This window comes from Lepisosteus platostomus, chromosome 17 (assembly GCF_059453375.1).
Source record: "Lepisosteus platostomus isolate fLepPlt1 chromosome 17, fLepPlt1.hap1, whole genome shotgun sequence".
Classification (NCBI taxonomy): Eukaryota; Metazoa; Chordata; class Actinopteri; order Semionotiformes; family Lepisosteidae; genus Lepisosteus; species Lepisosteus platostomus.
The window spans coordinates 12,874,397-12,939,520 of record NC_142627.1 but is presented as its reverse complement, the minus strand read 5'-3'; the positions used below and the strand labels follow the sequence as shown (position 1 = coordinate 12,939,520).

Below are 65,124 nucleotides of genomic sequence, written 5' to 3'. Positions count from 1 at the left end.
TAGCTGTGTCTGCTTCATTAATAAGACAAAACTCCTTCTCCTGTCAGCGCATGGTTACCCTGCTTCCAAAAATACTTTTTAATGTCTTTGCACAGCTGTCAGGACCAGACACATGTAATACAATACCGCAATAATGCCAATGCAAACAATTTAAATCTGAATTAATTCAGAATGTATTCTAATTAATAAAATGGAAATAAAGTCATATTAGGCACAATAAGCACAAATGTACTAATACGATAAATACATATGCAATTGTAAGGGCATCACACTTCAAACAGAACTGTGAAAATTAAAAGCAATAATTTTCAACATACTGTACAATATATTTGAGATTCAGTTAACAGGAGGGAAAAAAGCCATATTGTTCAAAGAAAGATATACCTTATTAACATTTCAAACAGAATCATATAGAGCAGAAATTGAACTTCAGAAATAAAGTCAGTTTCCTCACCAGATATCGCCCTATTTAAATTTAGGAAACAAACTATGTCAATCATCAGAATCAATTCTTAAATTTAATTTTAATTAATAAGCATGTATGTTTTTGTATTTGTTTTGAAATGCTTTGAAATTTACAAAATATAGAGGAGTTTGATATTAATATCATATTTTGGATATTTGAAAAGCAAAGACATTTTAAATGAGAAAAACAGGGCACTATGAGCAAAATTACATTGTCTATGTGAATGCCAAATGCACAAAACATGCAATAAGTATATATAAATGTATATAACCAAAAAAACATTACCAAAATATATGCACTTGTGAAAGACTTCATTTGGAAAGAATATTTTGTCTTACTTGGAATTTAACATAGACATAGTATTTGTTATAGGGATGTTAGAACAGTTTGTTTGCATTGTGTTTGCTCCTCAATGTAACTCTACACCACGGCTGCCTTAACTTTTGTGTGGAGTCAGTATAGGGTTGTTCCAATGCATTTGTAGATGGGCTTAACATTCTTGTCTGTACAACAGACCAGAGACCTGAACTTGTGACCTGCTGAAGCAGGGGGCTAACAGGCTGTAGCGTCACTGTGCTGATCCACCACAGTGATTCAACACTTGAATGCACCAGTGCAAAACATCAAAAACCTGACAAGGAGGTGGAGAGACTCCGATTAACTTTTAATGTTATTTGAGGGATTACGCATTTTATGACTAGCCTTACTACGGCTGTAAATAATAATACATTTGTTGTTCGTTTATTTTTTCTATCATCATAGCAAAACAATTGACAGTTATTTTAAGTAAGCCAACTTAATTAACGGGCTCATAATTAAACAGAAAGGTGTTGAGAAAATCAGCAGAAAACATGCGAAGTGTCCTCAGAGGCGTTCATTAGAGCTGAGATACAGTATTACAGTGCTGTGTGTTTCTCACTTTTGAACGCTTTTGGCTTGATTTAAACTGAGCAGCAATAGCAATTTGAATCTCCTACAGTTTTTGCTCTTTTTAAGGTTTTTCAGGGCGTCAGCTAAGTCAAGGGAAAAATTTATTGCGTCTCTGGGAATTACAGCTAAATAAAGCACACACGGAAACAAGTATCTAGAAGCCAATTTTAAAACATAATATTATATTTAAATATATTATTACTACAACTGCTATTCATGTATAAACCTTAAATCACTCAGAAAGAAACAACAGCACTGCACTTCAGAAGGCAGCTTCCCAAACAGTTCTTCTGTCTTCGGCTGCAATCAAGTGCTACTGCAGAGCCTCCTTCCCTGTGCAGGGGAAAGCCGGTCCGGCCCACCGGGAGCTTTCTCCCTGATGCTGTGGAGCTCCAGCTCTCATAAAGAGGGTCCTGGTAAGGAAGAGTTGTTCACAGTTACCAGAGTGTGAGCACCCCCTGCTGGCCTGGCAGGTCACAGCACTTTTTCCACTTCTGGCCTAGTGACCCAGTAGACCGCCGGGTTCCTCAGTGTGGGTGTGTGGTTACACCATTTCAAAGTTTTACTCTTTTTAGATATGTCAGAGCTATGGTTATTGCATTCAAAGAAGGAAGGAAAAAAAAGAGGTCAGGGTCTATAAAAATGAAAGAAAAATTCAGCACCTCTGCCACTGTAAGATAACAGAATGAGGCTTATTCACAGTCCTTTGGCTCTTGTCATGTTATTGATCACTGTTTTCTGTTGCCCCATTCAGAATGAATCAGCAATTTTGCCTCAAAAGCATACACAAAACAAACACTGTGGCACTGCCATACGAAAGTCTGTCTGTTAATATTGTTCAGGATTTTCTGTAAAATCGTGTCTTTCTTTCCTGGGGTGAGCAGGAGCGACAGTTGCCCGAGACAATGATGCCTGGTACCACACATTTCATTATCACTAAATTTCACATTTCACACAGCAGCGTCGTTATCTTACGGCTTTAATGAGGTAATACTTGTGCTGTAAAGGTCATGCAATTACAGTGTGTGAAATTTCCACATAAAGCAGCTGAATAGAAAGCTAAACCAAACAGTACTCTAATACAGCTGACAAGGTTATTCAATTTTAAAGGGTTTAAAAAATACATTTACACAATGCACTGCACTAAGTAATAAAATTTAAAAAATGTGGCAAAGTATTTTGAAAAGTAAAAAAAAATACTGCAAAATATTCTAACCATGGAAACATTAACATCAGCTCAAACCTCTGCACAAAAAAAAGACGTGAAACAGGTAAAGAACAGATTAGCAAGAGCAAAATTAAATTTTTGCTGATTAGAATTAAGAAAGTATTATGGGATAAGAAGATTTTTTTTTTAAAAAGTTTACACCAAAATTTGTACTGACCTATTTGCTTAAAAGCTCAGAATAATCCAAGTAAAAGACATTCCCTTTACAGAAGATATACGTTTTATACTGCCATTTTTATACTTCCAATATAGAATTTAAAATGTAACAAAATCCAAGTGTGAGAGTGATAAAAAAAAACATCTTTTCAATTGCCAGAAGAGAGGTTATGATATACAGTGCACCACATCTCTGGAGGTGAATGATCAAAATCCTTTCCTTTTCACAGATTTCTAATGCAATTTGTTTTAAACCATCACACTCAGCCTTAACATTTGTAGTGGGAATTATTTTATAGAGATAAGGAGTTAAACAGCCCCGTGTTTCATCTCTACATTTTCTGAAGACCGAAAAGCTGCAGATGCCAGCAGGCTTTAACCTCTCAATGCTTGACTTAACAAAAGCCATGCATTCTGCACTCTGTATAAAACAGGCTGGTCCACCTCACATGGGTTCTGTAGGGCTGAGAGCTCTTTACTGGGGATTGCAACTTCCTGTAATGCTGAGCCAAATGCAAGTCCACCCTGTTACAAAGTAAAGCAGGAAATAATTTTTTCACTCCTTTCAGTGCGAGGTGAAATAAGCAGGAACCCTTTAATTTGTAAATTCTGCTTACATCTCGTAAATGTAAGGAACTACCTGTTTGCTTTCCATGCAAGAGAAAGCACAACATTGCTCCTCTGCAGTTTCTCTGTATGATCTTTTTTGTCTACCAAGTTGAATTCAACAAGAAATATACTAAAATACAAACACCATACAAAAACAGAGATGCTAACTGCACTTCTGCAGTTCCTAATGCATGCTTTACACGAAACCTATTTTCCCCAGATAAATTAAAATGGAAAAACGGATTCCCAGGATCTTTAAAATTTCGGTGTCCCTGAATTATGAATTTTTAAAATGACCTGCATGACTATCCTATGCCAGTATGTTATTAATTTCGGCTTTGAAAAGTAAAAAAATATATATGTATGATAAATATTAAGATAATTTAAAATGGAAGTCCGTAAGCATCGTTGAAACAGTTAAATACCACTTCCTTCAGCTGTGGACAGGATCTGCATTTACCCCTAAAATTATTATCTGAACATCAACAGAATAAAGCCCATTTACTTGGCTGCTGAAATAAATATAAAGATGTAATATAAGCTAAGAAAAACACTGTGCAAACCACTGGCTACAAACTTACGGTTTCTACAAGTGCACACCTGGAATTACAGAGAATAAATCCAAGAGAATGACAGCACCACTGAAAACTGGAAGATTTAGATTAGAGAAGGTAGAATGGGGGAATAATACGAATACTGTGTGCCCCGTTTATAAAGCCAGTGGCAACAGTAGGACAGGTTTATGCCTTGCATATAGTTAGACCAAATGGTTACTGTATTTTAACTGCTAGATTAATGAGGTGGCAAAGGGTGCAATAAATTGGTAATATAACTGCCTAACACACTTACTAGGACAATTAAGATAATACAACTTGAAAAAGAGGGCCAATGAATCGAACGATAAAGAGCTAAGGTGCCTGCATAGGCTGGTATTATTATGCCACGGATGTACCCTTGAGGCCTCTGAGCGGTCCTACATGTTTGTGTTTAATAAAGCAGCAACAATAAACTGCACCGGCAGTGACTAAAAAGGAAGAGAAACTGCTCCCGAACATCCTCATTGAGAGAGTCAGTCTGAAATGTAAAGATCGCAAGCGAGAGGATAAATCTTTTTTACACTGTACATTAACGCTCTTCATGCAGAGCTCAGTAACACAGTGAGAAGTGCATTAAAAATGAAACTACGTTCCTTCTAAATTTAATATTTATTATTAATCAAATAAATATGGAATCTGTCCTCTTTTATCCCTTAATTGCAAACATTTTACCATACAGAAAACTAGGACAGTACACATAGGTGGACAGCCATGAACAATGCAAACCATGCAACCTAGTACGTGGTTACTACTTTTTAGGTTTTCTCTGTGCTAAAATATGTAAATAACCAAGGGCTTGTACCCTAAATTACTAATACCCAACTAGCTCTGAACTATGTTTTCCACATACATTCTATACAGTGGAAACAATGCAGAATTAAGCAGCTTAATGTTTTGTGCAGTGGTGGGTAATTTGAACACAGTATCCCCACCTTAACCTTTAATTCACTGCATTATTATCTAGTAGCAAAATGGGCTTCCTGTAATACTTCTCAGTGCTTTAATGTAGACTAAGGGGTTTACACTAAATACCACTGCCCGCTTTTGCAATCACAGCTGACTTGGCTTGTAATTAATTTTGTACTGCTGCTGAAATAATAGAAGCAATTTTATAGTTTCATTATCCAATTTATTTATATTAGACTAAGAAAGAAAATGTGGGCTGTCTCTTAATCATACAAAGTGCAGTACACACACACACAGATTTCAAAGTATAATCTCCAGAGTCATTTTTAAATCTTCAAAAGACATTTAGTCTGTGTGCCAATCCATCTATAACAAGCATATTTCTTAATTTTTGCCTTTACATAATGCCTGTACTAAGAAACAAAAGAAATAATTAGAAAGAGAAAAATTATGTTGAAGGTCATAATTAAGATGAAAAGTCTTTCCCTGATATTTAATGAAGATGCATATCCATATTTCTCAAACACAATGCTAATTACAGACCAAGATGCCATAAATCTTTCATGAATTATTAAGCTCCATTAGCTAACAAAACCAGAGCAAAAAAACAATTTAGAAATGCAAGAGCAGTCCGGAACAGGTAACACAACTTACAAACTTTCTTTAATACCAAGTTAAATCATAAAACATGTGGCTGAATTCTTAATAAAAATCAGGATTTATTTAGCTTATTCATACGATAGATCTTTTGTTTGTTTCATTAATAGCCTGCAATAAAATTACTGCTTTGTTCGTATTTTTTATATATAAAAGCAAACTATTACTCAATTAGACATCAGCACAATTTTAAGAAGACATATCATGAACCATTTAGTGTTCACTCATTCTCTGCTATTACAGGGAAGTTACCATTACTAGACTATCATCATTGCCTCTTTGCTATTTTCAGCAAAATGCATAAATTGAAAGAAACACCAAATTAATACTCTGACTACAGTAGTTCAATTTCTTCTCATTTTCTTTCAGTTTCAAGCCACATGATAAATTAATTTCCAAACATTTAATTATGTCCAAAGATAAATAAAAAGTTGTCCATCTTTAACTTAGTAAATCAACGTGAGGGTTTTTAAATTAACTTTTTTATTTTTTTGCTAATAATTTTTTGAGTATCTCTACAATGATAACCTTACTCCTCAGAATAATTTGTACATATATTAGTGCATGCACACAAACATTATGTATATATGCACATAATATATATATATATTTTGGACCTGCAAAGCATTCTGTAAATTTTGCAGTCTGCTTTAAGTATATAATTATATATATATATTATAAACACAGAATGTTGGCACATTGAGACCAGATAGCAGACTAAACATTTAGCTGCCATTTACCCCTGTTCACAAACAGACTTTAATGAGTGTCTTTCTTGTTCCCCCCTGTAATTTTAGAAGCAATATTAATTAAGAGAGAAGGTTTAAATGCTGGTAATAAAGATGAGGTGCAGTGCTCAAATGCATCCTTTACCTCATGAGCTCAGAGCCATAGGAATTGCATCAGGTAATAAAGAATCAATCATTAATGCACTAGTAGTAATGATCCTGAAGTTAGTGTTATTGGTAAATTGTAATGGATGATACCTTACAAATTCACCCTGCTTGGAATTCAGCTCAAAGACTAAATTAAAGTCAAAGCCTTCAGTCAGTTAGCTTGGTCCGTAACATGTGAGGAATTGATTTTCTTATTTTCAGCTGTCAAGCTCGCTACAAAGAATGAGTTTTAATTCTCGGTACGTTATTAAACTCCTAGCTTAACTGGCATGAAAATGCAACGGCTAGTATTTGGAGGGTGAAGTGGCTGTCGCACTGAATGGCACCTGTCAGAGTATGATAAATGACCCCCTCTGCCCCACAATCCTCTGCGCTGTCACTCAGGTGAGGGTCATTAATCTTCATTGAGGCCCTGTCAGGTCACGCAGTCCACGCGAGGAGGCAAAAAATAAGTCACAGAGCATTTACCAGAAAGATGCGTTCAACAATGAGATATTCTCATTGTCAGCATTACACAGAATTAGCATAATTTATTATGATTTGTCCCCCAAAAAAGTGAGTAGGGGGATAGATGTGATTAGACAGATGGAGTGTGGGCTCCGGCTGGCAGCCGCAGAGACCCCTGCAGTGCTTGAAGAGGAGTGGAGCATCCCTACAAACCAATCAAAAAGCTGGCAGTTCAATTACAGAGTAATAAAAGGACATTCATCATTCAATTAGGCACCTGTCATGGTTTCACAAAAGGGAAAACTTCTAACCTGAGACTCCAGAGAGAGAGAGGGAGACTGGATGCTACAACTGGGAGGCAACGAAATAAATGAAAAAAGGGACAAAGTCAATTACTGACCAACCCCAGATGGGGGATATACAGTATGTTAAAATAAAGCAATATTCTCTCCTGACACCAGTCTGAAGGAAAGTCGGTCAACTTAAAATATTTTTTTTAAATCCTTACATTTTTGTAGCAGATAAGGTAAAAGATATATATTTACAGCTTGCAATCTGGATCGCCTCCTGACAATATAGACATGCCAACGATACAAGCTTTCTCTTCTTCGCTAATTCCATTCTCATTCCAATATTCCTCCATTTTATTATTTACAACCTGTCTTTCCACATAGATGCACAGCGGTTTTGTTTGACAATGACAGGTCAGTGCTTTCAAAGGAGAGAAAAAAAACACTTCAGGACTACATACTCAATAACAACAATAATTATTATACATAGTATGAGATGATGTAGATAACTAAACAAGAAAAAGACCGATATGAACCTGCAAATGATCTTGAAAAAAAGCTTTGGCATTAGTAGTTGATCGTGTGTAATTTACCAGAGAATTTCCTGATAAATGAAAAAATGTAACGGAAAACCAAAATACAGTATTGACATTAGGGGAATGAAAAGCTGGGTTTCTGCATGTACATATTTTTCTGTTTAATATACTAGAGGAACTCTGTTATCCCATCTCTCTTTCCACATACACATACATCAAGAGGAAACTCCAAATAACTTGTGTGCTACAACAGAACTAGTGAGGAGAAAGTTTCAAGGAAATCCTCTTATTATTTATTTACTTATTAAAATTGTTTTACCTGGAAAACCTCTTTGAGTTGTCAAATCTAATTCACGAAGAGTCCCAGAGGCCTACAAGTCCAGCCAAGGGAATTGCACTGAGTTACAATACTTGAATTCACCTGCCTCTGATAGGAATCAAAGGAAAGATATTTTTAAACCACTTGGCAATATACACCCAAGTAAGAGCACAGCTAGATCCCAAGACTGCCTGTGCTTTTAAACTACCTTTTTCCAGGAACATATAACTGCATACAAAGACACAGCCAGTATCAATAAGTTATGACAGTATCAGCAGGAGACATAAAAGGTGCCTAAATCTCAAGTTCAGCTTTATCATTTATTCATTCAGAGAATCAGAGCCTATTTCCTTCAATAGACTTCCAGAAAGTGTTTCTATGCCATGGTTTTAGTGAAGAAAAAATCCAGCTGCATCCAAACACCTTTGACTCATCAGCACTGTTAGCAATGCTTTTCTGGACAGTGAAAAATCACTGAAATAAACATCAGACTTAAAGTCTTAAGACTTTAAATACAAAAAACGGCACAGTCGTTTTTCTTTATAATTCGGTACCATATTTGTTTATTTAAGCTTCGAAAAATAAACAGGAATTCATAATACTATGCTAGAATTGTAAGAATCTAATAATAAAATATTTATTATTTAAAGAGTGGAACAGGTTTAATTTTGATTACAACTTACAAAGTTTCAAGTTTACATACTGGGAAGCTTTTTTTCTGTTATTAGAGTACAACTTTTGATTAATTATCTAGAAAGGTGTTAGCGATCATGGTGGGTGGGAGCATTTACTTCTCAACCCTGATATTTTCAGTTGAATTTGGATACTTTATCACCCCTTCGCAACACACAATTTTTCAAACCTAGAGTGGAAATTTTTGGAAGCAGTGTTAAATTCAGAGGCCAAGAGCTGCACGGACAAGCAGACTAACCTACTCATGTATCACTGCAGGAAGCCACTCATTGTCAACACCATTCCCTCTCATTGAGAAGATCATTTTCTACTATCAGGTTCCCCTTTGAAAATAAGCTTGTTAGTGACCATTTCTTAACTCCTGGGTTTTACAACACTCCTGTTCACCACATAAATTAAGGTCATAACGCGTTCGGGGAGAGTATTTAAGTAAAAACAAAAAAGTGCAACTGTGATAACATGAAATGCACCCACTTCAGTTGCTTGATGAAATCTGCAAACTTTGTTCAGCCTCATATCAGATACCCAGCATGTAGTTTTGGTTTGCTTCACTCACTGGGCACGACATTGACGTGAGAGATAAAAGAGCACTGAAAGCAGATGGAAATTCAGAAAGGCGTGCTCTGCTGAGAAAACAGTAGACTAACTGCACTGAAAAAGAACGGAGGAAGAAAGTAAACTATCGGGAGTAAAGAAGGATAAATAATTGATGAGCTCAGGGGCCTAATAAGGACTGCTCATTAATATAATTCTGCAGGTTCATTAAGTACTGTACCAGACATTCTCTACAATACTTTACTGAGATTGTATGGAGGCAATGAAAGCCTCAGTTTACATGATCAGAACTTTGGACTTTTCTGCAGTGGCAGATGTGCAGAAAGCCCAAAGGCTGGACTTACACCTTGAGAGTCTTTCCCCAATTCCCTAGCTACATGCCCTAGGCCCCTAACAATGAGAGAACGACCTAGTAAATAATATATTAAGATAAATGATAATTGCTCCAGTTTTTTTGCATCATTTAATGAGTCCCATAAATTAGAAATGAAAACAGCTAACAGTGTTTGCAAGAACATATTCGTTGTAAACAACCCAGGATTAATGGTACTTTCATTTTTTTTTAAATCCCACTAAAAGAAATTGCATTTTTTCAAGATAAATACACATGAGCTCTAGATTTGTTGCATTATCTTTCAAAGAATCTTTATTAAAAAAAAAGAAGAAAAAAAAAGCCCTTTCAAGAACACTGCCTTCCATTTCAAGAAATAAAAATGCTCGGACGGCCAAAGATATTTTCACATTGTAAACTTAAAAACTAAAATAAAATGTGTGGCTTTTTACAACTGTGTTAAACCAGGCACAGCCTTAGCGGATGTACACTTTTACTCTAAATTAAAAACAAGGATCTCAGCTTCCGTCTTGAATAAGCACACATGTAACGCACTATGCCAATTGAAAAAAGGATTTAAATGACTTACAGGACATTGTGAGAACTACAGTACAGTACAGTACCTTGCTGAGGAGGATCAGCAAGTCAAATTCCACTACACCAGCAAACTGTTCTACTGTCTGAAAACTAGCATCTTACCATGCTGTTAACTACTGTATTACTGTGCAAATTGATTTCATTAAATAAAATTATTTCTCACAGATTTAACATGTAAGTTTCTTTTTGTTTTTATTTTTTAAATTTAATTTGGAGCATCAACGAGCTACAATACAACACAATGTAAGCACTTCTACAGTATGTGGGGAAACGGCTCCTCTTGACTAATACAGTATGTGATCCTCATGTCATGAGTCAATAAGCATCTGAACTCTCTTTACACAAATTCAGCAAATACAGCGATATAGATAATAACCGATTTGCACTAACACAGGATGTTTGCGTTCAACAGTGTCCCATTGCCTATTTTCTACATTACGCCAAAAGATAACAAATGGACAGAGGAGAAACTATACTCTTTGGTACATTTTACTTTGGTAGCTGCCAGAAACAGCCACACCCAGCTGGGGATACCAGCTTCATTGGATCTAAATGAAATTTCCCTGCAAGGATGAATCAGTCCCTAAACTGAGGACTGGAAAAGAAAAATAAATACACACATACAAATCTGCAGGAGGATTTGACAAAAACAAGAGTCGTTAGACTCCAAGTTGAGTACTGAAAGCCCCTTTATTGATTTAAATGTTTTCATCTGAGTGCCGGAATGCTATGCAGTGACCCTTTGCAGGCTCTCTAGGTTAGAACCACCTCATCATTCAGCAAAGGCACTAACTATTCAATCATGAAAGCCAGTTTCCTTGGTGACTTCTTTTCTGCTTGTACTAAAATTAAGATCTAGAGGCCTTCCTCTGTCTGACATTATTTGAAAAATTACTTGAAGTCAATGTTGCCTTTGCAACATAGGAGAGTGATTTTACTTTATACTGATAGCTCTCTAAAGCACTGCTGCAAGCTGGTTTTGTAGTGAATTGTAAAGGTACAATGCTTACAAGTAGGCTGGATTGGAATAAGCTTATTAACAACAATGATTTTTGACTGCTCATATTTATAGTTCACCACAGTTTTGAGAATGCTAACGGTCACTGTTTGAAACTATTGTTTTTCTTTACTTTGAAAGGTAAATTTCATTGAAATTGTTTTTTTATATATAAAATGACTATTACCCGGTACAAATTAAATAAGAGTGTCTGACTTAATCATGCCCTCAAGGGACTGAAGTACAAAAAGAATTTTTAAATAAAATTCTATCTGTTCTTGTCTTTTTCCACATTCAAAATGCTTCAGACTCGTCCCTCCCATACAGATAAAACTACAGTGAAGGGAGCTGTGAGACTGTAGCAGCTGTGAGGTCGTGTACCTCACATCAAAATCAATAAAAAAGAGGACTCCTCAGTTACATCATAGGGCTAGACTTCCATTCCACTCTTTGCTTTAAAAAGTTACAAGAGTTAATTAAAACCAGTTTCTAAAGAAAAGATTTATAGCTCTCTATTACTGTAGCTTTTTATTTTTACAGCACTCATATTTTCAGCTCGACATCTTCCACAATTTCCATCACACAACTTATGTTTCCCTTGAATGTAAACTCAGAAAATGCTGCCATTGCTGCCCCAGTTCAAGATAGTGCATGTCTGAGCTCACAGGCCTCAAATATCTGTTGCACCCTTAGCAGGTGAGTGCCAAGTCTTGTATACAGTCACTGTCCCTAACAGACTTCAAACAACCTTTGGACATAGCTCGTACAGAAACTCCAGGGAGAGGGCTGATTAGATTCTGGCAAGCAGGACCAAACATCTGCTTCAAACAAAAGACATCTGCATATTTCAGATTTGTTTTTCATAAATTAAAGAAGCAACCTGCCAAAATTTAGCAAGGGAGAATAAACTCGCGCATAATTAGATAAAGTTTACAAGCTTTGAAAGTTAGAAATTAGCATGAAACAGCAGCTCACCTGGGAGTTTTGCCCCAGGTTCTGAAATTTCGCTGATTTTTTTCTTTCATTCCTTGTTGCAATAGGAGGGCAAAAAAAAAAAGAAAAGCAATCCTTTACACATGCATGTTAAAACTCATAAAATAAATTTCCATGTATATCATTTTGCTTTCTCTCCCCCCATGCTCCTCGAGTGCAGAGCCTGTATCCTTGGTAACAGCTGCAGTCAGCAAGGTAAGAATTGAAAGTTTCAAACCAAGATGATCCATTGAGCCATTCTTTTTTTGTTGTTGTTTCTTCCTCAGTCTACCATAGCCATACTGAAATAATTCTACCTGTCTAGCATCACAGACATGAAGCGGCGTAAGTTCTCTCACCAAAAATTGCCACCAAGCAGTCGTCAACAAAAAGGCACCATTTTGCACTGCTGGAGAAAAGAGGTGCCTCCTTAAATTGCTCCCAGAAAAAAAAAAAACTTCAAGCAGTATCCTATTCCAAACAATACCATTACTATAACAGAAGAAAAGAGTGAAGGAATATTTAACCTGGGGGACCTGTTTGGTTTAGACTAAATATTTTCCTCAGTGGAGCAGAAGAAGAAATATTACCTCATAGCTCTAGAACTCAGTTGGTATTATCAGATCCATTCAGCCTGCCGGAGGGGGCAAGCTGCCGTGATGAATGTTTTTTTTCTTGAAGTGCTGTATGCACTCCAACAGCTAAGCACCATACATTACACTAAAATACAGATGAACATTTTGTCTTTTGAGGAGCTGCTTGTCTTCACCTCGCATGCTGCTAGAATGTTATGCTTAGCCATCATTATAAGACAGAAAGAAAAACAGACATTGCTGGCACAAGGTCTCGTGCAGTAAATATTGTATGCAAAATGTTCAGAAAACCTTTTCATATTGTTAGGGGTAACCTTTTTATTATGTTTTAACACTGTTTTTCTTAATAGTTATTACAAGTTTAGGGGAAAAGGCATAGTACATAGTGACCCTCCAGCCAGAGGGTATTCAGAAACCTGAGTATTAGGGTCAACATTTCCTGCAGGCAACCTTAGAAACTGCTTTCAGCAGGGTAATGCACTAAATTAAACTAAGTATTGTAATTACAACTATTATCTGCCCAATATATTTAGAATTACATTACACTAAAATATTGGAAATATTGCTCATTTTATTAACTTGAATTTAACTTGAGGATAATGCAAAAACGTGCAGAAAGACGTCATTTGAGTTATAAACTGTAATTTAGCATAAAAAATGTCAAAATGCAGTAAATGGTCTAACCAATCTATAAACAATACATCTATAACTAAATTGGTCTATGGCTTACCTAGATCCATCACGTGATCTATGCTGAAAGTAGTTCACAGTATATTAAGATACATTAGATTATATGCAGTATATGCTTGTTCATATGTGGAACACCCTATCAGGTGTATTCCACATATGAATGTGTATTGTTTTTAAAAGAAATGAAAATGAAGCTACTACCATCTTGGCACTTTGATCAAACCCCTCCTGTAGAGAAAAATATCATTACTTTCCGTGCACAAGTATAGAAGTACTCATTCAGCTGTTGGAATATCAGTATCATATTAGTATCCCATTAACTAATGGGAGCTGTGGATGTTTGTGTTGTGCCTCAAAGAAAACAGCTGTATAACAGAGAAAGAGAAATATGATCAGCTGTAAACGAGTCAGCATTTCTTATGCATGTTGACCTGTTATATGAAATTCCTCCTTTCCCCACCAGCAGACATTCAATTTTAATGTAGCAACAACTTTAAGCACATTAGAAATGTGAGACATCTTTATTGAAAACTCAAGAATCAAGAAGCTCAAGAATCCTACAAAGGATACATACAAAGAAGAATTACTTTTAAACATTTTTTTTCTTTCTTCAAACTTCACAAGAGAATGTATGTTCCTATATAGCTCCAGGAAAGGCTTTGCATCACTTTTAACAGTTTGGATAACGTTAGGTTCATGCAAAGCTTTTGGCTACAGATGTGGTGCCTTTGTGACATCACATTGCTTAGGCTATCATACCTATAAATACTGCTTTCATTATTGTGAAAAGTCAAAGCCCGGTTTATCTCCTCAATTCCAGAATTGGTAGCAGTGAAGAGAAGTTTATGAGCTCCATGATAAAAAAAAACCCACTGTGGACAGCACTGTTTGTATATGAAGGAGCTAGCCATCTGGAAACAACTGTGTGGCTAAATTGAGCTAATGCTGTATCAAGGTCTGCAGTCTGTTATTACAGAAAAGTGCTTGCATTTGAATGGAATGGTTTCTGACTAAAAATAACAAAATAGCGGGTCAATAAAAAAGAAATATCGGGGATAATATGTTGTGGTTAAAATCAGACAAAGGAATTTGTTTGTGTCAATTTGTTGTCTGTTAAATTATTATAAATAAAAATGGCAAAAAGAGAACTCTTTGGCCTTTCACAATAAGAGCTCTCACCAGAGACCTCATGTGTCTCCATGTGTCATCTCTAAAGCTTAATAAACCTTCCCAATCACCATATGGTATGTATGACGATCTTATCCTATGCCCAACTTTATCCATTTTACCAAGACAATACCATTTCACATATTCTGCAAAATCTGCCATGTCAGAATGCAAAATCCTCTCGTTGTCATGGATGCTTTGCAAAACAGATGATCAAGACAAAGCAAGGTTCTTTAATAAATAATCAAACAAGCTAAATTTAAAATGCCCTAAATCGTACATCAAGGTACAGTACGAAAAGATTACAGCTCAGAGATCAGAATAACAGCAATAACAGGCAATATTTAATGCAAAATTTCTGCAGTTAACAAAACTCCCTAAATGGACTCAAACTGTTAACTGATTATATGGGCAACTTGGGACTGTTGTAATTACTTCAACTGATGTTAAACTGCATAGTGATAATCTATGGTAATTACTGGTTTCTGAGTTTGGATGTTGAATTAATTTTAATTTTATTTTAAATAAAACCCTCTAATGCCAATGCAATTCAATTATTGCATTATGATTCTTCTGAATTGCAATTAAATATTGACAATATTTTGTGCCTATTAAATAAAGGACCTCATTTTAAAATGATATCACACATATATTGCATGTATACTGATAATAAAGTGTAAAAATATTATACTAAAAGCTCAAGTGCAATATTAAGAAACAAAAGGACAAATTGATGAGGGTGTCTGACATGTTCTAAGATAATCTTTTTTATAAAAAAAATAAATTTAAAGGACCACATATCTGATTTTACAATACTCTTAAAATATGACAGCTCTTTCCACATATATATCAAACAGATTGAAAAGTACCCCACTACAAATGAAAGTCCAAGCTGCACAGTTAAGAACCCTGACATAAATGCACTAATTCAGTAATGAAATACACTGTAAATTACCCTTAATTGATATTAATAAAAAACTAAAGTAACAATGACATTGGAAAATTAAAGATGACAAATGTGATACTATATTTATATAAATGCAAACTAGATCATGATCATAAACTTGTTTTGAAAGGTAAAAATAGAATAATCTCTGTCCTTGGAAGACACCACAGTCACGATCAGCCCACCTTTGAATAGAAAATCCCGACAGTTACGTACTTGCTGTTCACAATGGCAGAGGATCTTTTTTTTTCTAAGTAATTGCGATCAATAAAATTTTGCAGTGATGCTATAGAAATGGAGCTACACAGAAAGATTTTCACTGACGAAGCCGGAGTAATCACTGACAACATATTGAACTCTTATTAAAAATGGACCTTAGCTGTTACACCTCAGGTGCAGTTAAGAAACAAAACAGAATGGCCTACATCCGTGCTAACCTTTTAACTATTCTCTCTGATGTGAGTTTGTTTATGAATTCATTTTAATTCTTACAACTTCCTTTATGAAAGTTTTATCAATACAAATCTGCACTTAGAAGAAGAAAAAAAACATTTTCTCAGGCACTTTAAAAAAAAAATGCCTGCCACACCAGGAGGTTCCAATAGGAGATGTATTCAGCAAAGAGCTTTGATCTTTTCTTTTTTTTTAGCATCCATCTCCCATTACTATGATTGCCCTAAATTAACAAGGCTCGCTGACATTAATTACTTCTGGAAAAAAAGGATATCCTCTAATTAAGCCCATAAATTTAAGTGACCACAGCCACACAAAGCTCTGTAAGGGGCAGTGCTGTGTGTAATAGTGAGAATTTGAGATTATACAAGCTGAAATATTTATTAAACATGTTATCCGTGTCCCAGGTGAGATAGAGAAGCTTCATTGTCTGCTGCAGGGTTTGATCTTTGACTAGCATGAATACTGATTTAAAAAGTGAAAGCTGAGGAAGTTTATGCTGAAGTTTTGGCCAAAGATGACAGGTCCGTGGTTCAAATTGCACAAAAGCAATTCTCAAGACTAGTTCCTGCAAGGAACAATCAAAGCTATCTGATTTCAAAAAGAAATAATCTTCATCTCCCACGATTCACACTCACACAATAGCATTGCTCCTTTATTACCCCAACTTTGCTGTATTAATCTTACTTTACAAATTCACAGAGTGATTTATATCATGTTTAATTAACTGATTGAGGGCTCCCGCAGTAAAATGGCGATATATTAAGCTCTGTCCGTATGGCAAATGCGAATCACGTCTATAGCTTTGCAAGAGAAAAATGCCATGGGATTCACTGATGACAGGATGCAGGAATCAGAATAAGGTCCCTCCTGTTGTTTGAGAATCCAGTGAGGGTGGTTGCCATATGCTCATCATTTCCAAGGGAAAAGGAATGACAGGATAAAAGTGAAAGCTACAGCAGCCCCTTCAATATGTTCAAAGCTCATATGAAAATTACTGTATACAAGTCTTCTACAGAGGCCAATTTCAGATCAAAGACGCCCGGAAAGTTACAGACAAGTACCTTATATTAGAAATGCAAGCAGCTCTTAAGCTTGGGTTTTTAATTTGCGAAGAAATCTGCTGTGTATGAATGTGTGATACTTAAAAAGGCATGAATGAAAAATCACCTAGCAGAATATGGCTATGCTGATCAACTATTTTCTATTGTTAGCTCTGTTCTTTCTAGATGTGTGAATTTGATTGTTTTTTTAGATATGGAGATTCTACTCGGTTGAGGCAAATGGCATTTTAATTTTTTTTAAAGAGAATGAAAAACCAAATCTGTTGGCTGGTTATTGACCATACACACATTACTTTGACAGCAGCGTTCACCTCTTGGAAGCAATTATTCTCTATGCGGGTTTTTGAAAGGAGAAGGAAACGTTACACAGACAATATGTTTTAACATATCCTGGCAAGTGCAGTATCTACTATAATAGGTGGACACTGGTACACAATCGGTGCACTGATACCAGGAGGCAGGTTTTCTGTAGTGGACTTCACAGTAAGAGAGACCTTTATTATAGGCACAGCGTCTCTGCATAGGAGTTGGACAGGTCACGTCTGCTGAGGGAAAACAGCAATGCAAAGCAGCTATTGGCTCTTTAAAACATGCAAGTCCCTTGTCTCCTGGGATGAAAACAAGCGCCAGGCTCCTCTCTGCCATCTGGCCCGGCCCTGCTCACACCTTTTATGGGAGCGGGTGACCCCTGCCATGTTGGAGACATAACCACAAAGATGACATGGAAAAGACTGCTTGGCTTTTGGCTGTGCAACATTATACACCTTGCAGTTACTGGATAAAGGACCACTGCCGCAGTGTCTCCTCCTGGTTCACAATAGCAACAGTGCTATGCATTATAGAAATACATGTATGCATATTATAATTACACTATATCCTACTGTATTTTAAATAATTTCTCCTGATTACATACTGTTTTTCAGCATGTTTTTGTTTTTTATTGGGCCTGAAATATGCTAAGTGTGATTTAATGTTTATAAAATATGAAGATATGAATGACACACAAAATTTAGTGCAAAATGTCAACAGCAAACTGCACCGCATAAATTCTCCACATGCCAAATACAAAACATAAGTGAAGTTCGGCTTTAATCTAAGACTTTTTAAGTCTCATAATATTTTCAGTTATGATTTTTACAGCTCACAGTTTCCTTCTTTGAATTCAGATTAACAACACTATTAAGGAAATCTGGATTCATTTGTACAGTATACCACATCAAAGCCCAGTCCAGATTGTTTTCTTTCAACAAATGTGTGCCAATGCTAATTTTAAAGGAGCAAATTACAATTGGTTTAAAGCAAATACCAAATAGATTCATCTTAACGTCCTCTCATAAACCCACATACAGAACGACTGTCACTTTTCTGAATTTATTGTTTTTTCTTTTTTGCAAATTAAGAGTTTCAGTTTATGAATATTTTAGCACATGTGCACTCTATGGGACATTTATCATAGCCTTGCTATTATAAACAGAATAAATGAGCAGTCAACCTGCCACACAGCCGGACATATCACAAGTTAGATTAATAAGTATGGGCCAGTTGTTCCCTGTGCATAACAAAGCTGGAGAGATTTTTCTAAACATTCCATCTGTATTTTTTGTAGATCAACTGTGAGGCAAGGCTGGTGCAAAGATATTTAGTACGCAACGTCAAAAAATATTTTCCTCTCTTTATCAGTTTATTTTGTCTCTTAATTACTACTGGCTTGTTTACCTACTAAGTAAGACACTGCGTTATTAAGGCAGTTTCTGTGCAATTAACCCCCAATGCCATTAATTCTTCAGCTAAATTCTATTCCTTTGTAAAATGTAATTTGTATTTTGCTGACTGCTTTCACTCATGACTTCAGGAAAATGGAAGAATGTACCAATATAATCTATGTAGGTTTAACTAATAATTTATGTTTTTCTATTCAAGCTATTTACAACAAAGAAAGAAAGAAAAAGTTATTTGCAACATTTTTTATGATACACAAATCATTTGTATGATACACAAAATAAGTATTTGTTTCTGTAACTTTAATAGCTCAGAAATGCTTTTTATTTAAGCTATTTTATTACATTCTTCTCATTTAGTAACAGCCCAAGATTGTCTGATACTTCAATGGGTGACAATGTTTGAAATGCAAGTCAATCGTGATGTGGTGCTTCATCATTTATTAAAGGGAAGTCTGTGTTAACTGGTCTATGCTCATTTTTGTACCTGCTAGTTTATGGAGTCTTATTGCTGGTATCCCAGAGAGAACATGAAGCAGGAGTTTGATGCTATGTACTGTATAATGCTCACTCTGCCAAGCTAAGAAGGCTTTAAAAAAATAATCTAAACTAGCCTTCAGATTTTTTGCAAGGTGTAAATAGGCACATGCAGAAAGTGGTCAGGCAAACCGTATTTTAGTGTAAATCTGCAAATGATGGTGCAGCACTGCAGTACAAAATTAGTTCTTCCAGTAAAGAGAGAGTCCAGAGCTGCTGACATGGACAGCTGGAGATAGCATTGGGAGATGCCGAGACCCACTGGCCTGGAACTTCCTTTTGGACTGTTAGGAGAAAAAGAGCAGTCCATAATAGCCTTTTTGTCTCATTTCAGACACTTCTTTTTAAGCGCCAGCTAAGGCAATAAGTGAAATCATTTTGTGGTACTGGCTCAGTGCCTCCTGGATGTATTCCACATCACAAAACCACCACATGCTATCTGTCATACATGACGCAGTGTTTGCCCAAAGGAGGCCCTCCCCCCCAAAATTCTGAAGTGATAATTACCTCTGTAGAGGCTGTTCTCTCCAGGTCAGGATTTAGGCACATGCGGTAGTGTTGGGTTACCTGGCTCTGTACCCAGTCGCACTGTAGCTGGCCTAAGGATTAGAAAAAGAAAGCTTTAGTCCTCTGTGCCGCCAGTCCCATGCCTTTCATAAACACTAGCAGCTGGTACTGCAATTAGCGATACGCTTTATACTTTTACAACAATGCAATCCTCAATGATCTCGACAATTAGTTCCTAATTGGATCTAAATAACTAAGACGGAACAAATAAATACAGGCGCAGAAGAGAAACCAGCACAGTTATTGAATACAAAAGCCAAGTGCTCTCCTTTACAGTGCTGCCCATTTGTGGTATATTATTTTGGCACACAAGGGAAAAGTGGTGTAGAATTAAAGGAGCCTCCTAAGGAAAGATCCAGGGCTGAGTCCTCTCTTACAAATCAAATGTGACACGTCTATGGCCTTCCTTATCCCTCTACCTAACTGTTGGCACTCGAACAAATACTTGGTAGCAAAACAAAGGGTATTGCCTTGCTGAGACCGTGGCCATTACGTCAGGCCTGATTCGATAACCAGGTCTGGTATAGTCAATTAACAGTGCCACACACTGGAGCCCAAACAGGAATCTAAAAGTGCCTCAACCATGTCAGAAAGATCAAACTAACTCGCTGGCATTCTCTAATCCTTATTTCTTTTCTGAATCTACAAAATATTGAAATATTAAAAGTCTGCTCACTTTTGTGTTATGCTTAGATTAAAGTGAAGTCCATCCTTCAATACTTAGCTGTACATGTGTGTGTGAGGGCATATTAAAGCAATCAAAATCAAAATAATTATATTTTTCCCCACCCTTTACCTTTTCTGTATTTCTTGCAAGTGGCAGAATTTCAATTCAAGGGGCACAAAAAGAAACTTATTTTAAACAACTAATGTGTTTTTTACAGTCACTGCCTTAGACCAGAACTATTTCTTCCACAAATGTCTATCCCAATTACCACTATTACAGTCAATATATTAGGCTACCTGACAACAGTAGTTTTCAGGCATTCTTTAATTTAAGAAACACTGCTTAAAACATTCTGCCCAAAATGAAAACAAAGCCTTATGTGCTGTAGTAAATGTTCTAAACTATTTTTTATGACCATCTCTTTCCTAAACAACACTCTAATTTGAGTCATGTTCTCTTCCATCTAGTCTACTCAGCTAATACTTTTTGATGTAACAAAGTATAGGTTCCTCTGACGGATTTAATAAAAAACAATCTGTGCAGACCATCTACCTGCTTACTTTTTTCTTCTGGGCGGTTTATGAAGAGACACACAGGAGCAAAAAAAAAAATATTTAATTTATTTTATTCTCATCTGTCAAATGTTCACAGCAGGCATTCACCCAGTCTAGTTTTAGAATGGCCTCTAATGCTTCTGCTTTGCTCCAGGAGGGGAATTGTGAAGCACTGCAAAACACACTTGTACCTTGCTTGATCCTCTTAGCATCGGATCTTCCCCAGAGAATCACACTTGCAGAACAAAAGAAGAATAGAGGCACCATCTAGTGCTTTATTCGGGCAAAAGCTTGACTAACTACAGAAAAACAGCAGCAGATGTGTTCACTTTAGATTTTTTTTTAAATAACTTGGCAACTTAGAAGGAAGGAATTTTATCCACAACAGAGTGACACTGCATAACTGAACTATGGCAATATCGAAAATGATTAATTACAATCTATGGTTCTGTTTAAATCTAAATAGCACATATTATGACTTCAAGTATGCCCATAAGACCACAATGACAGAAAGGGTATGAATGCTATTAAGATGTTTTAATTAAGCCATGTAAGCTAAAATATTTAGTTATTCAAGCAATAATGAAATGAGACTTGGATAATAACACAAAATCATTAAATATTGTGATTTTAGAATTTGTAGGAATTAGTTAACAAAATAATAATTAACAAATAATGTAATATATAAAATCTAAGTGACTTACTAATAGCTAACAAAATCTTTAAAAATATTTTTTGTTAAAGTATACTGGCTCCAGATCTAATGAAAGTGATGTCACTGTTGTAACCAAAACCTTTACTTTCCATTCTTTGTCTTTTAAGGTAAGAGAGTTATTTCCCCATAAGCAAATAGCAGACTTAGTCAAATGAATAATAGGGGAAATTATTATTATACAGTAGTATGGCACAAGGAATATGAGCCCTGAAGTCTTGATTTTAGGAATACCCCTTTCCATTGGACCTACTGTATATACTTCACCAGATTATTTTCTCTCACATACATTGTAAATATTAATAATCAAACTTTTCAAAGGAGTATTAAGAGTGTGATTTGCTTGCTTTCATAGATTTGCTTTCAATATGTAAGCAAATTGTATACCAATTGCCATTTATAGTTGAGCACACAAAAGTCTAAACATCAGCACTGTATACTCATGAAAACTAACCTAAAGTATAGAGAATGTTGATATAATGTAGAACAGAAATACTCTGCAATATTCCAACTATAATTCGCTTTAGAACAGACTACAATAGATTTTAACTAAACAGATTAAATAGTCCTGAATTAAGAACATAATATCACTGATTCATAATCAAAAAGCATATAAGAGCACAATAAGACTGTGTGAAAAACAGACCACAACTATGTACGCAACAATTTTTACATTTATTTTGTATATTTCAGGTGGATGTTGCACATTGGTGGTGGTGGAGGGGAGTCCCCATTACCTGTAAAGCGCTTTGAGTGGAGTGTCCAGAAAAGCACTATATAAGTGAATGGAATTACTATTATTTCTAGATATATGATGCTATTATTGAAAAAATCTTGTCCCTCATGGTTATACTTGTCTTCTAAGGAAACTTTCATTTAGACTGGGGAACTCCAGGTATAAGGTAAGATTTTTTTTTGTCAAGGAATGGGAGGTGGGAATAGGTTGTTGACACAATTAATGAATTTAATTTAACAGTGATACTGATGACTTAATAGGCTGTAAAATTGAATGTGGACCCCACTAAAGAATGAGTAAGCAAATAAAACCATAAGGAACTTTATGTTTAAGTACTGAAGTCTAAAGGAACCAGTTTTATTAAAGGCATAATCTTATGTAGCAGTATATAAGTATCAGAGACTCCCATAGTGTCAGCTGAGGCAATTTCACAGTGTACCTGTATCTACACCTTCCTAAATAAAGAACTTATCTCTAAACCTCTTAAACCTAAAATTGCTTCTAAGTAACTTCAAATTGCTTGTTTTGAGCTGAGGATGCTGACTTAGCAGAAAACATGTCTTAGAATAGCCTATATATCACAGCATAATTTTTGAAAGTCATTTTCAGAGCTGGATTTAGCTGAAGACGGTAATTTGCCAAAATAAAAATGGTCTTAAGTGTTTCTGATACCCCAAACAATGATTCAAATATCTCCTAAAACAATGAAGAAACTTAATAAGTCAGGGACATACAACTGCATAAGTAGATTACTTGTTCATAAGCATTGTGACTATTACTGGATATTGTCCAGCAAAACCACAAAGTTTAATAAAACTCCACTAGCTGTTTTAAACATTTGGATTATAATCTTAGTGCTCAAGTACATTTTCTTAACAAGGCAGAGAATAGCATTTAATGACCTGGATAATTACTTTTTATTTATGTAGTATATCACCACACAGACTTCTTTATTTTTAGACTTCTGATTTTCTCCTAGCTGCTAATCAAAAGGAAACAAGCTGTTTGGCGTTTACCACTAGGTCAAAAGCCCATTTACTCTTTACAACATCCTCCTCCAGAAATCAAACCTTTCAGACTGCTGTACTATAATTCTGATTAAGAACTCCCACATATGCAGAAAGGTCAATTTATTCAATTAACAATTAATGTGGGTGGAAATCAATGTAGTAGAATAAAAATACCTGTGCAAAAAAGACACCAAACTTCATTCAAGATGATAATTTATAAATATTATTTCTTTAATTATAGTTTAAACAAAGCAATCAATCTGCAGGTTTGACAGCAGCAATCACTAACAATATTTCTCTTTTAAACATGTTTTTATTAAAGAAATACATTAGACCACGTTTTATATCCAGCTTTCAAAATAATCTTCTTGCTATTTACGAAGTACATACAATAACAGAATTTCAGTATATAATGCTTAGGTTATACATTATACAGTGTGTAGTATACAGTACAAAGAATAACACTAATGTCTTTTTTTATGTTATTACATGTTACTGTTATTGCTATTGTGTTACTGTCTATTGTCGTCTTATCTTCTGTCCTATTTATATACTGCACCTGAGTGACTAATGATTAATGAACACTTTTCATTATACTATGCACCTGTGTAAGTTTAATGACAATAAAGTTAAAGTTTGACAATTTAAGGGCAATGTAAAGGCCATAATTCACAAATGTTACCATTTGCCTTAAAAGTGTTTTTACACAAAGGGATAGAAATGACCAGTTTTGCAGCTAAAACACATTGAAGCCAACAAAAAAATATTTAGTCAGGAGGGGCTCCATATTTGTACACCCAAACGTTCCCTCATACCAAACATATTTTTAAAACTTCATTTTCATTTCATCCTGCTTTGAGACATTGAAATACCCGAGAATAACTGTCTGGCCAGTGAGCGTTTAATGCACATAAACGTCTCCCAATAAGGAGCCTACTTTTATTAAGGTTGGCATAAGAAGTCAAACTTGAAATTTCACTAGAGTGATTGGAAGTGAGTGATTTTATAAATATCTCAAAACACAGCTTATTTGGCTTACTGAATACTCAGGTGATTAGTTGTGATAATGTGATACCATTTTAAATAAGAGGCACCTGGTTCTGGTTCAGCTAAACTAGTTGAACTGAATATAGTAGGTGGAAAGATATCATACAATGAATGAATAAAGCTTACAAAATGCTGCCTAATGTGATTGTAAGAGTCCGGTTCACAGTCTTAACAGAAAGCCAATAGCCTCCAACATTCCCTGGCACACGCACACATTAATTGTTTAAATGCTTTACATTTTGGAAAGTCGGGTCTTCTCAATCAGCAACCCAATCCAGCTTGAGAGGATGCTAGAATGTTACCGGGCTAAAATACAATGTGTTTGGACTAGAATCTTCTTGTTTTAAGCACAGACTATTGGAGGCATATTTACGGGAAGAAAACATTGACAAAGAAAAGAGCCAGGGGGCTTTGGTAGGGTAAGGAAACTGTATACAGTATGTGCAAGCCAGCTAAAGTGCAGCAGAAAAGCTGCCCAATCTAAAGAATTTTAGGAATAGGATCCTCTTTTTTTAAATGATTTTTTAAAACCCACCAGTTGAGAATGTGGTTAAACGATATATTTGCTATACCCAGGACAAGCAGTAAAGTGCTGCTATTTTGATTGGTCGCACTGAAGTCCAAGAATCAGTTGCAGCTTAAAATTGCCTGAGCAAAGCATGCTGTAAAAAAAAACAAAAAAAAAACAGTGTGGGTAGAGGGGGAGATAGCAGCAAAATGCCTCTTTTGGGGGGGGGGGGGGGGGGAGGGGACTGGCATAAATGGATCTTCAAATGAAAGTGAAAATTGCACCTTTATCCCAGACATTTCGACTAGCCGGGTATCAGGAAGAACAGCCTCGAAGCTTTCCTCCTGCCTAAAACACTTGACTTTAAGCCAGCAGATCACTTAGGCCAAGCCCCTGTACAAGCAATAGCATGGCCCTATTGTAAAGCTATACTTAACTGAATTAATCTCTCCTGATATTACATTTTGTGAAAGGTTGGCTATATTAGCCTCATGCTTAGGTGACAGGAACAAGATTGAAAGGTCCAAAGAAAGACAAAAAGGTTTTTTTTTGTTCTTGTACAATGTAGAGATGAACACACTAATAAAAGGCCAGCCAAATGAAGTGGTTTCTTGCCAAGTTTATTTTCAACATTTAACAGTGCAAACTTAAAAAATAATAATTAAAAACTCAGTATACTATACTTTCGTTTAAATTATTAAGCATTTAACATAGCATTTTTGCTAAAAGACTATATTTACAGAGTAAATACTGTAACACATCACATTCATATTTCCAATTATTTTAAATCTCCAAATTTGCAAAAGAACCAGGGGAGAATAAAATACTAAACAAACACTGGAAAACAATGGGCCTAGTATTTTACCACAAACCTATTTCTTAGGAGAAATATCCTCAAACTAACAAGAAATTAACCTTAAAATATACATTATATTTTCCATAAACAAGAATTTGAGAACTTGTGAAAAACCAGTAAGCAGGCTTCACAAGGTCACAGAAAACCTTACCTCAGGAGGGTCTTCAATCCTGGTCCCAAAGAGCCTAACCCTACTCCACCAGACTTACACATCAAATATCCTTTAATATGGTCACTTTCTAAAGGCCTAGGACAATTGAAGTATAATCAAACAGGTGGTGTGTTCAATTAAGTATTTTAGAGATCATTTAGAACAAAAATCTGAATATCCTTCAACTGTGAAAGACCAGTTTTCCCTTCATGAAAACACTTAATTGATCTTAATTGATCAATTGCTTAACCAAATGTTCCTAATCCTTAAATAAAATAAAAAGGAAATGAAATCCACATTAATAACTCGGTCAAAACAAGCACTGAATATACGAAGCGTTCTTTTCGTATTGAATTAACTCAGATGAATTTAGACGGGAATTACCAAAGTATATGCACTGGACGCTAAACTGGGTTACTGGAAGAAAGAAATTTAAGGTGTAGGGGAACTGTCCCGTGCTTAACGTCACCTGCCAGATGAGGTGTTTAAAAATAAGGCAATAAATATAAAACCAAAATCTACCCTAAAGTGCAGAGGTACGTCAGATGCCACGGCGGCATTAATCAGACTTCATCTGTCGGTCATCACTTATGCGCAGACCAACAGAGGCGAAAGCATGTGTAAACCAGGAAGGCAAGAAGCTCAGCTCACGTGACTGAACCACAGGCCAGGAACCAATCAGAGCTGCACATCCCGTTCGAAGCTCAACGAATCAGACTTTTGCTTGAACCATGAGACCAAGATGGCGGCTTCAGCGAAAGGAAAAATCAAAACAAGAGTTCATTAAGTAGTATCATTGTTGATAAAACGGGCCTCGGAGGACAAAAAAAAATAGCGAATGTGTAAAGCAGCCCTGTAGGCATGACAACGCGGAAAAGGCACAGTAGGTTGGTGGCTCTGGCGCTTTCAGAGGAGCGTGAAAGGAGGCGAAAAGCCGGGTTCTCTGATACCGAACAACGAAAAACGAATAAGATGTGCAGGGGCCTGAGACAGACACAGCAATCACCAACTGTAGACACTTCTTATAAGTCTCGCAACAAAGGTAAATGTTTAATTGCAGGAACAGTCGTGAATGATATAAATCACAAAATGAGCACAGCTAGCTGGGTACCGTAGTTGAGCACGTTTATAACCAGTTTCACATCTAAAGATCCTGTTTGTACCGTTATATACGCTCATGTACTGCAAATGGTACCTTATCGTTCGGTGCTAAAACATTCGCATTAAAATATTGTTGTGTGTGGCTTTCCGTCGTTAGTAAACTGCAGCTAGAATGCATTTGAATTGATCTTTCCTTATAGTGTTTGGTTGGTATTCATGTTTAGTTATGTAAAAGTAATTAAAACCAGTACTTAATGAATTATCCTGCATCAAAGTTTGAGCAGACTTGTCTTGTCTGGTGAAATTGTTTCGGACAGTGACGTCACAGGGTAGCGCCCCCCATCCCTAAAAGTGTGGGTGATTCTGTTCGTATGCGCTGGTTTCTACTATACTATGTCGATTAACAGTGAAAATTACTACTTTAAATAGAGAAGCCCCCCAACTTCTGCATTCCCCCAAAAAATCAATTAGCAGTGGTCACCACTAGCTAGAACACAACAGTTGCCTTCCCACTTTTGCTTGAATGCTTTGTTACGATCCTCTGTGCACAGCAAAAATATACATGTACAGTGTCAAGCTAACTCATAGGAAAACAAATCAAGAAGATAAAACCACATTACATATGTACTATGTAGTGGTTCTTAGTGATACTACAAATACTCCACTTGCTGCCAGAGTTCTGGACTATTCATTGAGAAGTGCATGTACACAGTCTCCTTTCCCTCTACTTCAGTTTAACCATAAATTTGCCTTAACTGGGAGGGGAGGCTTTGTGACTCACTCTCCAAAAATCTTTAAATATCTCAGAAAACAGAGCAACCCAGAACACTGGTTTAAACTGCACAGATGAATGATTAAAGATGGCAGCATCACCGAGAATATTTATACAATGGTGTTTTAACTGTTTTACATGCGGCAAGATGTGAGGACTCCTAGGAGGTGCACGAGGGTCAATCGCAATCCAGTAAGATGTGTTGAGTCTCCTAGCAATGATTCAGAGTTTCACGAAGACATCATCTGGGACCCTTCGTCGCCAACTCCTGTCGTGAATGGTATTGTTTTTTACATTTCTGTTTTTTAATGTGAATGCTTAGTACGCATGCAGAACGCAAGCTTGAGGAGATTGTTTGAAGATGCATTCCCCAGTGAAAAAAACGTAATGCTATTTTGTATCAGATTCCATACATTTAATGTGTTTTAGGGAAAGGCTGTAACAAGTCAAAAATGAGCGGAAAGGCAGTGGAAATCTCGGACATCGTCAATCGGATTGCTCCCAAGGTTAGTAATGCTTTTTATAAAATTGTTCAGGTTTTATTTAATCTACTTATAGTTGAGATCAAAGAAAGATTAATGCAGTGATTTCTGTCTCAGTGTGTTTCAGTCAGCATTATAAAGATCACTTTTATTTTTGCACTCAGAATAGGATTGCACATGTGTGCTTGCTTCATTTAAGTGTTAAGTGTTTAAGTGTCTTGTAGGTACATTTATATGTGATTACTTATGACAGAATTCATCATTCAGAGACACTGCAGGTGACCTCATGCTGCTTTGTGAGATGGCTATAGACATTTTTATGTGTTGTTTTCTAGGATGACAGGCCAAAAGCCTCAGAAGCTGTGCTGCTTGATATGTGGTTTGGTGATGGTATTCCATGCACTCCTGAGGTGGTTCATAGCAGATCCAAGAAAAAATCTTCAAGGTGGGTAACGGACTGAAAAATGCTTTGCTTGACACATTTACTATACCTTGGCAGAACGATGTGAGCACCTGTGTTTTATATAGGTCAGATAACACAAGGCACCTGTTTGGTCTTCTGGTGCAAGTGGGATATGGCTTCCTCATTAAATTTTTCATTTTGATCTGAAAGAGGAAGTGATTGTTTTAGAATACATTCAGATATTTAAAGAGCAAGCTGTGTCAGGTTGTAAATTGGGTGATAAAGACATGTGGCAATCAAATAGTAAATGTAGTGTGAACATTGGGTAATGGATGAAGTATGAGGTAGGGTCTTGTCCTTATTGCCAAGTTTCTCTCCAAGTGTATCATCCCACTTTATTCAGCCAAAGCACTGCATTACCCTGTAGTGTTTATAAAGTAGTTGGAGGTGGACTTCCAGTACCAGTGGCTTGTAACTTTTGGTGCTGTGTTTTTATTCAAGCTTTTCTGGGATTAGTGGAGTGAACTGACTTCTCAGTCATAAGAGCAAACAAAAGCTGGGTTGGTTTACAAGGGTTTTGCTTTGTTGTAGTTTAAAAACTGTTTTACTAGGTTGACCCATAAATCCATTAGTTACTCTTTATTTGTGGTAACCTCAGAAAATATATTTATTAAAACAATATGTAAAAAGTAAAATGATTAATAAGAATGGGAGTTCAGTTTTCAGGATGAAATATAATGTTTAAATGAGGGATCAAAATGTTTAATTTGACCTTCAGTACTCCATGCTTGAAATAACCTTTTTCTTTCGTTTTTCTTTTTATCTATTAAAATGTTCACACAGGCAAAATGGAGTGGAGGAACTTATGAAGCTTGCTAAGCAATTTGATATAAATATGATACAGCAAGATACAGAACAAAGGACTGAAATTCTTAATTGCAAATTGGAACAGGACCTTTCCACTGAAAATGAAAACAGTTTGGGAAACACTATTCCTCTTTTTTTGAGCAAACCTTCCTCAAGTGACATCAGTGCTGTCCAAAAAGGAATTACTGGGATAGTGGAAGAAATTAGAATGGAGCACGGTACCCAGAAGTTTGTGGATTCTAAGTTAGAAGATGAAATGAATGCTCTTTTTGATGGACCTACTCAGCACCTCAGTGGAAGACTGAGTCAAAGTTCAGTTAGTCATTCACAGCAACTAAAAGTGCCTACAGTTACAACCAGAAGTGTTTGTGAAAAGGCTGCTGGTTTAGGGTTCGTTGCACCTCTTGAGGTTGGATCAGTCAAAACTATCTCTTCGCCAGAGTCACATGTGAAAATCAAAGAAGAATCTGCAATGTTAGTGGCATCAAATAATGATTTTAATGATGACTGGGCCAATGATGATTTGTTAGATGATTCTTTCTTACTTGAAGTTACCCAAAATCCGGACTTAATCACCTCTGCAGAAGAAGGTAGACGGTCCTCTAATCATGCAGGTCCTTCTTCTGAAAAAAATGGTGTTCAGAATGCCAGCAGTGCATCTGCAACAGGTCTCAACAGCACAGTGTGTGGACAGTCCAGCATCAGTTGTTTCACAACTGGATTTGAAAGAATAAATGAAAAGGCAAAAAACAGAAGTACTTTCACATTGGAGGCAAACCCCCAATTTAAGGTAAAAGAGAAATTTTCACTTGATGAAGCTAGATCTATGCAACAGGAGTGCATTTTGCAGGATTATAAAAACAAAATAAATGAATCAAGTCTCAGTGAAATTGGCAGGAGAATCTCTGTGAGACCAGATAAAAATATTCAGAAATATCAGCAGAGTCATTCCCAAAAAACACCCAGTGCGCTCATACCCTACATCCAGCATACTAAAAAACCCTCTTGTGCCACAAAGCCTGTATCATCTGGACCTTTGAAGTCCATACTTCAGTGTGATAGACGAGTAGAGACCAATGTTAAAGAAAAGCAGGCATTGTCCTTTGGGTTTGGCAGTGAATCTAAAATTTCTGAAGGAGACTTTGACTCTCTTTGGGAGGATGGAGATGATGACCTCCTCTATCTGGCATGTGACGATGTTGAAAAGTTGTCCACTAATCAGTGTGCTGAATTAGGCACAAGTTCTGCTGTTGCATCCTTGCTAAAAACAGCTCTCCCACAGTCAGCTATTGTCCAAAGCAAATTAGAATCTAGTCCAGCTTTAGGCATTGATAAAGGGATTCATGCAGGAACTAAAAGCAGTACCCAAAGTGGAATCATGGAGTACACAAAAAATAAACCCACGACTGCTTTCAAACGGTCCAGCTCTTTCCCGTCAAGTACTGGTGCCCCTGTAAGTACTTTGTGTAGTGTCTCAAGCAGTACAACAGCGGCTGCAAATGTGTCTCAGTCTTTAAACAACAGAAAGAACTGTAGAAATGTAAATTATTCCCTGACCGCCTTCAAGCCACAGGACTTTTCAGATATGAGTGAGAGGCAAAATGTGTTTGAACAAACAAGGAGCACTTCTGTAGAAAGCAAGACAGGGGAGGGAAATCAGGTGAAAGGAGCAAAGTATGGGAGTGCAAGCTGTTTGCAAAACCTCAATAACAAGAGTGTCACCTCATCTGTAAGATTCCCTGAAACATCTAAACAGGCTTCTTTCAGGAGGCATCAGTCTGACCCTGCAGCACTGAACAGCAAAGGTGAGTTGGAAGACCTAAAACAAGAACATACATACAGTATGTACATTTTGGAGCACTTCCTTTACAGTTTGTGTGCAACAGTGTCTTATAGCTTAAGATCAATACAGGTTCACTTGTTGATGCAATACGTTCAGAAAGTGAAGAAGCCCTTAGATCTTACTCTTTGGTGGTACCCAGTGTTTGATTGGCAAAATAACTTAAGAAATAACTTTAAAGCTCATGGGAATTTTTAGTATTTTTAATGATTTTATTATTTCTGCTTTTTTCTAGTCTTTGTCAATAATCAAAGGACTGTTAAGTGTTCTGCAGAAGAGATTGAAAGAAAGAAACAGGAAGCAATTGCACGAAGACGACAACGGCTGCAAGCAAATCAGAAAAATGAAGCACCAACTTGAATAGTGATATCAGTGTGTTTATGGGTGAACCTTTCAGCCTTGGAATTGGAGAAGTCTTTTGAATTGATGAGAGTCTGATTACTGCACTTAAATATAGATTGACCTGTTTTGCAAATTCAGAGGGTTTCCAGAGAAAAAGATTTCTTTATGTGACCTTAAAATGGAAACATTCAGATTTTGTTGTTTGTTCGATTTTTCAAGAAAAAAAAAAGGTTTCTGTTTTTCAGGTTTTGTCTAAAGTTTTTTTACATGGATAACAATTGTAAGTGATCGCACTGAAAGCCTTTCCAAAAGCCTTTAAAATGCATTTGCATTTAAAATCTGTATAGTGAAGTGTCCAAAGGTAATTCCACATGTTCCGAATCATAAACTAACTGTGGTGTTTACAAGCCTGGTCCATTGGTGCAGAAGTTGACAATGTATGTAGATAATGCCCTTTAGACCTTTGCCTTAGTTTACATACCTTTCTAACCATGTGGAATGGGGCGATTTACGTGTTTATATGCACTCCGGGCAATGATAAACCTATTAATAAGGGCATCTCATCACACTAGGAGCTTTTGTGATACCTCAAGGTTTTTTACGTTGAAGCTCCAAGTTAAAATTGTATCTTTAAAAAAAAAAGTGTTTATCTCAGATAATCTGGATTCAAATAGATATCATCACTTGAAGATTATTCCATGTTTTGGAGGATACCTGTGTGTAAAAGGGTTGCTGCTGCGAGCTAAGTTGAATTACAAATCTTAAGTGAGGGAATAAAAAGTAACTTGTGGGGCAGCATAGTGGTGTGGTGGTAAGCACCACTGCCCGGAATTTGTCCTGTGTTGGATTTGAGGCTGGGACACTTTACAGTATGTGTAGAGGCTACATGTTCTCCCTCTCAGTACTCGTATATCCTTCCTCTGTCCAAAAATGTGCTGAGTAGGTTATTTCATTTTTCCAACTTTCGCCTGTGCATGTGCCCTGCAATGGACTTGGCATCCCAACTGGATCGACCCTGTGCTCCCAGGTAGACGGGTTGCGGCAATATTTACCATAAATAAGTGGCTTTCGGACAATGGGAGATTGGATAGGATTTGTGTAGGAGCTGAAGAATGAAAAGCAGAAATACAGTAAATGTCGCACTTGAGGACCCAAGTGGCCTGCCCCTGCTGGACTGGACACTACATGTCCCATGACCCATCACCAGAACTGGTTGAAAATGTTTGTGACTATTTGAAAACTCCCCCTGGCTAGTGGTTGTGTATGGAGGTTTTGGCTTAGTACAGTAGTATATAATTTTAAGAGAAATGGCAGAGCACTGATGTTGGTGTAATTGGTTGAACAGACATTGCACCATTATGTGTAGCTGGCTGGAATGGAAATAGTGGAGCCTGCCAGCCTTATTGAAGTGCCAAAAAACGTAATTAAAATTTGTAACATGTTTTCCTGGTTTATACTACTAGGAGTATAGTCCAACGCATCAGCTGCACATTACTGTGGAATTAAGTGCTTGAAATGTAAGAAGAATTACAGTATTATGGTTTGATTTTATCTAAAACTTTTAACACTTGAGCATTTTTCATAATTTATGTAATGGGCTTCATCAGTTGGGATTTCAAAGAGAGACAGACTGGCGGGGGAATTATCCTATAGAGGTGCTCAGCTAGTACAATTTCAATGATTTCCAGTTAGAGCTTCCTGGCTGTAGTCTGAGCATGCTACAGAATGGGTAACCTTGGTGGGCACCTGTGAGGTTGTTGTGTCACTCCCTACCTCTTATTTTAATTATCATTTTCAGCAGGAAAAAACAGAGGATGGCTTTAACAAGTGCAGGTTTAAGAGAAATGCATGAACCGCCTTCACTGCTCTTGTGTGCTTTTATAAGGAATGTAGCCAATTTGATTCACACAGAGACAAAAATAATGATCTGAGATTTCAAATTGTGAGTGAAAAAATTTCTATAGCCGTAGTGTTATCTAAGCTAGTATCTTCCTGTGGCAATCATGTTCTTTCATTATTTCGCATTATCTCTGAAGTTTATTTGCAGAAATATTAGTGTAAAATGTACCGTATGACTTATTTTCGAAAGATTATCCGGTTACACTCGTTACACTTCTGCTAACAGTATTTCTTTTAAATCTCTAGTCATTCCATCTGAATAAAAATAACTGCAACTTGGAATTAATTTTTATTTAGACATATGCCTGAGGAAAATTACTCAGATGAGTAATATGATATTCAAATGAGGAAAGTAACTTTTCTTTTGGAACAATTTGAGAAAACAGTCATTTACAGTGACTGGGTAGCCATGCTCCCATTGATTGAGCCCATGCTGAGAGAAGTGAGAATGTGGTAATAATGAAAGGGTGGAACAGCAGCCTCTGTCCTAGCTTTCCAGGAGTTTACACAAAAACTCAGGCCAAAGTGAGCTTCAGATCTGTGCCTGCTGGCCTTTGTAACTTTGACATGTACAATAAATTTAATTAATGTAACAAAAACTATCTGCACATGTATTTATTTGACTTTAAAAAACACTTGCATGATTTCTCACCTTACTGTACATTTGTGTATTTATTTAACTTCCATTATAACAATAATTTAGCCCCATTCGGGTCTGGCAAGACTTTATGAGTATGTTGTCATATGTACAGTCTTGCCTTGAGGGCTTACAGAATGTCATAAGGTTTATTGTTCTGTTGAATGACTCGAAATTCTGCCTTTAAGAACCTAACTTTGAAGGATCCCAAGGGTTTCCAGTAGTCTCCTGTACTTCATTTATTAATTTCAAAACCTGAATATGTACAAATGAGAAGGATAATAGTGTTAAAAAATGCTACCTAGAACCGTAATTTGAACAAAGAAGTCAATTGGAAATAACAGGGAAGCTTATTGGAAAAGGCAAACTGACATACTGTTGAAAATCTTTTTACAGGATGTGAAAAAAGAGGGGACAGTTTTAAAAGGCAAGTTTTTTTCTAGATTCTGAAATACTTTTTTAGATTTTGCAGGAGTGAAGAGGATAAGTTATTAAACTTCCTTTTTAGAAAAATGGGCCATCTGCTTATTTGTATGAGTCATTTGTTAGTAACAATACATTATAAAGACATTACAAGTCTGTATAAAAATGATAGAAGAATCTGGGTTGTCAGGCACTCTGTCCGTGCCTAATTTTATTTAACTAAAAGCTCTTCTTTCCCATGTCTCCAACTATACCTTGGGGAACTCTTTGCACTGCAATACAAACATTTGCATAAAGTCAAATAAGTTTGTTTCTGTTAGAATACACAACATACATGGAAGCCCATGCAAGAGATTAATCTGACTGGTTTCATATTCTCTTAAAAGGTTTTGGAAAAAAAGGATAGAGTAATTCCTTTAAAAAATAGTGTTTAAGTATGACTAATACAGAAAATAGTCCAGAAAGAAGGAGGCTCTTGTTGTCAAGGTAAATGAACTGAGAATATTTCCACAATGCATGTTATTAGCAGCCAGGATTTGTTTCAACAAAGCTTACCCAAGTGTACTTCACACAGGCCTTAAGGAATGACAAGGCAAATGCACTTTTTGGCAAGACTCTTCTGTATAAATAGCAAGCTAAGTTTTTTTTTTACTAATACATTAAAATAATTATGAAAACATCCTCCCCATCAGATTTAAGATTTATACCAGAGTTCATCTGATATTTTTACAGCTTTAGGTAACTTCTGTGATGAAATTTCAAATTAGCTTGCATTCTTTGTGCCAAATTGTACAATTAAAGCCAGACAGGTAACAAGACAGGTCTAGGATATAATAATCTGTCATTATGTTTAATTAGGATTCTGTTGTCCTTAAATTTGTTAAAATCAAAGTAAATAAAGTACACTCAAACATAGTAAAAAAAAATGTGATTCCAGAAACATTTCATGAATCAGAGGAAATAAAACTATCTTATACAGTGGATCCGTTTCAAATGACAAAACTGAATGCATGCTAAGGTTATGAGAGATATAGGCTTTTCCCCCTTTCCCCACTCTGCTGAATCTCTCAGAGGACTGTACACCTACATTCCTGCCTGCTGAAGAACATTTCAAAAAGCTGGGGTTCCACAACATTTTTATGTTCGTTTATACAGTGCCTTGCGAAAGTATTCGGCCCCCTTGAACTTTTCAACCTTTTGCCACATTTCAGGCTTCAAACATAAAGATATAAATTTTTTATTTTATGTGAAGAATCACCAACAAGTGGGACACAATTGTGAAGTGGAACGAAATCTATTGGATTTTTGAAACTTTTTTAACTAATAAAAAAATGAAAAGTGGGGCGTGCAAAATTATTCGGCCCCTTTACTTTCAGTGCAGCAAACTCACTCCAGAAGTTCAGCGAGGATCTCTGAATGATCCAATGTTGTCCTAAATGACTGATGGTGATAAATAGAATCCACCTGTGTGTAATCAAGTCTCTGTATAAATGCACCTGCTCTGTGATAGTCTCAAGGTTCTGTTGAAAGCGCAGAGAGCATCATGAAGACCAAGGAACACACCTGGCAGGTCCGTAATACTGTTGTGGAGAAGTTTAAAGCCGGAATTGGATACAAAAAGATTTCCCAAGCTTCAAACATCCCAAGGAGCACTGTGCAAGCGATCATCTTGAAATGGAAGGAGTATCAGACCACTGCAAATCTACCAAGACCTGGCCGTCCCTCTAAACTTTCAGCTCAGACAAGGAGAAGACTGATCAGAGATGCAGCCAAGAGGCCCATGATCACTCTGGATGAACTGCAGAGAACTACAGCTGAGGTGGGAGAGTCTGTCCATAGGACAACAATCAGTCTTACACTGCACAAATCTGGCCTTTATGGAAGAGTGGCAAGAAGAAAGCCATTTCTCAAAGATATCCATAAAAAGTCTCGTCTAAAGTTTGCCACAAGCCACCTGGGAGACACCCCAAACATGTGGAAGAAGGTGCTCTGGTCAGATGAAACCAAAATCGAACTTTTTGGCCACAATGCAAAACGATATGTTTGGCGTAAAAGCAACACAGCTCATCACCCTCAACACACCATCCCCACTGTCAAATATGGTGGTGGCAGCATCATGGTTTGGGCCTGCTTTTCTTCAGCAGGGACAGGGAAGATGGTTAAAATTGAGGGGAAGATGGATGCAGCCAAATACAGGACCATTCTGGATGAAAACCTGTTGGAGTCTGCAAAAGACCTAAAACTGGGACGGAGATTTATCTTCCAACAAGACAATGATCCCAAACATACAGCAAAATCTACAAAGGAATGGTTCACAAATAAACGTATCCAGGTGTTTGAATGGCCAAGTCAAAGTCCAGACCTGAATCCAATCGAGAATCTGTGGAAAGAGCTGAAAACTGCTGTTCACAAACGCTCTCCATCCAACCTCACTGAGCTCGAGCTGTTTTGCAAGGAAGAATGGGCAAGAATTTCAGTCTCTCGATGTGCAAAACTGATAGAGACATACCCCAAGCGACTTGCAGCTGTAATCGCAGCAAAAGGTGGCTCTACAAAGTATTAACGCAAGGGGGCCGAATAATTTTGCACGCCCCACTTTTCATTTTTTTATTAGTTAAAAAAGTTTCAAAAATCCAATAGATTTCGTTCCACTTCACAATTGTGTCCCACTTGTTGGTGATTCTTCACATAAAATAAAAAAATTATATCTTTATGTTTGAAGCCTGAAATGTGGCAAAAGGTTGAAAAGTTCAAGGGGGCCGAATACTTTCGCAAGGCACTGTAAGTCCATTAGCAAAGTATTACATTAGTGCCTGTTATTTAGAAAACTGATTACCGGAGCCACAGAAATTTGTTTGGAATTTGAATCTGGAGGAGCTGAAGTTTGTTAGATATGCTTTCAGCAGTATTTCTGCCAGCACCTTTGCGGTACAATGGTTTTGACTCTGATACTGCTTTTTATGCATCCCCTGTAAGCCATGAGGGTCTGTTGACAGTTTTTTTTTAAATGATTTTGTCACATTTTTTTTGCATCTCTGTCACATAGGCATTTTTGCTTGATTATAAATCCTGACAAATAATGAACAATGCGCCTTTTGTCTTAACCCGGATTACAAATACACAGTCTAAATTTTCTTGACTTAACAGACAGGGGACCAAAGTTTTGTTCTAGAAAATAATACGTTACATGGCAACAGAAGACATTTTGCAGTTCAATATCTTTTGGTGTGCTGAGGAAAACAGTACATTAAATACTCTCAGATTTATTTTCTCTTCTTTGGTTTGGGTCAAAGCACATCTTTGTAACTAAAAATTAATAATAGAAAAATGGCCATTTGAAAAATACTCATGTCACATCACTGGAGTACAGTTCATTTTGTGCTCAAAGACTGCAAAGGACCTAGTAATTGAAATTCCATCTGGCTCTGCTTGTGGTTGAAATCCACTTCATGGAAAATTCAAGGGAACGTGGTTAACTTCATTTGCTTTTTGTACAATGTGCACAGCAGACTTTGAAACCGCACAGAGCTGCTGCTGTCCATCTGATGGACACTCTTTCAGCCCTGCTTTACTGCATATCACATAATCTTCCAGCACTAGCAAGTAAAAGATTAGGATAGATCATCTGCAAATGTGAACTTCTTCCTCGCCCACAGTGTCATCTGATAGTCTCAAATGGGCAGAAGCATACCTCTTTCGAGCCCTCTTTGATGGTTTTTGACTGCGTTTTTGTAAAGAGATGTTAGCAACTAATGACTTCTCTTTTACTGTCAGTTCAGCTGGATTTCATTTTTGTTGTCAAGGAAAGATGTTTGGAGCACCGTCAATAACATGGCCCTGTGGAGTGTATTATCTGTGTACGATTCAGATGGTACAGCCTGTGTTTTCCTTCACTGTTTTTAATTCGGAAACTACAAACTAACTAAAACACAGTTTCCAAAACAGTCAATTGTATTTTTGAGATGATCGAATTAATTATTGCATGCTCTGTCTTGTCATTTAACTGTTCCCTTGTGGTCTGCAATGCCTATGTTGGATACCCCCGTAAGGATGCAATGGAAAATAAAAAATTAAGCCTTCTATGTTTTTTTAGAATAATAGAATTAAAAATATTTCAACTCTACCACAGAAATCCAATACCTTTTTATTTAAAGTTGGAATTAATTCCTGCATTATTCAGCTATTGCCAAATGTTTTGCATCACTCTGTCACGATGTACAATGCCAGGATTAAGCACAAATACAAGCATAGATGCACATGTTAGGCCAGGGGTCTCCAATTCTCCAATCTGCAGGTTTTCATTTTAATTCAGCTCTTAAAGTCCTAAGGCAGCTCATTATTATTAATGTATTTGGTCTATTTTAATAGCTACTCCTGTCTTTTCAGGTGCTGGTGATTTAAAGAAACCCAGAAAACCTGCACCTTGGCCCTTCCAGACCAAGAAGAAATAGAATTACAGAGTTTAGAAAAGGGCGAACCTCATAATCATTGTCAATGTTGTTTCTACAAAAAAGGAAAGAAAAAACATCTGTGTTCCTTTCCTACCCAGTGAAAATCCTGGACTATGATCAATGTTTATAGCTTTTGGCACTTTGACAAAAGTTGCCTTACCTGGATATGGTTAATTAATTCTGACAGCAAAAGAAGCAGAACTTATATGGAGATGAAATCAGCAGCAGGAAAAAAAATACAATTGGCTGTGTGTCTTATCCTTGAAGACATATCAATAGTCCCATTGTAAATTACACAAGGTGCCAACAATTGCAAAAGGCAAATAATGAAAATGTGGAAAAATGGACACAAAATGTAAGGAATATACAGTATTGCTGGGAAATAAAGGTAAAACTAAGGAGACTGAAGGGTGTTGGCCTCTTTAACAATCCAGATTTAGACAGAAACTAGGAAGCCTTGCTCGAAACTTTGATGTGTGGTGTAAAATAAACTGCTTTACTTGAAGTTAGCTACTTTCACTAGTGTTGCTAATGCTCAGAAATTAAATTTATGGAGCTCATTACTTTGGACCAGTGTTCAGGACTGAATACTCAAATTTTAGTGTTCCAAATTGTGGCTCAGGTTTACTGTACTGTACAGCATTCAGAAACATGTAGCTGAGGTACAGTATAAGCCTCTGGTAACAATCTATATATTTTTAGAATGTTTAACTACATTGTTACATGAAACTTGCACACTAACATGTTTCTACGGAGGTCTTGTATTCTCCTTTAAGTAAACCTTCAATTTGATTACCAAACAATTTCCACGTTAAGAAAGCATGATGGAAGAAACTAATCAAGCTGATTCAGGTCTCTGGTTCACACAGCGATGGAACTACAATTTAATTCGTTTGTGCTCATTGTAGTTTCTTCTAACTGTGGTATACATTAAAATGACCCAGTCGTGTCTTGTTTAGTTGTTTTGTGATGCATCTTGGATACGCTGCATTTGAGATGTATACAGTAGTTCAATAAAACAATAAAATCAGTAATTTCCTGCATTCATATTTTTCACCCCGAAGGATCCCAATGTGCTTTATATGTAGGAGTACACATATTATTCAGTATTAACGTGTGGCTGCTGTTACCACACAGTATATACCCACAGCCTCACTACACCGCAGATCAGGTAGAGAAATGAGAAATGGCTTTACCACAATGTCTGCTTCACAGATCAGTGCGTCGAGAAAGTTTTGTCCATGCAAGGTAACCAAGCCTCAGTAAACAAGTGAATCATTCTAATCTTATGGACATTATGGAAATGTGTAGCTAAAATGTGTAGTAAAAAGGGTCATTCATTTTTTTTTAAATGAGAAAAATATCGGTTAGAATTAATCTCCTTGCCATTATAGTAAACAATTACTATACATGTAGTTATATGTGTATCCTATACAGTACATATATGTTTGTGCATATATGTAGTTATTAAAACCCATTGTTCGCTGTGCCCCATGGCGCTTATGGAAATGACAAGCGTTTAATTGGCAGCTGTGAATGGTAGCACCTGCAAACAACTCAAGGCTTGTTCTTGCGGTCTGGCAGCATTCTTACTTTATGCTTTAAGTAAAGACTGCTCATTGAGATGGAAAAAAAAACTGACAGGAGATGATTGATGACTGCCCATCACGCTAGGCACGTAGGGCTGACACTTACCACTCACCCAGCACATTTACAAAGTCACAACACAGTTCAGACAAGCTCACAGCAAGGACTCCAATCAATATTGAGAGACACTCAATAAGGAAGCTGTTTAAGACTGCAAATATAGAGAATATATAAAGGACAAAACAGTACACATTTCAAATGTACACAAATGCATTGTACAGTAAGAAAAACTTAATGGCAGCAAAGTAGGGTTTGAAAATGCCTTCATTCATAAACCTTGTAGAAATTATTTTGTTACTAACCAATCTATACACACAAAATGCGATGAAAAAGTTTCAAATTCTATTATAATGGATTATAGAATGTTTTATTTTGCAAATATAAGTCAATTTATACCTTGGTCTCATTCTCTAAAATTGTTAAGGAAAGACAAGACTTTACAAAGACAAAACTTTTCAACTTATTTGCTTTTGTTGATCTGAGGCAATTATCTGGCCCCCCTGTAAAGAGCAATATGTGCAATAAAACAATTTACTGCAGACATAAACAAAATTACACATTCCTTTTAAGCCCAGAACAAGCTGTGCATCTTCTTGTTGCCCTGGTTGCGTATTATGGCAAAGCACTCTGGTGTTTCTGTTGTATCAGGCATCAGTCCGGAGTGTGTGTTTTCAATTACTTCTTGGTAGAATGACTGATGGTTAGATCTGCAAGTCCCAAGCTTGGGATCTAGACTGAAGACATCGTGCTGTTTTTCAGACACTCGCTTAGCTAGGAGCCCCTACAGAAACCTCTGTGCTCCCAACAAATCACTGCAGAATGTCTGACAGCAGATTTCTCAGAAGAAATAATTGTTTAATTTGGAAAGGGAGGAGTAGCAGGGAGGGGGTGGGCGTGTGGGAGATTGCTTCAACCAACACCAGAATTGTGGATCCCATGCAATTGCTTTCCTTCCCTTGATTCTCTCTATGGTTCAAGTCTTGGAATTGCATCTACAACTTGTTCCAGTGGTTCCTATTTCAGAATGGTCAGCTTTTCTCTACCAAAATTTCTTATTCTTCGTCATTCTATGCAGAACACACCAAACAAAACTTTATATTTAGACATGTTTTAAGAATTCTTCTGGCTTCTTCTCTATTGTGTTAATTTCCTTGAAGGTATTTTCGTATATAATATACTGAACTTGAATGGTGAAAAGTGAGCACTTTCAAATGTTATCCCATTGGTTTCAATACAATTACATTATTGATCTTGTTCAATCATGTTCCATACATATTTTTTATTTAATTTGTAGACGTCATGAATACTCCCATACTTCTTCCAGGAACTCAAGTTTTGAAATGTTGTACAAGCAAAAAGTCACAGATGGAACTTATCAAAGATTTATCTCTTCGAAGGCTAGGGAAAATGAAGTAACTACACGAAGGTGTGGAATGTCTAAATGAAAAATAGCTTCTATTCAATGTGCTGAAGACTTTTGAGGTTTTTAGTTAAATTTCTATAGAATAACATTAAGGTTAGTCTTAACATACTGTATATCAAGACGGCAAACATAAAAAAGATCCCTTTTAGGTAAACAGTTGTCAGAATAGTGGTTAACAAAGGATGGATATATTCACAAAGCAGTGTTTCTAAAAAGAATTACAGATTCGTAACTGATATGATGTAAGCCCATTTGGTTTTCATTTCTTTAGTGATTTGATGCGTCATATTTAAAAACATATTCTTCATTCATAGAATCTTTTATTTCCTTCTTCATTCTGACTTTCCATTTTTGAATGCTCCCTGATCTACCACCATATTGACTGAAAACAAACATACTGTATTGTCTTCTTTTACTGTTTGAATACAGCAAGCATTTATTTGCACAAAACAGCATTTTCCCGATTCCTCTTATCTAGTTTATTTTTTATTTTGTTATTTTGTTGCTGAACCTCACCTCTCTCAAAGTAGGAAGCAGAATATTAGAGATACACATTGTATATTTATGAGGTAATGGAATGCCTCATATTTATTCCATATTCATGTAAAAAATTTAAGGCTCCCTACATTTAAAAAGGCAGTGTTGGAAATGGAAATTACAAGCACAACATTTTCCCACTTGGGCATTGTCCCCATACTTAAACTCAGAAACAAACCTGGAATAAAGATCCAAAAAATAATCCAAATAAGCATCACATCTAATAAGTAAAACATAAAAATAGTTTGTCAGTGCTAACATTTACCAGTTATGGTATGTTTTCCATAGAAAAGATTTGTCCTCTAATGCATTCTCAGAATTCTAATAGAAACAGGCTGTAGTGGTTTTCCTTTATAAAATAATGTTATTCCCCAAAGTCTGTCATTCTTTATATGTCAGTTACAGTAAGAACACATTTCTATGTATTCTAATGATTTCCAAAATATACACAATGGAACCTGTGTTCATTGCACTGTAATGCATTTAATCTTATTGTCAAATAGATTGTCAGCTACTTCCTATTAGTATTTAAATAAAATCTTTCAAAGCCCTCCCTGTGCTAAAACAATCTTCTGAAATTTTTATTTAAAAATATTTTGGGGAGAAATACTGAACTTATTTTTCTTTTTCCCTCCGAAATATAAATTGAATAGTAAATATTATAGCTGGAAATCATGAAAAAAGACTTGAAAGTATATTTATAAAATCTGATATACCAACATGCCTGTTGAGTTATGCCTGGCTTGAGCGATTCTGAACTGCCAGGTTTGTTCTCCTCAGAAGGCAAGACTCAGTTTATCAAGTTACAAGAGTGACATCTAGTGTGTCTGTTCTTTCTCAGAATTTTCACCCTCAGACCCTCAGGGCAGCAGCCAGTTTACTGTATGTCTTGTCCTGGAATGGCAGTTTATGTGAACGATAACAATGCTACTGCGTGAAGCGTGCTGTCTTTCTGCCTGTAAGTTACTGTAAAATACGAATAATACATGTGAAATAATTGATATAATTATTTTAATTACAACCATAAAACTGTCAATTTTAAAATACAACTTTCAGAGTATTGTTCAATGTTTTTTTGGGGGGGGGTTGTGATCTAGTTAATAACAAAGATGAACACTGAGATTTTCAGGAACTAAAATGAAAGTGGTGATAAAGCTAAAATTTATGGCCAAATTAAAGGCATTTCATTAAATGCATTAACATCAGTCCTCTTAATGGAATTTAGAACAGCAATTGCAAAGCAAGGACTAATGCTTTGCCACACCCAACTAGGTTGTGTAATGAACACCCTCCTTCTGCCCCATCAGCTTTCCTGAAGGAGAGTCCTGGCCTCATGGCCATCTTTTTGGGCCTTCAGCCAATTGCGTTAAAACCTAATCTGTATCTCAAACTGCTCATAGCACTAAATCTCTCTATAGCAGTAAAATATTATTGTGTTTTTGATATTAATAATGTTGGGTGGCTTTGTTTCTTAGCTGTAAGATAATATACAAAATACATGATCCCTAAAAGGTATTTTTTCAGTGTCAAGGTAGTATGTTTTAATCTATTAGGAATGTACACAGATAATCAATATTTCAAGCATAATTCTAAATGATCTGTGGAGATGTCTTTATAGAAGAAATCCCATTGGGGGTGACTCCAAGACCACAGCAGGAAAGCCCATAGAGAATGCTCTGATTTTTATATTTGAAAGCATGTCTCTTAAGCAACCTCTGGCTATCACACACTTAAGTTCAAATCAAGGTGCTGTATCTGCATTTGCAGTTCAGAGTCAGTCGTGACATTCTTTCAGTCATGCAGTTGTACATCTATGGTGTACATACAGTTGATAGTCTATGGTACAGTAGCATCAGACATCAAAATGTTAAATTTTGGACACAAGCTGTTGATTTGGTTCTGCAGTTTTGTATTAACTAGTGTGGAAGCCAAGAAATGAAGTACAGTATTTGAATAATGGAGCACAAGTGCAACAGTGAATAATTTATATTCATGGAAAGCAAAAGCCTCAAACTTGCTTTTTCATACATTTGTTCATCCAAACTAATGGCAGAGGCACTGAATTGCAAAAACACAGCTGAGACTTTTTTGTTTTGCATTCAATGATGTAGTCTTGCATTTAAGAAATTGTGTTTTAGGCATTTTAGGTATTTCGTATTACTTTGCTAAAAAATAAAGCAGAGAAAAATACTAAAGCAGTTCACAGAAAGGCTTGTAAAAACATATTTCACAGTGGAATATGTCTCACATGGTGATGGCATTTGAGGAAAATGATGACAGCTTCTTTCCACCAACATGTCTTCTGCTCATTTTGAGATAATGCTAATCTTCCTTGTCAGGATGTCTTGGGGCTCTTCTTCAGGGGTACACTTACACACAACCTAACACCTGTTACTGTACCTGCATATTCAAACATTTATGACAACCTTCACCAAAAGAGTGTCCTAAAACATGGTCCCTACTGGTAATCACAATACCTCTGGATGTTTTTTGTACTACAATGTGGCAGGTGAGGGTTATTTTGATTTCTAGATTTACATTCTGTGCTACAAATAGGAACTTGTTTCATCCCGACAAGGGTGTATCAGTTTATGGAGCATTTCGGACTGCAGCCATTTAAATTAGTTGGTGCTCCAAGCACTCCAACAAAGCAGGCTTTGATGGCAGTGTCCAAGCAAAAAGATGCCAGCAGTTTCTGTATTAATGAAGAGGCACAGAAATCTAGGCCAGTGTGTGAGACAAGAGCTCCAGTGCTTGTGTACTGGGCTATTTCCACATTGCTGCTATTTGGGGCTGGAGAATATGGATGACATAATTTAGCAACTTGTTTGATCCAAAGAGATCAATGTCATGAATGTGCATTTAAATACTGCACCAAAACCATGAAATCCAACATTGCATTTTAGTCCCAGTAAAATCAGTACCTCTTACAAAGCTGGGTTACATTGTTTTTTGCAGACGTGAAGTAAAACTAAAAGAAAACCTGCAATTTCACTAGTCTTTTTATCACATAGAAGTATAGAGACTGAAGCAAAAACTGCAATAGTGATTAAAAAACTAAGATTATAATTGTAAGCCAACTTGTCTGAGTATACAGATAATTGCCTGTACTGACTGAGTTTGTTGACTTTCATTCAGTCTCCCTGGTAAATGTCCAAGACATTGATTTATACTGTATAACAGACTTTAGTTTTTCTTTGTAAACTCTCTGAGGTTCTGTCTTAAAAAAAAACCTAATTTCTGTGAATATTTGCAAGCGAGCACAAACAGGATTGAGTGCAAGATGTATCAATATTTCATCACACCATTGTTATCCAGTGGTTTTAGCTGTTCTTAATGCTACAGTACACTTTATCAGGCAGCTTTTTCATACATCATTAAACAGGGGCTCTAGTAGTGGTACTTGCCTCTGTATTGCCTAAGATGATGAAGTCTGTGACTGTGATAAACTCATAGATACTGTAAAGTCTCGCTCATTTCAACCATCAGTGACAGGTAATGTGTGATCTATTCAGTACAAGACTTGTACACATTTGTGTGTGTTTGTATTATACACATGGTGTGTAACTGGGCTAATGGGAAACATAAATGGTGACATTACAAAATGAACAATGTGAAAAAGTTATTGTTTATGATCAACTGAACTTAAAACAAAGCCAAAAAATCAAATCAAATCCAGCAGAACACTTAAAAATGTTGAAAGAAAATGAAAACAGAACTGAAAATTACTTGGGAAATAACTGCACATACAGTATGAGACCCCCTGATTTTGAAAGGCAATGACCGTTCTTTTTAAAGTTAACCTGAGTCTAAAATAATGCTTACATTAGTATTTAAAATCTTCATTAGCTTAAATATGACTAACTCTTAACAGAGGGTGTTAAAAACCGTAAACCTATAAAAGGTTTGCTCTAACTTGAGAAAATCCTGAACACACTCAGACATAAGGTCAGTGAGTGTGGAATTAAGCACACTTAAAAAAGCCTCTCTGTATAAATATCTTGAGATAAATAAATAATTGAGCAAAGAGCTCTGATTTTAAATGTAACCCTCCTTCACATGGAAGAGTTTAATTCTTCCTTCCAGGCTGGATAGAAAAGACTCAGATTGCCTTTACAAGCACAGATTCAGGAAAAGAAATCCTGAGGGATTCATTGTACGAGTCTCATTATTTGTTTGGTATTTTTATGCTTTTTCACATTTTATTAACATATCAAATCATGTTTGTTTCTTATTTTGTGTATGTGTGGTGGGACAGAGGATTTCCTGTGTGACAGTGTAGGCGTAAGTATAGTTACTTATGTGTTTAGCAATTCATAAGTACTGAAAATATAAAGAAATATAAAGAAAAATATTGCTGATGTTGCTTTACAGAAAGAAAAAATTGTGTTTAAAGATCTCCCTTTATTTAACATTTTGCCCATTACAGTATCATATTTAAGATGAACTTGTTGCTAAAGAATTTATGTTTACAAAAGCCTGGAAAAGACTGTAATATTAAATAATAAACATGCTTAGTAAGACAATTCACCCAATTCTTTAAAAGGTGCAGTAAACGCTGTTTGTTTAACCTTTTAAGAGTTCTTTACTTTTCTTTATATTCAGGAGAAGGTAACCTAATATTCCACAGTTATCTGTTTCTACCTGGTTGTCACAGCAACTTAAAAACATTCTTGACAACCTGCGTCCTTGAATGAAATTCCTCCATGTCGTCAATCACAGTTGACAAAAGAGTCACTACTATGATGAGAATGTTGGTGAAATCAGTAAGCCTTCAGGATTTTAATTGCGTAGATGTGCATTCTTTTGGTGATGTGTATATTTCTGGATTGCCACTAAGCTTTTTTTACATACATTACCACAGAGATTTAAAACACAGATCAGTCAATAAAAACCTTCAGGGAGGATGATGTAGTTTATTGGTTCCATAAGTATTGGTTCCCTTTGCTTTATGTTATTGGTACAGGGCTTTTATTTATTGAGATTTTTTATGTTAAGATTTTCTAGTGAAATAAATCCCCATCTCCCTAACATAGAGAGCAACACTTCACATAAACTCTAATTTACATATATAAATGTTAATGATCTAAGCAGGAAACTGGAAATGTGCCATAATAACCTTCAGCATCAGAATCCCAAATTTTGAATCTGGTTCAGATTTTCACCTGTGTTGTTCCAGTGCATATTTGAGTTCAAAGAACAAAGCCTCAAGGTATGAGAGATTACCCATGAAGGAAAACTTTCCTAAATAAAACAGTCAGTAATGTTGCTCACTGTTTTAAAAAACTCTAAAAATGTAAGCATTAGACGGTCTTACCAGCCTAGAATAACATATTAGAAGAAAAAGTTATAGAGATTCAGTGATGTGATGACATAACCTTTATATTTCATTTTCCTTGACGTTCAGCTGAATTCACATTCTGTATAATGACCAAATATAACATCACCCAATAAGAAAATGTTTTTAGGATTGTTTATTGTGGAGTTAGGACAACCACCTAGACATAGGAGGAGAAAGTAAGGACCCCCATGCAGAGTGAGGAGGTAATTAAGGGACAGCTGAAAAGGTAAAGATGGGGGGGGGGAGGGATGTAAAAAATAAATGCATGCGATGTGTTAGAAATGTGAGTGAAAGAGGCTTACTATGGTATTTAGAGGTTTTCAGGAAATGGCATTACAGACAATCCTGAGTTAGAGTAGCAGAGGTGAGGTGGAACTTGGTTGCTGTCATGTCTCCCGAAATTATGTCAAAAACTATATATTTTTCTTACAATTCATTAGGTTATGGAGCAGAACATTTCAAATTATGATATGTATTTATGAAAAAACCTTCTTCTTAATATCTGTATGTCAAAACTGATGTGTAGGATGGAAATGTCTGCTGTTCTCTCCACTCTGTAAGTTAAGAAGCATGATTACATGGACAGAAATTTGATAAATGTGCTTCTGCATTTCCGTTGAAACTTCAGCTATAACTCATCCTGTACAGTAAGTGCGAGTATCTGCACTTTGGTTTCTGTCTTGAACTTGATGTTTCGTTCAACCAGTAGAACCTGTTGCCCTGGTAGTGACAAGGACAGTGTTCTGTCAACAACACCAAAAATGGAAACAGACCCTTGAAAAAGTTACTACAGGACAGCACCACGTCTGAAATGATCTAAATTCTCTCAGCATTCCTCTAGTAATTTTCACACATTACAATAATGGCTTTCTTATTGAAATGATTTTCAGCCTACCTACTTAAGGTGCTAATCTAGTCCTTTGTATACATATTTGTACACAGTGTTGCCTGTAATTTTAAAGATGCCTGCCCTTGGGAGGTCTCATTTTTCCATTGAAGTTCCCTTGATTTACCGTAAGCAATATGTTACAGCTTCCTTATTTTCTCCTGTGGGATGGTTACTGACAGTAAATCTCTATTAAGAATATTCTTCCATATGGCTGCATGAAAATTTTATTGCACTGAGCCCGGGGCTGAAGGTCACAGCTGAGGATCGGTAGTTAAGTGTAGCAGTTTTTGGGCTCAGAGCTACATCTGTTCTGGGATCTGGGAAGTGCAATCGGAGTTTCATCATCAACCCTAGAACTCCAGCATGAATTACATTTTACCACTTTCACCAGAGAGGGAAAGGCTTCCCACAGCCCACACCACGGCAACAGTCACTAACGATGGGAAGCAGGAAAAAACTCAGGGCAAAACCTGTTTGTTCTCTCATTACAACATCCATCACGCATGGCAATTCAATGTTTCGTCTATTGGAGTGTCTCATGAGACTTTCTCTTCTGCTACTACAAGAAATTACTTTCACCCAATGTACCACCATTCCTCCAGTTTTTTACACTTAGGTTGAGTTGGTTTTATTTTATACTCAGGATAGGCTGAAAACTCCCAATATCCCCCTGTACTGTAGATGTTTTACCCGTTTCCATGTTAAACATCCTTGTGAAAAGCTAGGAGTGATCACTCTGCCAGATTTGAAGTTTAGCATTTACACGGCTGTATGTGTCTGTGCCACAGATGTAGCTCATGGTACAAATAAACAGAAAAGTTCTCAGCTAGATATAATTAGCTGCAGTGTTTAACAGCTTGCAAAATCCTTGGTGACTTTGCCACCTGACGGCTAGTACAGAGACTTAGGCAATGCCTGAAGCACGCTAGTTAGTCAGCAGCTATCAGAACATTTTAAACATCCTGTTTATTCAGAAATATATGGAAATCAGCCTTAGCTGGGTTAAGTGTTTGCTTTGTGTTTTTCTTCTATTTCATTTAACCCATTCCTCCTCCTGGAAATGTTTTCAACCAGAACTGTAGGAGCGCTGTCAAACACCATGCTATTCAGTGTGGGGTAGTGGGAAAATTTACCTCATATTTATTTTTGAACCCCACAGAAGACAACAAGAATCAGCACCCAGCCACTATGACTTTAAGAACTAAGGCACGACAAATTGTCTAAATACACAGCATATATCATTTCATTTACTTAGAATGTAATATACAGTCATATAAATTATACTTTTCCACCCTTTAGCCGTCTTTAAAATAAAATTAATCCTTTCTTTCCTGTAGCCCTGTACTATATTAGTATATACTAGTTAGTATATACTATATTAGAGAATAGTGTTTCAGCATGTAGTATGTAGTTCCTGATGTCCAGATCATTCCATTTGGCAGTTTCTTAAAGGAACAACCTGTTCTGTGCAATTGGTTGATCACTGAAGATGAATGAGGAAGTTGTTCTGGCTGTATTAATGATTTAAAATATAGTCACACACCAAAAGCACTCATGAAGACAAGAAAGCTTGCAAAATGAGATAAGGCCTAAAAGCCTGCCTAGCTTGATTGTGAGAAGTTACTTTTCTTTCTTCTTGAAAGAAAACCATGGTATAGGTTTCAATAACATGAAACAACATGGGTAGCTTTTTCAAGGTTCCCTCAAACCTTTGGGTTTATTTCAGCGGCACGGGCTAATTCCAGAGCACCAATATCTGTTTTTGCAAAATGATGACCAAAATTGTCCGCATCATTCTAAATAAGGTCACACCCGTCTATCGCACAAATGCAATGTATTAATCCATTATTTAAATTCTTCACTTTTAACTTTCTAACCTAACAGTATCTTATTGATTCCTTACAGTGCCTAGAAGATGAAAATGAGGTATCGACATGAAAAACCATCAGAAAAAATGCCAACGCCTTTCCATGAAAGATACATGCTGCTAATAAGACATACAGTACCTGTCTATATAGCCTCTGGCCACAGGCTCATCCATCACTCAGAAATAGAATTGCCAACAGTTCCTATTTCACCACACAAGCCCAGTGCCTTAGTGACCAGTCAGTGCTTGCACTTGATGCAGCTAAGATCACCATGTGGATTTACTGTACAAGGAAGGAAACATGAAACCTATTGGATAGCTGCCAGAGTAATATGATGTTGGAGAACAGGAATATTTTTGTACCACCCAAGGGTTTTACTTTAACACTTTTCTATTAAACCTCTAGGTAAAATTTCCTTAAATGTAAGAAATGTTCAATTGTATTCAATTTAAGAGAAAGAACATGTTATGTTCTAAGTTGCATTTTTTGTAGTTCGTAAATGTTTGTGAGAAACTGATTTTTGTTCTGAGGACTTGCTATCTGAAAAGGTCAGGACTTCGGGAAACAATTGTATCTAAGATGCTCCCAGTCTTTCAAAAAAGATTTACCTCAGCTTACTTTGTAGTGAAATTATAAATATTTGTGTAGAATCATGATACAAGAACTCAAATGTGCATATGTAAAAATGTAGATTTCTTATCTATCTTTAATGTTATGAGTACTGATTAGATTTCATTTTTCCACACAACTTGAATATATAAATGTATCAACACTCTTCTACCTCCGTTTTTTGTGTACAGTATTAACTCAAAGTATCTGAAGAAAACATATGCTAGTTATCATTATTCTCTTCCTTCCACCTGTCTATTTTCTAAACAATTACATATCAAAGCATATGTAAGCTACAGCACATTATTTACAAATCTAGTATGGTTAACATAATCAATAATTTAGTCTTTTCAGTTAGTACACTTGCTGTACTCTGTGTTAAGAAGATTCAATATGGAAGGTGAGAGTGTGGATCTTCATAAGTTAAAGTGGCTTACCAATCGTTATTCAATAGCTAATTTAACATGTTGCACGCAGTTCTAATTTCACACTTTCTCAGGTTCAGCAGGAACATGCCACGTGAAACTTCATGAGAGAAATGAGCCGTGGCTGACATCAGATGATTGTATATTGCTCACATGTGAAAATAATGGATTTAAAGTACCCTTTAATTTGCCAGGTTATCTACTATGGGATACATGGATATCAGTTTACTGACAATTTAACAACATCAGAAAGCAGAACCTCCTAAAGAGACTTACAATTCTGGTTTGTGTATATTTAGTAAAATATTAATTTGTTCAGAGTGTTTCACAACAGTAGCAAAAAGAAGGTGCCTGGCATCGTTAGATCCTATTCTGTCCTGATTTTATTTAGAGCTCAAGTCCACGGTGCCAGGAGCAGTTCATACTGTCAAATACCAATCTTACACAATTTTCAAAGCAGCTGTTTGCTACTTGCTTAGGTCCTTTGGTTTGGAACGTTTGGGAGGTGGGGTGGAATTTTGCTGTGTTATCCTGTTTTGTTCTTGTTATTAAAAAAAATGTATGTGAGGTCACCACATTATTATCACCCCAATCAATGCAGCATAATTGCAGCCCTGCTAGTGCATCACCTTACTTTTTCATGTTTTTAATGGCGTGACATTCTCAGACACAACCTCACCAGCCCTAGGCATTGCATTGGTTGCAGTTCTCTATTTCAGTTACCCACTTGGGGTTTCTCTCACTCAGATCTTTCTTCATCTTCTCACTAATACTATTCTCCCCTCTTACTTTATCACTTTATTGGCCATATACAATTTCTCATATTAGGAATTTGTCTTTTCGCATACCCCAGCTTGCTCTCCATGAGAGGCACAGACAGGGAGAGAAGCTTGGGGTCAGAGCGCAGGGTCAGCCATTTATACAGCGTCCCTGGAGCAGTTGGGGTTAAGGGTCTTGCTCAGGGGCCCAACGGAGTAGGATTCCTCTGCCGTCTGCGGGATATGAACCGGCAACCTTCCAGCCACAGGCGCAGATCCTTAGCCACAGTGCCACCAGGTGTTGGAGTATTCTACCCAATTAACTGTTACCCAATTACTAACTAGCTTTATTTCCCTAAACGAATCACTCATACATTCAATTAGATCTGATCTTTATAGTCCCAGCTTCATGCTCTTCACAACCCCCATCCATCCACTTTTTTCATTCTTGACCATGCTGAACAGGCTGATCCTGTTTGGTCAGGGACACAGCTCTCCCTCTTTCTTTCTAAGCACCCCCGACAGCAGCAACAGCAGCAGGTTTGTTCTCTAACACGTCTACTCTCAGACCCTCTGCAAGACTCTTCCTTTAAAACTTCACAACCACCTGTTGATGCTGGAGTTAGGAGTAAGTAGGGCTCCACCCTTGCTATCCAGACTTTTGGCTCCTATTTTGGGGAAGACGATGTACTACTACCACTTCGTCAAGCTATGCTCTACCTCTCCAGCTGCCAACACCACCCACCAGTCCTGCTTCAGTTGGCCACCCCTGTTCAGCCTGGAGAAAGACTACCTTACAGCCCACCTGTCCAGCAATTGCAAACTGCAATGCTGCTCAGTACAGCCTAAACTAAATTTTCTACATGGCTCTTTTACTTGCTCAGCCTGCTCAACCAATTGCCGCAGAAAACTCCCTCTAGAGATCTCACTCTCCATCCTTCCCTACTGGAGTCCAGACACAGACTGAAAACGGTTTTCCTCCTGGTTGCTCCTATACACCTTCCTATTAAGTCTAGTGAGTGGTCAATTCCACTCAGAGCCTATCCAATTTGCTGCTTTACCTCATGTGGAATCTCAGTCCTCCTGGGTGCCTATTATTTAATTAGTCCAGATGTGTCTCATTTTAATCTGATTTTTTTTTCCTGAATAACGGGCTTTCTCTCAAAGCCACCTCTCACTACCTGTAAATGTAAAATTAAAAAAAAACACAGTAATGAACACCCCCAAGCTCTTACCATTACATCATAGAGCACAGAGACTGTACACACGTATGGGGGGAGAGCATTTTGGCAACACCCATTAACAGCAAATCTGTATACTGTGGGAGAAAAAAGAAACACATGGAAAAAGACAGGCATTGTGAGAACATGTGAACTCTACACAGAATGTGTTCCGGTCATTAGTTTGAATCCAAGACCCAAGATTTGTGAGGGAGCTACGCTCACTGCCATGCCACCATGCCACCCCAAATCATTTGAATTCCCTTTAAAAATTGCCTCTTCCTCTCAATATACTATAAGACAGGTACAGTATGTGCACTCCACACAGCATAAAGAAGGAGTTAATGGGTACAATATCTATCAAGGAAGTGAAGATTAGTGTAGGAGTACTGGTCCTATGGTTTAATTGCTGGACAGACACCTGGTAGTCATTGGAGAGAAGATTCCTAAAAATGAAAAGATAAACAAAAACAAAAATCTGCAAAAATGTTTGGATAAATAAACATTGCCTTTTGTTTTCTGTAAGCCAGACAGGACTGTTCTTCACTTCATATGCTGTGTAACACAAATCAATACACCATGCTGGTCTTGTGCAGACAGCCCCTGGAATGATGAGTTCTAGAGTTTACTTCATTAGGGTCCCTGGCAGCTGCCTGATTAAATTGGCTGTCACTTAGACTGAGTACAGACTAAAGTCAGGAAAGGTGAGTGTGTTTATCAGAAGACAGGTACATAATAGGACCTAATCTATGCAGTTGCAAATCATGAGTGATATGTTATCAGTTCTGTTTAATTGTGACACAGAATGCTCTCTAACTTTACATTTGAGATCCATTCTCTTTCTCACTCATATGAGGCATGTATAAAACAGTATGTTATGAAAATCTATATTAACTCTTAACTCTTAAGAGCAAGCCATTACTATGACTAATACAAAAGAGTATTAAATAGCTCTCATCAGTTTACGTGTGCCGAAATACATCTCTGCCCTTAACTTATCATAATTAATAATTATTTATTTATAATATTCAAAGCAATACAATTTTATATATACAGATCCATTCCAGCCTTCAAGTCATGATAAGTATGCAAGACAGCACCAAGTATATTATGGAGCCAGTTCAAGCACAGCAGTAACAGCATTACATAGAGCAGTTTGATATCTGTTCCACGGTGTGAAAGTATTGTGGGAAAGCTGCACAATTCCACCATTCCTCATCCTTGTAACTGTACATATATACAGTATGTGTCATTTATGTACATATAAACCACTTAAAGCTTCATTTGATTTGAGAAATACCTTGCCTTTATATCTGCTTTGACTTGAGACTCCTCAAAAACAGCAATTTAATGACCCGCCTGACCTTTTAAATAGGATGTCTGAATGTGTTATTGAGGATATTGTTTCCTATAAACATCTAGAACTCTGGCAATAACAATCACATCAGCTGAAATGAAGTTATCTGAGAATAGAATTAAACTCCAAATGACCCTTTGCTCTGCTCCATAGACCTCCATTAATAATTCCTAATCTAATCAGTGGGGATAGATGCAGTATTGCAGAACATGCCAGGCTCTCTGCCAAAGAAGGCCCATTCAGTGCAGGGTTCTTCCCTAACTAGAAAAAAAACATCTTTCAGTGAGAAGGCCAGTGCCTGATTTCCTCTTTTGTTATCTCTTGCTTGGCAAAGTCATGTCCTTGCAACTGATAGACACATTTCTTTGTAAATAACTCTGGAATGACTGATAAAGCCTGCAGCAAAGAGAGGGACTGCAAACAGCCAGACATTACTCACCGTTGGACCTCATAGAGCGCTATGTCACCCAGCCCTGAGAAATTTACAGCACTTTTTTTTAACAATGTTCATCTCTCACACAGGCAAACAATTTCCCAGGCAAATGTGCTGTGTGGCAATATTTCTTTTGTCAGCTGCCTGTCCGGGAAAGACGTTTTGTTTGGATTCCTGTCAAGGAAGGGATCTGAAATCATCTCACAGCCCATCCTTCAGCCATCAGGCCTAACAGAGATCGATGATGACATGTCTATTGATGCTATTTTACTTTGCAACATTTCAGATTGTATTTCATGTTTGCAGCTAGCTTTGCCAGCTGAAGTCTGGCTGATGGGTCTTGTCTTCTGCTCCGATCTGTACTCAGGTGGACATTTGCTCCTCTTTCTCCAAGATCACAACTGCCTCGTACTAATCTGTGTTGTCATGACAAAATTGACACCCCCTTCTTTGTCATAAAACAAAGTGCCCCTTCATTCCCTCTTCAGATAAATCTTACTAAGACTGAAATGGAGACAAGGAAATTTAATTTACCTGCTTTAAAAACTTGTATTTGCGCTGGAAAATATCAGATTAGTCCAAACAATTCCAAAGTAAGCAGGAATGTATTTAGGACTTGTGGAGAGTGTAGAATCCAGTTTTTAGTAATGAAGAAATCATTAACAAAGCAATAGCGATGTGGATTCTCATGAGGGACTTCTAGGGTTAATTATGTTCATATTTAATGCTGCAATTAAATATGAACAATACTTGTGCAGAGATCCATTGACATTTTCAGCATGTTTCAAGGAAGCCAGATGGAAGCATGTTTTATTGTTTGATCACTTTATTTTTAGAACATGAAAAAATAAATTACACTGCATATGGATACCATTGGATCAGTTGTCACAATGACCCAAAACCCATGAGAAAAACTTTAAAATAACCAAAGATGTTTAAAAAATGAATTTAGATTAAAATTGTGTGCAAGCTTTGAGTTAGGAAAAATTAAAGAGACCTTGTGTTTGTTTTGATTCTGTTTGAAAAAAGCTTGTATTTCAGAGTAACATATGGCCAAGAAAGTTTAATAATATTTACAGAGCAGAACTGAGAAGGAATGGCAAAAGCTATTTACAAGAAATGGAAATTATTAAGTTCATTTAATACAATGAGAACTACTGGTTCAAACACTGTTTTAAAATTGTTTAAACAATAAAGTGTTTCCTGTGTGAAAGTATTGAATGGAAAAATACATCTGTACTTGCTTTAAAGAGCTGAAGATAAACAGCTTGGAATCTCAAATGGGAAACTTGCACCATCTCCATTCCAAGGGATGTCTTCAACTTGAAGTTTTTATGTTTTGTTTAAATGGAGGCCAGAAAATGCTGTTTTACTTATATTGTTAAAATGGAGTCCCTATCTCTGCAAAACTGTTTATTCTATATAAGAATATTTTCTTAATATCACTGTTAAACTCAGACCTTGGCTGGTCGTGTTTTGGCACAGGAAGGACATTGAAATGACATATCAAATTAGGATTAACACTGGTCAAAGCTGGCCCTGTTTATTACAAAAAGAGTTTATTTACAGCATGCAACCAGGTCTCTTTTTATCATCAGAGACCAGTGTATCGTCATAACCTTCCTAGACATAATGTTCTGAAGACAGTTTAATAGACACATTAACTAGTTTTAGTCCTTCCCCATGTAATAACCACGGACCTCTATGACGTTCTCAAAAGTATGTTTAGAATATACACATTGACTTAATCAGTAAGTGACATATTCCCAGCAGGAGCTAAGACCATATGGTTGGCACAGAGTTTAAAGCCATTACTTCACTGAACCACAATACCCACCAAAAATGTTGAAACAAATGTGAACTGAAGTAACATGTTTACTAGACCCCACAATAAAGCTGTACTGATAAAATCTGCAGATGTTGGTCAGTGCCCAGTATTATGCTATCTCTTGTTACTGCTCTGCCTTACATAGAGGATGGCATCTTTAGGCCTGTGTGTATTTATGATGCCTTATCTTGAAATCCTTTGCTTTTTATGGCTGTCCCTGTACTCATGGGAACCTTAAGCTGTTGACATTTCTCACTCTGTAGGTGGAGCTCATATGGAATATAAACTATTGACAAATTGATACAAAAAAGACCTGAACTGCACTATATATCATAGCACTCTCACAGGCAATTCAAGCAACATGAATTGTGACTGTGGGACACAGCAATTAATTACTCCTAATAATTTGCAGTGGTATTCATCCTTTCCCACGTTGCTGAGCAGTTTCAGATTCCACATGGGTATCTGTAGGACGGTGTCAAGCGTTTCTGGTAATGCACCAATGTACTCTCTTTGAAATAGCTCACCTGCTATCTACCCTTGCTGTGATTTACAAAATATAAAACAGGAACAGGAAAAGAACATTGTAAGTAAAAAAAAAATACATTCCAAGATTACATTTCAGTGCAGGGAAAACAAAATATGGTTCAGCATTAGCTCCATAAACTTGATCCAACCATCCCTTCATCCATTTCTAACCACTTTATCCAATACAGGGCTGTGGAGGAGCTGCAAATGGCCTGACAAGCAACAGGGATGCACTCCAGTTCACTGCAGGGCACACACAGAGATTCAAACACAGGGCCTGCGTTCCCAGGAGTCAACAAACCTGCCAGGATGTCTTTGGACTGTAGGAGCACCAAGATGAAATTCACGCAAACACACGAGGAGTATAACTACTGTACTTCATTCAGACAGCACCCTAGGTCCGGAATTGAATCCAGGGCCCCAGTACCGCGAGGGAGCAATGCCAACCATTTTGCTACCATGTGGCCCACTTGAGCATTATTAAATGTTTTAATATTGTGTTAATAACTGCAGGTAACGCTTGACTGACAGCTATAGTGAGTTAATTACGATTCTCTTATGCTACACCAAAACAGTGCTGAAAACTTGACTGTTTCATCTATTTAAGGTATTGAAATAAGCTGGACATACATTTCCTACTCCAACAAAAGGTATCAGACTCAATCAATATTTTGGCATACAAGGCTTTATCAAAAACATTTTGGGTGTGTTGATGTCGCTTTGATTCCTATTGGAGAGCACCTCACCAGCTTTGGGTATGCTTTCTGCTCTCTTTCCTGCTTCATCTGTCTAATTGCTATGAATTACTGGTGCACAGTCCCACATAATCGATGTTATATAATTTTTTCTCAAATACCTTTTTTCCCCATGAATAGAAGTTAGGATGGCATCATGACACTGTTTTAAAGTGCATAGGGGCTCTGTGTAGAGCTGGAGTGGATGTATCACTGGTTACAATCATATACTGTAGGTATATGTACTTTTTTCTTCTCATTTTGTTTGACACTCCCTTCCATTAAAGAAATGATAGCAAACATGTTTTTTGCAGTCTTTCTTTCAACTCCAAAAGATTATGACTCCAAAACAAATGCAATGACCTTTAAGAGAATGGGGAAGAACTAGTTTTGAACACTTTACTAAAGGCTGTAAGTTAAAGGCCCTAGCCTTATTCGCTGGTGGTGTAGATTTTCCAAGTAGCACCATGTGCACAGGTACTGTATGCATCCCCAGGTCTGAGTCACAGGGATCATGGGAAAGTTATTGCATTTTTTTTTTTCATTTTACCTTCTCGCACAATCCAAAGTTCAAGCCTGTTCCTGATGTGTGTTACTGGATTAAATAACCTTCAGAAAAGGCTCCACGCATTACAAGTTTTTTGACCTGAAAATGATTGCTTAATATTTCTCTTGAACCTTAACAGTGACAAACATTTTCCTCCAAATTCAAGCAAGCTTTCTAAATTCACTTTCGGTAATACTGTACACTGTTCAGTCAAAAAATAAAAGATTGTTATGTGCATCAAGAAGCACTGCAGTCTGTATAACACCTTTTAAAGCTAATACATTGAATGTGTTTACATTAACCTAGAACTGGTAATAGTTTACTCAAATATGAAGATGAATTAAACAGTTTATCTGATCCCAGACCTGTTTTTATATGTTATTATACTATACCATTTGTTATAAAGTGGATAAATATATTTTCTGTATTATATTTAAACATGGTTATTATTCTACAAATATACCACAATCACCCAATATAGTTAAGTAATTGTGCTCTCACTTCAAGTTTTTACACTGTCAGCTTGCATTAAAAGAAGAGGTGTCAGGGCTCCTGGCAACAGTGGGTAATGATAGAAGCAAATTGGGCTACTGTGTAGAGAAGTGACATGTTTGTTGTCCTTAATGATTCAGCAGCTCTCAAGGATTTTCCAAGTGACAATCACACTATGTAAGACTTTTTTGTCTGCTTTCAAGTTTTTTTTCTAACATTTGGCCCTGTGTATTTTCTACTGTAAGTGGAGTGTTTTCTCTGTTGAAAGGTCTCTGTATTTGTCCTCAAAGAAACAGAAAAATGTCCCATGAAAATAATAACAGCACAAATGGAAATTCTCCAAAATATGAAGGTGAATGAACAGATAGACAACTACAATGCCTTCAAAGAAAACCTGCCAAAAAGGTCTCTGTGCTTAATTGTTAGTTTTCTGGTTATTTAGATAATCCAGATGCTCACCCTGGTTCAATATGGTGTAATGAATTCAGAAGAGTCAAGGTACAGTATGGCAGTAACATGTTTTCTATTTTCTGATAGCAAAGAATCAGGCTCTTAGATGCAAACAAAACTATAATTTATTTGCCATAATATCATTATTCAGTCACTGTATTGATTTTGTACTTCCGTAACGCAGAACAGTAATAAATTTAGATTCATCTTCCTTATTGACTTCTTCCATTGGACTGCACTTTTTCCTATCTAATTGTATTACAAAATCAAAGTACTCTTCGTTTATTTCCACAGGGCCAAATGATAAATCCACGGTCACATCCGGAAAGTGAATGACTCGCTCAGCATCAAGAGCACAATGATTGCTCCAAGATCCAGTTCATTACACATCATTATCCATTTAACCACAGGTTTGGAAAGGGAACTATTATTGAAATGGAAAGCTTCCAGTGGTGCTGAAGCTGCAGTTCCAAAGAGTTCCTGATGTTCTAACAACAGGCAGAATGAGTTCGTACAGTTTTACCTGTAAAGATCCACCACGGAATTAATGGATTTCTTATACTTAGGAGCGGATACACCGATTTAGGATTACAGTTACAGTATGAAGAAGTCAATCATCTCAACAATACAATAAACAACTCAAATGAAGAAAGTTAAATCCTGAATACCCGAAATTAACAGACTAAAAGTCATTGGGTTTTTCTATTAAATTCAAAAATACAAATTAAAGCTCAAACCTTTAGCTCATACCTCAGTAATCAGAAAGCTACTAGTTAGGGCAACTTGGAGCCTATCCTGTAAGTACAGAATACAAGGCAGGGCTACACCAGGTACAGGATATCAGGGTATGGTTAGGTATGCATACACACAAACAAGCATACAGTGACATTACAAGACACCCATTCACCTACCCAGCATGTCTTTTGAAAGTAGGAAGACACGCAGGAGATAAACACAAGGAGTAAAATCATAACATCTGCACAGAGAGCAACCCAGCCTGGAGTCAAACCCAGGACCCAAAAGATGTGAAGCAGCAGAGCTCACCAATACAGTATGCCACATTGCAACCCATGGAGCCTGTAGTCATTTGCCCTTTCTATTAAAATATATATTCCCTTGAAATGGAAATTTAAATGGGAAAAAAATATAGCTTCTACAAGTATGGAAATCAATGAAAATGTAGAGTACTCTAAGAGGGGCTATTCAGATCCCTTTGCAGAACATCATTAAAACAAAAAAGGATTTCATATACTCTTAAATCAAATCTCAGCTTTTTTCCAAGGTACGCAATTTGGCAAATAACCAGAACTGTGAAATCCAAAAATATTTTTTTTCTGCAATGTGAATACAGCGATTTGTTATATAAAAATAAAAAAAAACATTATGGATTATCCTTGTAAAACCAGGTGAATTATACAAATATGGTAAAACTTTAAAAAATGAAGGGAAAGCTGTGTTTATTTAAATGTATCTATATTAAGAACATGTTTTATTCCAGGACTCTGTTCTACATTCCATAGAAAAATACTGAATTAACAATGTGTTCCCCAGAGATGTGTGAGGTTAAACAGGTGTTTTTCGTAAGGATTTCTGTTACATTTTGATTACTCATACTTGAACTTTTACATTTTATAATGCAACCTGATACACACAAAATGGAACCATTAGAGCAAGGGAAAAGGGTTTTGAGATCATTTTCACATCAATTGCTTGTTGCATTAACTTGGCCCTAAGTAAATGTATCCCATGTGGCCAACTCTGGGTCCTGATTAATCCAAAAATGTACAGTGGGACACATGTATAATATCACTACCTTGCGGAGTTACTAAACCTGCGGACATATTTACACCTCAAGGGTTTGGTTTAAGTGTTGAATACAATTAGGATCCTTACACGATAAGGCAACTTGACTTTGAAAAACAAAAAGTCATCTTAAGGCAAATTTTATTTCCAGTTGCAGCATGAGCCGTTCCCCAAACGTATATTTTCTGTCACAGAATTGAAAACAGCAGTATAGTTCACTTGTACTGGGTAAAAATAAACCAAAAGTACATAAACGTAATCAAATATGAAAATACATGTGTGTGTGTGAGCAGCTGAACTACACGCTAAGCACTGTTTGATTTTTTTAACAGTACAGGTTATCATGTCTGCCATATTCCCCAGTACCTGAATTAAAAGATATAGCAATTGATAGAATATTTTGTCTCAGACTTTATGCTTGCAACACATTTGAAAGTTACAGAGGTGTATTCATTGGTCTTTTTAGCCAAGATCTATTTACAGTAGTCAAACAACAAATGTATCACTGACACATGACATACCTTTAGCACCAGGCCATTCTGAGTACCTGTTCAACGGTCATGTCCACGGTACACTGAGAAAGTATTTGCCCTAGCTGTCTCCTCCTCTCTTTTCTCTCAGGGAGAGAAAGTCACAAAGTGACAGTATTTTTCCTTTGTGGCCCCTGTCAAGACTGGCAAGCTGGTAACTGCTGCTGCTGCTGCTGGTGACGAATGTCACAGTTATGGTGCTGATGATTCCAGAGGAAGTGACTCACAAGGCAACAAAACAGAGAGAAAGGCACATGAAACAACGTCTGCAGGTTAAGAAGGTTTTAAAATAAAAACAACTTGCAAAACAACGCTCACCAGCCCAGCATAGGCAGTCTAGGCTGAAATATGGAAAAATGTGCACTAATTCAAAAGTAAAGCATAGCCAAATGCCTTTAATCACCCACCCAGGAAGTCATATACTGTACCGGATAAGAAACACATGTCTGGAGTGGTTTATGCGTACCACTTATGACCTGACTATTTCAAAATAAATTCATGCACGTGGATCGAAAAAAATAAATCATTTTCAATTCTGAAAGAAAGAGATCTATGCTGTATTTTAGTCTGTTTTCACCCTGCCAGATCTGATTTGGGTGGCAGCTGTTTCGACACTAATAAACAGCAGCTGGCAAGGGACCTCTAAAATGCGCAGTGATTTATTTTACACAGCGCAAAGTGGTTCAGATCTGTGCAAGCCACAGCATACTTACTACCACTTACACATGTGGTCATATGATGGAGACTGTCCAATCACAAGATGTCATTTTCCCAGGCTGTTTTAGAATTGTAAATGGCTCTGGGAAACAAGGAACTTCTTTGTGTTTTTCAGAGCCCAAAATCTATTTCCTCCATGAAAGATTATGCATATTTAACTAACCAGGTAACCCATGGCTCAGGGAAACAGCATGGAGTGTGTCTCCCTGTTATAGACGGTGTCCAGTTTTGGAACAATCTACAAGGCAGACGCAACACAAGGAGCTGACAATTTTCTCATATACAAAAACTGAGGAAGCTGTTTCTAACCACATACCTACTGGCTGCCCGTTTATATAATTCAATTCCACTAAAAACTTTCCCTTTGAAACAAATTAATTAAGATGCTATTATTTAGTCATTGAGAGGTTAATGACAGTCATTAGATACAAAGACAACATCCACTATCATTAGCCAAATCCAGTTATTTCGTCAATTTTGGTTATTTACTGAGCACAAGATTAATGAGGCCTGATACTGCCCTGGACACTAATTAGCTTTAAAACCATAACACAATCAATCACCAGTTGTGAAAGTAATGGCAATAAAGAGGAATTCCCTGGTCTGTATCAGTTTATACAAGTATTATGAAAAAAAGTCTCACACTTGGATGCACCATGCAGACCTGCTTAGTAAAAACAGTCTTTTTTATTCATGATGTATGGATTTTTCCTTAAAGTTGGTCTAATCTGTACTACAGGGTAACATTTAAAATGAAAAGTGGTGTTTACTGTATATACAGTACAGGTGTATGAAAATGAACAAATGCATTTTTTAACATTAGTAGCAAGAATTAATTTACTCTTTATTATTACCCCTATCACTAGTTCATCTTTATTTAAATTCTATTTACATGTTTTCTATATTATGTATCCACATTAAGAATGTTTTTTTTAGCAAGTTGGATTTAATAAAACAGGTATATAGATATGGATAGCAATTCACGAAAAATCACCTGTGCTGTATAGGCTTCATTTTTAAAACAATGTTTGTATCAATTACTAAAGTGAAAAATGAACACAATTTTATTGAGCCCAGTTATGTGACTTTTAGGCTTTAATACAGTACACTGCTGATTTAGCCATGAGGGGAGTGAGAGACACATGCTGTTCTGTTGTCATAGGAAGGACTGAGGGTACGACAAGACAGCAAGTCCTGAAATGTGCAACATGGCCAGCAGGTAACCTTCTGGATTCTGTTGTCCCATTAAGTACAATCAACAGATATTGTGCCGATTCTGTATTTACTCAGGTAACTTGTATTTTCAAGGTTTTTAACATACTTTTTTGTAAGTAAGCACATCATGAAGCACCATGTGATGACTTACTGTGCTGTATATACACCAGTTGTGGTAAGTAAAACTGCTGTGAAGGGTTTAGAATCTAAGAACTTAATGTGGTAAAACAAAACAAAACGGTAAAATTAAGAATGACAGAAAATTCTGAATCAGTTCTACACATCATGAATGGTACAAATGGGGAGATCTGTGATGTTATATTTGAGCTAGGGAAGGAAGGATGGTATACTTTTTCTGCAAAGTTCTCCTCTTTCCGGTTCGTTGAGCTCTGGATAATT

General features: G+C 36.7%; 1 protein-coding gene and 1 long non-coding RNA gene across 2 annotated transcripts; one reads left to right on the top strand and one right to left on the bottom strand.

Moving 5' to 3' along the window:
- Positions 1–19,451: 19,451 nt before the first annotated feature.
- LOC148646169 (uncharacterized) lies at positions 19,452–62,972 on the bottom strand. The gene is made up of 3 exons (XR_015927944.1): positions 62,785–62,972; positions 19,857–19,948; positions 19,452–19,633 (listed from the first exon to the last, which is right to left on the bottom strand). It is a non-coding gene; the product is annotated as an uncharacterized LOC148646169 (long non-coding RNA).
- Positions 26,894–34,462, top strand: LOC148646170 (ewing's tumor-associated antigen 1-like). The gene is made up of 6 exons (XM_088610166.1): positions 26,894–27,199; positions 28,179–28,310; positions 28,460–28,536; positions 28,848–28,957; positions 29,759–31,587; positions 31,858–34,462. The coding sequence occupies exons 1-6, from the start codon at positions 27,019–27,021 to the stop codon at positions 31,980–31,982; spliced, it is 2,454 nt and encodes an 817-aa protein (XP_088466292.1). The 5' UTR covers positions 26,894–27,018; the 3' UTR covers positions 31,983–34,462.
- Positions 62,973–65,124: the final 2,152 nt, after the last annotated feature.

Bases quoted from the DNA above. Each gene is read 5' to 3' on its own strand.
- LOC148646170 (XM_088610166.1), top strand. From the start codon at position 27,019: ATGACAACGCGGAAAAGGCACAGTAGGTTGGTGGCTCTGGCGCTTTCA. The intron at 28,311-28,459 runs GTATTGTTTTTT...AATGTGTTTTAG, and splicing joins GCCAACTCCTGTCGTGAATG to GGAAAGGCTGTAACAAGTCA. The intron at 28,537-28,847 runs GTTAGTAATGCT...GTTGTTTTCTAG, and splicing joins TCAATCGGATTGCTCCCAAG to GATGACAGGCCAAAAGCCTC.